Source organism: Phoenix dactylifera, chromosome 17, assembly GCF_051530095.1.
Source record: "Phoenix dactylifera cultivar Ajwa chromosome 17, Ajwa_hap1_PhDact_Kaust_v1.1, whole genome shotgun sequence".
Taxonomy (NCBI): Eukaryota; Viridiplantae; Streptophyta; class Magnoliopsida; order Arecales; family Arecaceae; genus Phoenix; species Phoenix dactylifera.
The window spans coordinates 5,977,795-6,042,536 of record NC_143206.1 but is presented as its reverse complement, the minus strand read 5'-3'; the positions used below and the strand labels follow the sequence as shown (position 1 = coordinate 6,042,536).

The 64,742-nt window shown below is 37.7% G+C and overlaps 3 protein-coding genes across 3 annotated transcripts; 2 read left to right on the top strand and 1 right to left on the bottom strand.

Moving 5' to 3' along the window:
- The first annotated feature begins 17,933 nt into the window (after positions 1 to 17,933).
- On the top strand, positions 17,934 to 24,328 carry LOC103696221 (NADH--cytochrome b5 reductase 1-like). Its single transcript, XM_008777764.6, has 9 exons — positions 17,934 to 18,175; positions 19,060 to 19,201; positions 19,315 to 19,405; positions 19,560 to 19,637; positions 23,024 to 23,104; positions 23,207 to 23,296; positions 23,493 to 23,558; positions 23,833 to 23,919; positions 24,075 to 24,328. Exons 1-9 carry the CDS (start codon positions 18,067 to 18,069, stop codon positions 24,165 to 24,167), a joined length of 837 nt encoding a protein of 278 aa, XP_008775986.1. The 5' UTR covers positions 17,934 to 18,066; the 3' UTR covers positions 24,168 to 24,328.
- An 11,831-nt stretch (positions 24,329 to 36,159) lies between these two features.
- Positions 36,160 to 38,154, bottom strand: LOC103696222 (transcription factor MYB60-like). The gene is made up of 3 exons (XM_008777765.5): positions 37,713 to 38,154; positions 37,293 to 37,422; positions 36,160 to 37,034 (listed from the first exon to the last, which is right to left on the bottom strand). Exons 1-3 carry the CDS (start codon positions 37,843 to 37,845, stop codon positions 36,383 to 36,385), a joined length of 915 nt encoding a protein of 304 aa, XP_008775987.1. The 5' UTR covers positions 37,846 to 38,154; the 3' UTR covers positions 36,160 to 36,382.
- Positions 38,155 to 48,190: 10,036 nt separating this feature from the next.
- LOC120112827 (Presenilin-1) lies at positions 48,191 to 49,913 on the top strand. Its single transcript, XM_039132717.3, has one exon. The coding sequence runs from the start codon at positions 48,427 to 48,429 to the stop codon at positions 49,717 to 49,719; it is 1,293 nt and encodes a 430-aa protein (XP_038988645.2). The 5' UTR covers positions 48,191 to 48,426; the 3' UTR covers positions 49,720 to 49,913.
- Positions 49,914 to 64,742: the final 14,829 nt, after the last annotated feature.

The following is a 64,742-nucleotide window of genomic DNA, read 5'->3' as shown; positions in this document are numbered from 1 at the left end:
TCAAGAGTCAAAAGAAAGTGGTTGAGCAGATTACAAGAGTCATTAAGAGCTCCATCCACCCTTGAAGAGTGAAGCATCCTTGACAAAGAAGAGAGAAGTCTCATCAAGCGATAACTATTCTCTAAACTCTTCTTTGTAGATTATAATTGTTATATTTGCTCATTTAGGAGCTTAAATCTTCTTACTTCTTTTATTAATCACCTTGTAAAGGTTTGTTGGTAAGCCCGCAAAACCAACGGCGTAGGTTTATTGGTGAACCCGTAAAATCAATTGTAAAGGTTCGTTGGTGAGCCCGAAAAAAACCAACATAGGTTCGTTGGTGAGCCCGTAAAACCAACATAGGTTTTTGGTGATCCCAAAAAATCAAAGTGTAAAGGTTTTTGGATTGTGAGCCCGGAAAACAATTCAACTGTAATCCGCGGGATTATAGTGAATTCCCAAGGGATCGCTTGGGGAGTGGACGTAGGTGCTTAGGAGAGCACCGAACCACTATATTTCTTGTGTGTTTGTATTGTGCTTTGTTAAATTCCACTAACTCATCAATTGACATAAGTAAGATAGTAAAAATTAAGAGAAACCAATTCACCCCCCTCCTCTTGGCTTGTCACCTTGGGCAACAAGTGGTATCGGAGCAAGGTGCTCCTATAGCATTTGTTGATCTCACAATCAAGAGTCAAAGATCATGACAACCCAAGTGGGATGTTCTATGAGTGAGGGGCAATCCACAAATCGACCTCCTCTATTTAATGGCACAAATTACACATACTGGAAAGCTAGGATGATGATATTCATTCAAGCTCTAGACTATGAATTGTGGTATATTATAACTAGAGAACCTCATACACCCACAATTAGTATAGAGGGCACTATCATATCCAAACCAGAAATGGATTGGAATGAAAGTGATAGAAGATTAGCACAATTAAATGCTAAAGCGATTAATGTACTTTACTGTTCATTAGATGTAAGTGAATTCAATAGAATATCTACATGCATCTCTGCAAAAGAAATTTGGGATAAACTTGAGGTCACACATGAAGGAACCAATCAAGTTAAGGAGTCAAAAATAAACATATTAGTACATAAGTATGAATTATTTAAAATGAAATCCACTGAGTCCATAACTGATATGTTTACTCGTTTTACTGAAATTATAAATGGGCTAAAAAGTTTAGAAAGTCTTATACTAACTCTGAATTGGTGCGAAAAATTCTCAGGTCTCTACCAAGAGTTTGGGAGGCCAAGGTAACCGCAATTCAGGAAGCAAAGGACCTCAATACACTGCAATTAGAGGAACTTCTAGGATCACTCATGACCCATGAGTTGACCATGAGGCAAAATTCAGAAGATGAGGTCAAGAGAAGAAAGACCATTGCCCTAAAGTCTACCACTCCAAAACAAAAAACTGAGTCGGAAGAATCTGATGATGATGATGAATTTGATGAAGAAGGAATGGCTATGCTTGGAAGAAAATTCAGAAAATTTATGAGAGGTAAGAAGAGATTTCATAAAAAGATATCCTTCTTCAAAGGTAGCTCAAGCAAAGAAAAGGATAAGGATAAAGAAAAAGAAAAGGAAACACCTATTTGTTATGAGTGTAACAAGCCCGGGCATTATAAGATAGATTGCCCGGAACTAAAGTGGATGGCAAGAAAACTTAAAAAGAAGAACTTCATGGCTGAATGAAGTGAAAGTGAGGAGTCAAGTTCGGAAGATGAAGATCATCAAGAGACGGCCCAAATATGCCATATGGCCAATGACAATGAGGTAGATTCTGAACTTGTATGTGATTTTACTGTTGATGAATTACATGATGCATTTTTAGAACTCATGGAAGAACATAAAAAACTAATCAATAAAAATAAAGTTCTAAAAGAAGAAAATCAATCTCTTATCAAAGATAAGTTGAAACTATCTCATAACTATGAAACATTAAGTAGGAAACTCACAAATGAAACCAAGAATCTAAGTGCTGAAAATGTTAAGTTAAAAGAAGATGCTGAAAAATATAAATCCTCAGTAGATAAGTTTACACTTAGTTCAACCAAATTAAATATGATTCTTGATAGTCAAAAAGCTGTATATGATAAGGCTGGATTAGGATATAAAACAAATAGAAAACAAAAATACTTGAAGAACATTTTTGTGAAAGCTAAAAATGAAAATATTACTTGTCATTGCTGCAATAAATTAGGACATAAAGCATATGAATGTAACTATAGAAAGTCCAGCCAAAACAAATTGAGTAATAATCATAAGCTTAAATTCAAGAAAGTTTGGGTTCCAAAAGGAACATCAAGTATTAACCCTAAAGGACCCAACATAGTTTGGGTACCTAAAGCTCATTCTTGATCTTGATTGCAGGGGTGTCTTGCAGCTAATAAAGTGGATAAACGATGGTATCTAGATAGCGGCTGTTCAAGACACATGACCGGTGACGTAGACCAATTTGTCACCTTGAAATTTAAGAAGGGTAGAGTAGTAACCTATGGAGACAATGGAAAAGGGTATATCATTGGAAAGGGTAAAATTTTCATTACTCCATCTACCTTCATAGAAAATGTCTTATTAGTTAATGGTTTGAAACATAACCTACTTAGCATAAGTCAATTTTGTGATAAAGGGTTTAAAGTCACATTTGAAGCATCAGTATGTATAATCACAAATCCTAAAGATAATAGCATTGTAATTATAGGACAAAGGCAAAGAAATATTTACATGGTAGATCTTCATGAATTAGGCAAGAAAAATGGATTATGTTTAATTACTAATGAAGAAAAGAAAAATAAAACAAGTTGGCTTTGGCATCGTAGACTAGGACATGCTAGTATGGAATTAATATCAAAACTAGTCAAGAAGGAATTAATAAAAGATGTGCCAAAATTGATCTTTGAAAAGGACAAAATTTGTGGACCATGCTCATTAGGAAAACAAACAAAATTATCCTTCAAATCAAAGAATATAGTATCAATAACTAGGCCTTTTGAACTCATACATATGGATCTATTTGGACCCACTAGAACTGCGAGTCTAGGTGGGAAGAAGTATGGACTAGTTATAGTAGATGATTTTTCAAGATATACATGGGTTTCATTTTTGGCACATAAGAATGAAGCATTTTCAGCATTCTTGAAACATTATAATTATATCATAAATGAAAAGAAGCTCACCTTAATAGCAATTCAAAGTGATCATGGAACTGAATTTGAAAATCAACACTTTGAAGAATTTTGTAATGAAAACGGTATCTCACATCAATTTTCAGCACCTAGAACGCCTCAACAAAATGGGGTTGTTGAAAGGAAAAACAGGACCTTGGCAGAAATGGCACGCACAATGTTGTGCGAGTCAAATCTTCCAAAGTACTTTTGGGCTGAAGCTATAAGCACTGCTTGCCATATTCTAAATCGGGTTTTAATACGACCTATAACCAAGAAAACTCCTTATGAACTTTGGAAGAATAAGAAACCAACCGCTAAATATCTTAGAGTATTTGGATGTAGATGTTTCATTTTAAACAATGGCAAGGAGGATCTAAGTAAATTTGATGCCAAGTCAGATGAAGGTATCTTCTTAGGATACTCCACATCTAGCAGGGCATACAGAGTGTTCAATAAAAGAACTCTTGTAGTCGAAGAGTCAGTAAATATCATATTTGATGAGTCTGATAGTGAGTCTGCTAGGAAAGAAAATATTCTTGATAATGATGCAGGAATTATTAACTTTGAAAAGTTAAATCTTGATGACGTGCCAATTCAAGATAAGGAAAATGATTGCGTGCCACCACAATCTCAAGACTTGCCAAAGGAATGGAGGTATGCATATGGACACCCTAAAGACTTAATCATTGGTGATCCATCTCAAGGGGTAAGAACTCGATCCTCTCTTAAAAATTTAAATGATTATTTTGCTTTTGTTTCACAGTTAGAACCTAAGACTTATGAAGAAGCTGAAAAAGATACCAATTGGATAAATGCTATGCAAGAAGAATTAAATCAATTCAAAAGAAGTAATGTATGGACATTAACTGAGAGACCAAAGCATAACTCTGTAATTGGAACAAAATGGATCTTTAGAAATAAATTAGATGAAAATGGGGTAGTTATAAGAAATAAAGCTAAACTTGTAGCTAAGGGATACAATCAAGAAGAAGGGATAGATTTTGATGAAACATTTGCTCCCGTAGCTAGATTAGAGGCTATTAGATTACTTCTAGCTTTTGCATGTTTCATGGATTTCAAATTGTATCAAATGGATGTAAAAAGTGCATTCTTAAACGATTTTATAGAGGAAGAAGTATATGTAGAGCAACCTCCTGGTTTTGAGAATCATGAATTGCCAAATCATGTGTTTAGACTACATAAGGCATTATATGGATTGAAGCAAGCACCTAGGGCTTGGTATGATCGATTAAGCAAATTTCTACTAAATAATGACTTCAGAAGAGAAAATGTAGATAAAACACTTTTTCTCAAAAGAAAGGACGAAAATCTGCTAGTGGTACAAATATATATAGATGACATAATCTTTGGTGCCACAAATGATAATCTTTGCAAAGAGTTTGCTGATTTAATGCACGGAGAATTCGAAATGAGTTTGATGGGAGAACTAAGTTTCTTTCTAGGATTACAAATCAAACAAACTAAAGAAGGTATCTTCATTCATCAAACTAAGTATACAAAAGAAATACTAAAGAAGTTTGGAAATGAAAATCACAAGGGAGTAGGCACTCCAATGAATCCTACTAGTAAGCTAGACAAAGATGAGAAAGGAAAAAGTATTGATATTAAGCTTTATAGAGGATTAATTGGATCCTTGCTCTACCTTACTGCTAGTAGACCAGACATCGTGTTTAGTGTAGGAATATGTGCTAGATACCAATCAGATCCTAAGGAGACACATTTAAGTGCTGTTAAAAGAATCCTTAGATATTTAAGAGGAACTACAAACATAGGATTATGGTACTCGAAAGACTCATGTCTAGATTTGCTTGCCTACTCAGATGCTGATTTTGCTGGATGCAAATTAGATAGGAAGAGCACTAGTGGAACATGTCAATTTTTAGGAAATAACTTAGTATCATGGTTTAGCAAAAAGCAGAATTCAGTGGCACTGTCGACAGCTGAAGCTGAATATATAGCTGCCGGCAGTTGTTGTGCTCAAGTACTATGGCTTAAGCAACAACTAGAGGACTATGGAGTTAAGCTAGATAATATTCCTATAAAGTGTGATAATACTAGTGCCATCAACCTTACTAAAAATCCGGTTCAGCACTCTACAGCCAAACATATTGAAATAAGATATCATTTTATTAGAGATCATGTGCAAAATGGAAACATATGTATTGAGCATGTATGTACTGAGAAACAATTAGCTGACATATTCACAAAATCTTTGAGTGAAGATAGATTTTGCACGCTTAGGAGGGAATTAGGCATATGTGATCCTTTTTATTGAGAAGATATAAAAGGGAGCAAGCAGTCTCATGATACACTCCTCCCATTTCTAAAAACCCATGAAACATGAGTCAAACTTGTCATCTATAGATTTCTTACTCATGTATCATTGTCCCAGTAAGAATTTGTAAGGATTGGAAGCAAGAAAATTTTTAAAAGAGAAAACGAAGAGAAAAAAAAATTTTCTGAACTTGGGTCGACCCAACCCAGAATAGGGTCGACCCAACGTTGAGTCGACCCAAGAAAAATCTAGGGTCGACCCAACGTCGGGACCCCACTGTTAAAAGGGGGACCCGTGAGCTATCTAGGGCACTGTTTTCACTTTGTCCTCTTCCGAAAATTCTATTCCCCACTCTCAAATCTCCTCCAATCATCTCCAAACAGTAGATTACATCAAGATCTTGGAGAAATGGGACCTAAGAGAGCCGTAGCCAAGCGATCCGGGAGAGTTTCGCGGATCACACGTGCGGATAGGGATGCTACAGAGCCATCTACAGTGTCTCCACAAGGTGAGACACGTGTAGAGCCACCTCCTCCTCCCTCCCCTTCATTACAACTTGCCAAATTTGCGGGGAGACCGGTTACCACGGGGAGAAGGATCCACTCCGAGTTTTTGGATCAAGAAGGGTTCCGTTTGGGGGAATGGATCCGAAGGCAAGGATGGGAGTATCTTTGCTCCCTAGATGTGGTGATCTACCCGGGATTAGTCCGTGAGTTCTATGCCTTCCTCAAAACTGAAATGGGAGGGCTTATATCCGAAGTTCGCGGAGTAAGGGTTAGAGTCTCCGAAGAAAGTTTGAGTGAGTTGCTTCATCTCCCCTGCGAAGGAGCAACTCCAGAAAAGCCAGAAAACAAATTGAGAGCCTTGCAGTTGATTCTTGAGAATGAAGACTTCGACTACTCAGAAAATGTAATAGCAAGCTCTCTTTCAGCGGAAATGAGGTTGTTGCACAACTTCATTGGTCGGATTTTGTTTCCGAAGAGCGGGAGATTTGATCTCATTTCAGAGCGAGATCTGGTTGTTATGGAGCATATTATTCAGGGCATTCCCCTGAATCTCCCGGCTATGATACTGAGGCAGATGAGGAAGGTAATATGCAACTCCAGAGTCTCGCTGCCTTATGGTATGATACTCACCTTGATCTTCCGATAGCACGATATTTTTGTAGAGGGAGAGATCTCCAGGCATCTACTTTTCACTGACACATACTCATCTGGGCTTTGAGAAGGTGAACGGGCAGTGGGTACGTGCTGGAGCAGGGATTCAGGGTGATGCACCAGAGGGTGATGCACCAGATATTGGAGACCCTATCCCTGAGGATGAGGAGCATACGGATCATCCTACTGCACCTTCAGAGGCTGGACCTTCGTCATCTGTTCCTGCGGGAGACACAGATGAGTTTTGGAGTAGGATGACTGAGCTTATGTCAGCTCAGGCGAGGACTATCACTGATGGGCTGACGAGCAGACTAGATATCATGACTGCTGAGATCAGTGATCTTAGAGAGCAGATAGGAGCTCTACGGAGAGAGAGAGAGAGGTTCATGGACCATCTGTGCCACAGGCAGCTGAGTCAGAGATTTCGGCACAGAGTCATCCAGCTCACCGAGCTCCATGCTCTCAGTCCCATCAGGCTCGACCTCCCCTCGCCACTTATGCTAGGAGGATGAGGACTAGATCACAGCCATTAGATACTCCCTAGGCTGATATTAGCATTTCTGATTAGAGCCTAGGATATGTATCTAGTTCTCATATGTATTTTGTGTTGATCATGTACTTTGAACTTTGATTGAGGAACATTGTATTTATTTTTGTTTTGGCATTATTGTACTACAATGTTCCATTTTGATCAATGAAGCTGAAATGTTTGTTAATTATTGTGTCTATTTCCATGCACCTATTTGATGATAACAAAAAGGGGGAGAATTAAGGAAAGAGAAATGAGTTGAGCAAGAAAAGAGAAATAAGTTGACAAACAAGTTGAAAATTATAATAGGAAAGCATATACATTTAAGGGGGAGCAATTTGTAACAATGAAAATGATCAAATCTAAAATTTATATTGAATTTCAGAATTTGGCACATAGAATTTCAGAATTTGGCACTTACCTTTCACACCTCGATACATAATCTGAAACTCATGCTTTATCTCAAATTTTTGAAGTTTCATCTTTAATGAAATATAAAAGAAAGGGGGAGTAATTCAAAAGGTCAAATTGGAAACATTTGGATGAAAAAGGGGGAGACTTCACTCTCAAATTTGAAAAGCTGAAATTCAGCAACTTGAGCCCTTTTAAAACTAATTTTAAGATAAGTATCAATAGGCTCATACTCTATATTTTGTAATCATCAAAAAGGGAGAGATTGAGGATGATAGTGGTATTTTGATGATTAATACAATAATCAAGAGTATGTTACAAGTTAATTCGATACATCATTTATAAGTCTGTTACTCTCAGTACAATTCGTATAATAAGATAAAGATGCATTTCATTGTTTATATGGATGAATCTAACCTTGAGTTGCAGCAAAGTGTGGATTGAGTCGACCCCAAGGTTGATTGGGTCGACCCCGGCACATCAAGAAAGCATCTGGCACACTTCTGCAAAAATGGCACGGATGAACAGTAGTTGGGTCGACCCAAGGAAAGGATGAGTCGACCCAAACCTCAAGCCTCTCAAGCCTCAAGAAAACAGTTCTCTGGAAACACTGAGAGGGTCGACCCAAGAGGAAGTTGAGTCGACCCAAACTTGAGTCGACCCAAACACTGAGAGGGTCGACCCAAAGGCAATGACATTCAAAATTAGGTTCTCTGAAAACCCTGAGAGGGTCGACCCAAGTGGAAGTTGAGTCGACCCAACTGAACCTTGAGTCGACCCAAAAAGATGTTGAATCGACCCAAGTGAAGGAAGGCTGAAATACAAGGTTCTGTGGTTCTGAGAGGGTCGACCCAAGGAAAGGTTGAGTCGACCCAAGTGAAAGTTGGGTCGACCCCAGTAAAAGTTGAGTCGACCCAAGCACGGGCAGAAGCATAACGGCTAGTTCTGCAGAAGTACTTTTTGACCTTCCAACAGTGAGTAACGGCTAGTTTTTGAATTCTAACCATTGGGGCTTGTCCAATGGATGAAGGAAACTATTTAAAGTAGCACTATTCATCAGAGAAAACATCCTTTTGCAAAATATCAAAGAGTACACAAGAAAGACAAGTGCCCTAATCTTCTTCATCCAAGTGCTTCATTCAAGAGTCAAAAGAAAGTGGTTGAGCAGATTCCAAGAGTCATTAAGAGCTCCATCCACCCTTGAAGAGTGAAGCATCCTTGACAAAGAAGAGAGAAGTCTCATCAAGCGATAACTATTCTCTAAACTCTTCTTTGTAGATTATAATTGTTATATTTGCTCATCTAGGAGCTTAAATCTTCTTACTTCTTTTATTAATCACCTTGTAAAGGTTTGTTGGTAAGCCCGCAAAACCAACGGTGTAGGTTTATTGGTGAACCCGTAAAACCAATTGTAAAGGTTCGTTGGTGAGCCCGGAAAACCAACATAGGTTCGTTGGTGAGCCCGTAAAACCAACATAGGTTTTTGGTGATCTCGAAAAACCAAAGTGTAAAGGTTTTTGGATTGTGAGCCCGGAAAACAATCCAACTGTAATCCGCGGGATTATAGTGAATTTCCGAGGGGTCGCTTGGGGAGTGGGCGTAGGTGCTTAGGAGAGCACCAAACCACTATACTTCTTGTGTGTTTGTATTGTGCTTTGTTAAATTCCACTAACTCATCAATTGACATAAGTAAGATAGTAAAAATTAAGAGAAACCAATTCACCCCCCCTCTTGGCTTGTCACCTTGGGCAACAATAAGACAAGCAAGCAAATGCTGAGAATGTCCACGCTAACTTGAATTTACTAGATGAAGCTAGGGTTGGTTTGGATCTAGGTTACCCAACCCTTGACCTGAATCCAAATCAATCCGATCAAGTTCTAAAAATTGAAACTAGAACTGAACCAATCCCATTTTGAAACCCAAAAACTAACCAATAAGATCGATTAGGTTCTGTTCTTGCTTTGGCTGAAACTCGTGTGCACCCTATCTTTAACTTCGATCTACTAAATAAATCATCCTTCAATAATTGCTACAATGACAATAATATACTGTTTTGATTTATAACTAGGTTAAAGATCTTGAAAATGTAAACCACTCCCTCTTAATTATATCCTTTTGCTACAAATTTTGACTCAAAGAACTCTAAGCCTCCATTAGACTACAACTTTGTTTTGAAAATCCAATGCGAATGAAATATGTTTATTGTAAGAGTAAATTATAAAAACTTTCTTGAGGTTTACATTTATTATACTTATACCCAATAGTTTATAAAACCTACACTTACAGCTAGTTAAAGTAAAAGCATTCGTAAATCCATTTACCTTATCTAAAAAGTCAAAATTATTCTGAGTGATAAGTAAATTACAATAACCCTCCTTGAGATTAGGAATAAATTATATTTACATCCAATAGTTTGAAAAATTTATGCATATCTCCCTGAAGTTTATTTTTATCCAACATCTTAACCCATAATTTAACAGAATGTTAGCCAAACTATTAACTTAAATGAGACCTAAATGCCACATAAGAAAAAAATAAAAAAATCAAATTAGCCTTAAGTGATATAACATCCATCCAAGGAGAAGAACAGCCACAAGATGCCATAAATTTGGAGCTTGATCTTGATGAATTATTAGAAAAGAGCCATGTACAAAAAAACAAAGCAATCTACATCTCTGAAATAAGTAGAGGCCTCAAGAGTTTTGTCACTTGAGCTAGCCTATCCATGATCCAAGCCAGACCATAGAACCACAACTGATGCGCCCTCCAAAAGGAAGAGTACTTACGCACATACTGATTTAGATTCTTTTGATGACATGCTGCCAGAGATATCATAGTTTCATATCGAAACATAGGAATCCTCATCTACAGCGACAATATTAAGCAATTATATCTACGATATTGAATAAGTAGAACATAGAATCGATAAATAATACATCGACATTCTTGATCTCTATGACCTGGTGGGTGGAAAAGCGAGAACAAAACTTGATTAGAAAAGACGCTTGTTGCTAGATACTGGTTGGGATGGAAGGTTGTCATTGGTCGCTCGTCGAAAAGGGACGCTCGTGGTGGGGTGGCGAAGCAAGAAATAAATCCTTGCCGCTCAATTTTGAAAAGAAGAAGACTCTTGAAGATGAAAGACTTTGAAAAGATCCTCAAGTAGGAAAAGTGAAAGACGAGCCATATTTTTGTATAGAGGTAACTTTGACTTTTTATAATAGATAAACAATTTTACTAATGCTATCAATTTAAATGGGTGTAAGTGTAGGTTTTACAAAATATTGGGTATAAGTGTAATAAACGTAAACATCAAGAAATTCTTTGTAAGATTATTTTGGTTATTTTTAACTTTTTTCTGACGTGGTATTTGGGACCCATTAAAAGTTAACAGTTTGACTAACGTTATATTAAGTTATAGATTAAAGTATTGGATAAAAATAAACCTCAGGAGAGTAAGTATAGATTTTTTATACTATTGGGTGTAAATATAATTTATCCCTAATTTTAGGGAGAGTTTTGTAATTTATTCTTATGGTAAAGAAGAGGAAAGACCAACTTGGAAAGCTCTAAGACTATAAAAAAATTGTATAATGAAAGTCTCATAATGTGTGAGGAATGTGTGGTATGTTCATATATAAAGTTTACAAAAAAAAGACAATTTCCCACCTACAAATTGAATGAATTAAGAAAAATTGAGAAAGAGAGCTCAAACTTTGATATTTGAATTCAAAAAATTCAAACTCTAAATTTGAAATTTGAATTCTCTAGCAATTATGTGAAACTATCCAACAATTTATCTTAAGTGTCCAACCTAGAACATTTGTTTTGAGCTTACTTCACTCCGCGAGTTCATACTTCCATGTAGCTCCTTTGGTTCATCTGAACCTTAAAATTTTGTAGTTGGACTTCCTTTTCAATAGATTTTAAGGTGTAACAATGATGGTCATAAGCATGTGTATGTGTGTTATTGTATAGTTTCACACTCTTATTTCATGATAATTGCAATGATTTGATCCAGGAGAAGAAATAATTCTACCAACCTATTTTAACTCCAATCTTTCAAAAAAAATAAGAAAAAAATAGAAAATTCATCAAAAGTAGGATTTAGGATCCATTTTTTTTATTGATTAACAAACTGAGATATATAGCCTCTATTTATGCTAGTGAGATCTGCCCTTGCATAATTCTGATAGAAGTCCTCTTTTAGATCAAACAAGGCTCAATTTTTCCAAAACAGACATAACTAGTGAAAATAAACATGAAAACCTAAAATCCTACAAGAGGTAGATCTCGACTCTTACATCGATTTTACCTTTAGTTGTTCTACCTAATTCTTTCGAAATTGGAAGATATGCCCTGTCAAAGTCTTTTTCAAAAAGTAAATTTTCAGTTTGAGCAATCTATTTTGAAGCCCAAAATATAGAATTTGCAGTTGATTACTTGGTATACCACACCCTTTAAAGAGTAGCACCATATTGTAAAGCTTGAAAAGTTATCCGATTAGGAAAAAAATCATCCCAACTAAACATCAACCAAGTTATGACCTCCATAAGTTCAACAAGTGATTTGACTTCCTGATGACATGGATCTTCCTCCTGAATCCAGTCTAGTATTATCTGTAGTGGTCAAAGTGATACATGTTGAATCTGGTGATCCTTTTGGATCAATAATATATCAAATATGATATCAAGTTCTTGTACAAATTAAATACCTAAACTTAGTTGGTCATAAAAAAACTTTGGCTTGTTGGAAAAAGGCCGAATGGTTACGGATATGATATCACAAAACATGTACTTGATGAGCAATTCATATAACACCTTAGGGTATTGCATATGAATCCCTCAGCTAGGTCTTAATGTTTTGAAAATAGATATTCTCAATGGGTAGGATTCAATATAGGTCAGCATGGTGCAAATGACATACGGTACCCCTAACTTATGGGGAATCAATCCTATTAAGGGCTTATTTGGATGTTTCTATAGGATTGGGCTGAAAATCCTGTAGCAGTCAGGCTTGTTAGTCCATCTAGCTTGCATTTTATAAGAGTTTGTTCAGATCTAACCCAGATCCTAGCTTTTGTGCTGCAGGAAGAAAAAAAGATCCCTATAGGTTTTGTTTTTTTCTTCCCACAGGATTGATCTGGATGGAGTTTAGTTCATACAAGGCCATGCTAAAATAGACGGCGCAATCCACGAATCCTATATATAGGATCTTGAGCCCAATCCTATAGGAATAGCCAAACATTTCCCAAAGAGGAAAGAACAAACTGGTAGTAGGAGGGATTCTAGTCTTTTGCATAGTCCTTAACTATTTAACCTGCCTTTGAATTTAAAGCCTTCTTTTTGTTAACTGATACTGATGGTATTAATGTCGATGCCATGATCAATGGGGTGTTGGGATAGGTCTACATGGGATTAGAGTTTTGATCAGCAGATGATTGATAAAATCGTTAAACTTCCCTTCTCATATGTTGATAGGAATAATGATTAGACTCGGGCTGGTTTGCAGGTGTGTAAACCTTTGTCTAAGACCACATATAATCAATGTTTATCTAAGAAGATGCAGCATCAAATGATCGAGAAATGGAGAGGATGGGCTATCATGTGGAAATTGAAGGTTGCACCTTGGACTCATACCTTTTTGTGGAGACTGCTATGGGGGAGACTGCCCATGCTTGCTTGGCTTCACCACTTCAATCTTTATCCTGACCCTTCATATGCTTGTTGTGGTCTTAAGATTACAACCCAAAGCCTAATAGTTAGAAATTGTGTATTGCACGCCATAGCATACATAAAGGATTCAACGGGAACCACCTCCTCACCCTTTTGTAAACTATAGCACGGATGGCTCTTTTGTTTCTTATGACATATATTGGCAGGTGAGGAAAATCTCTCTTCACCCCCTATCATGTATACTGAAGTGTGGGCCATTGAAGAAGCTTTCAGGATAGCCAAGGAGCTCGACCATTCTCACATGATCCCCGAGAGACAATTTTTGATCCATCTCCTTCAACACCGGCAACCACTATCATCATGCATTTCAACTCTCGAAGATGCAAGACAGCCGACCGCAACTGATCTAAGAGATCCAGAAATGTTCAACTTCAACATGTGTATGATGAAGCAAATTTTTGTGGCGATGTTATACACGTTAAAACTAACCGTAGCGGATGTGGCAAACTGTCCAATGAGAGTTAGCCACGAAGCCTCCAACTAGCCAGTCAAAGCCCACCACATGGCTGATCCTAGAGGCATACAGATAGTTCCTTCAAATTTCAAACTCTTCCTATAGTTAGCAACAACACGGCTATAATTGCAAATGGCTTGCATAACTGCATGGCGAATGAGCAAGATGCACAAGTCAAATGCGCATGTATGATCTTCGAGACGTGCGATCGATTACGAAAAATGGCCTTTTTGCATGCCCGAATTTCTTGACGATGGATGCTGACCCTCGTTTATATAAACCACTCCCGGAGGATCCTCCAAGTAATTGCTCGAGTCTTTTTTACTCCCTTGCATCGCCACTCTGCTGCTGTCACAATACCTTTATTGTTTTAGGAGAGTTTGTCTCACTTAGGTATTAGAGAGTCCTCCTGTTGGACACTCTTTGGTAACAGAACTTTTTTTGTTTTTACTATTTCAGGTCGGATCCGGCTTTAGAACAAAGGTCCGAGCACAGTCTCCATCGTCCAACATCACCTCGGGAGCGACCGACAGCATTGGGGCCATCACCATCCAACCATCGCATCCCCAACCACGAAGACACGTCGTGATCTTTGACCCACCTCCACAAACTGAGTAGCTGGTCGTCCGAGTACTCTAGTAGCTCAACGAGCTCAGCATCTTGGCCGGCCTGATTTTTAGCAGCAATAGATATAACTGCAAACTTCTGTAGAGACGGCACGGATCATTTTTTCTAATTTCAGTCCAAGAAAAATTTTTAGCAAGAGAATCAATATCATAGTTTTTATGTAGCGTCAGTACCACAACATTGACGGAAGCTCAATCATGATAATTTTCTAGGAGTATCATGGTATTTGTGGAAACTCAAACCGTAAACATAGACTGAAAATTTATCTTCAATCACTTGAGATAATGAGAATTAGGTAGTGACTTTCCAGAGCTTGTCGCCCGTGAACAGGTTTTAGATTTTGCGCACGGAGATGGGGGTTGTTGGGCTCTCAGGGGAGGGGTGGAGATTGCATTGGATGGCATATTGCTAGTGAAAAAACCTTTATGCTCAGAGGATCTCGATCTCATTCAGATTTAACATTAACTAAATCACGTTCTTGTTCAGGTTCGGTACCACTGAAACTTTATTTTTTTCTTAAAAAAAAAAAAGATAAGAGAGTGTAGATGTTGCACCAGGGAGAGATCTGGGGAAGAATAGATATCCGAGCCCCAGTTTTTTACTCACAAATTCAGCCCTTCTCGCAGGAGGAATCCCTGCATGACTGAAATATCAACAGACAACGCTATTAGATACTCAAACCGCCGATTCTTTGTTTCAAAGCGAGGGGGTGCGACAACTGGGCTAATGCTTCCGTCATGGAACCATGTTTTGAAATTCCAAAACCGGGTGCTGGTTGTGACCGACTAAAACCATTGGCGGACGCTGGATTCGGACCGCCGTTTGGATCCATGGCTGGACGGAAAAAAGCTTATTATTGTAATCATATGGAACCAACCACGTTTACTTTCTTCTACTGGTTTGGATTTATTATTTCAACCGGGATGCGAGAGGGGCAATGCTTATAATAAGAGTGAACCCCAATATCCGAGTTCGTGGGACCCGAAGGATATGGCAACGAAGATACAAGGTTCTAGAGCTTTTAGAAATATATAATTTTCTGAATTTTTTAAGATATATTCGCATTAGAATTAGGGCTGAAATCGGATCGGATTGAATACTAGCATATCTATATTCACATTTGTAAACTAAAGATATTACTAAGTACATGATAAATCAAGTCAATAGTATGTTAGTATGGTCATTTATTTTTTTTTAATATTTACGAATGTCATATAAAATTAAATAGGATTACCAATAGAATCAGATATAGATACGGATGTGAATAATTGAATATTAGTTGAATGCTCAAATTTCTATCTATATCTGAATAGATTCAGATACAAAAACAGATCTGGATAGATATTATTCGATGCATTTTCATCCTTAATTAGAGTAGTGTAAAACACTCGTCTAAGAGTATATATATGTGTGTGTGTGTATATATATAAAGTGCTCAGATAGAGTACTATGATTATTTTTATAAATAGGGTTGATAATGGGTCTAGACAAGTCTAAGTTATATAAAGACAATCTTCACAGTTATAGTTGTAACATTCAAGGAGGATTTAGTTAATTGAATACGAATTTGAAACAAGATGGCCTCTTCTTTTTTAATAGTTGTAGTTACAAAATTCAAGGAGGATTTAGTTAATTGAATGCAAAGTTGAAATGAGATGACCTTTTTTCATCTATATATTTAGTATAAAATTGAGAGATGGCTTTATATTTAGGTGCCAAACAAAAAGATGTTGCAAAAAAAAAAAATCCCAAAACACTTATTTTTATATTTATAAAATGTAAATGATATATGATACATCATTTTTAGCTAACCCATTCTATTTTTCTTTATTGCCTCGTCATTCTCTTCAAATAATAGTATACAAAGACAAATGGGTTCAGACTTGAATTCGGACTTTACTCAGGCTTAGGCTCGGGCTTGGGCCGGACCAATAATATACTCGATTTTGATAAAAAAATAAATAGGTTCTACATTTAAGTACAAACTCAGTCTGAACTCTTTCGGGCCTAGCCTATAGCCCGACTCGAAGTTGCAAGGCCCGATGGGCCTTAATTAGGCCGGCTTGAGCCCATTTCTGGCCCTACTTCTCACATTGAATTCATTTCTAGATTTGAATTTGATGCAGTGATTATTTAAAACTTTGCTTATTTTCTTTTTTTGGGGTGTTGATTTGTTTTGATATTTTATTTGATTTCTATTTCAGATTGATTTTTAAATTGGTATATTATTGATGTATTTCTTTTATTGTGCTATATTTTCTATTTGAATTAATATTTTTTTTGGACTTGGGATATGCTTTGTTTTCTTTTTTGTATTACAGGTTCGTTTCCCCTTGGTTTGGTGATTAATGCGACCATTCCTTATTTCTTCTACATTATAGTGATGTTTGGTAACCCAAATAGGACAACTACAGTGATATATATTACTGGCAATCCTTATTTCAAGATAATTTTAACTCGATGATCTAATATCACCATATCCAATATGCTATGTTCTAGTGATTAAAAATCCTCAAATTTCATGATTAACTTATTTGGTATATCATGAAAAATCAAAATCATTGACCATGTAATATTAAAACTATCCCTAATATATTCCATATATTTTTCAATTATTAAATAGAATTCTCAAAGAAATCATAGAAAAATACACATGAATGTAAATCAAACTATTAAAACCTATCGTTTTAGACCAATTCAACAAGACTAAATTTTAATCAAAACTCATCAAATATCTTCAGGGGATTATCTAACCTTCCCAACCAGAAGAATTTCTTTTAGGGATTATCAAAGCCTTCCCAGCTAAAACTTTGTTTTCGAGAGATCGATAATTTTGGAAATAAATTTTCATGCTAGAATGACGGCAATTTTGACCTAAAATTTCCATCCAACATTATTGTCTTGGGGCGATCCTGGAGACCTGTCCTCAAGTATGTGTTTAACATTAGTGGATCGGGCGGTAATTTTAGGAGTAAAGAAAATTTGAAATCACTACGGCAACCAAATGCAATGATCTCATCATCTCCATTTATATCGCTATTAATCTTTGGTTTATTACTGGGTACCAAACATCACCTATAGATAATTCGTGACTATGGAGATGAAAAATTTGTTCTTATATTTTTTCTTCCTATATTGTACAACGTAGTCTGTACCAAAAAATTGGCTATAAAATTTTTTTCTTTACTATAATTTATTATACTACTATATTATATTTAAAAAATATTAATAAAAGAAAAAAAATATTTGTGCATTACGTGGATTATACATGCCAGTGTCCCATGAAAAGTGAAAACATACCCCTTGTGCCGCACCCATATTTGACCAACATCCAGTGAGCGGAAGGAATCCACACCGAAGATCTCCTCCCTCCAAGCACCACAAAAGCTACCTACTAGCCACATCAGCAACTAAGACTCCACAGAGAATGGGCCCACCGAAAGCCACCACTTACCAGTTACCACCACACAAGTTACACCCGACATGTACAATTCTCTGGTCCCCACCCGAAATCTTAGAAGCCGAGCGATGGATAGGGAGGTGCCTTCAAATTCGAAACACCGTTACACCAACCCCCGAGGCCAGAATCTTGTCTACTCCTAACCATCCCTTCTCTACCAAACCCCAACTCTCTCCCGGCGACTATAAAATAAGGAGAAATATTGAGGAGAGGAGAAGTGGGTGGAGAGTATACCATGATGGAGTCATTGCAGTCCCACAGCGTGGAGATTGTCGGGATAGCCGTCGCCGTTGTGGCCGTCGCCGCTGGCGCTGCCTACCTCTACCTCACAAAGAAACCCAAGGGTACGGGCCGTCATGAGTTTGAATTTGTTCGTTCTTCTCCTCACCTGTGGGTTTTCCAAAAAAAAAAAAGCGATTTTTTCCGATTTATGCCTTCTTGGGTGGCTTCTATTCATTCAAAGATTGTATTTTGAACGTTGATTGTATATGAAGTTTGCAACTCTCTCTCTCTCTCTCTCTCTCTTGGATGGCTTTGACTGGCTTGTCTTAAACGTTTGTTCAAGGTTTTGGTGGATGCTGAATGGTGGTTTTATCTATATGTCGGATGGTGGATCACTTTGTGAGATTTTAGATTCTTACAAGTCAGATGCTGTTAAAATAACTAGATCATGCCTCTTCTTAGCCAACGATTCAGTTCTAAAGTTTTTTTTTTTGTTAATAAAACTATGTAAATCTTAGATTTGTAAATGAACCTTATTGAAATACATCACTTCTCTGTAGTTTCGTAAGTTTTTTTGATGATTAGTTGTCTGCTCGAAAATTCCATCATTCACATATCTAAGCTCTTATACAGTACGTGGGAATTAGGTTTCATATTATTATTGTTGTGAATTCTAATGGTCATTGATTATTGGGAAGAAAAAGGTATAGAAATCTTTGCTCATAGGGATGATTATCTTACTACAACAGGTTAATAAAATTATGTAAATCTTAGATTTGTAAAATGAACCTTATTGAAATACATCACTTCTCTGTAGTTTCATAGGTTTTTTTGATGATTAGTTGTCTGCTTGAAAATTCCATCATTCACATATCTAAGCTCTTATACAGTATGTGGAAATTAGGTTTCATATTGTTATTGTTGTGAATTCTAATGGTCATTGATTATTGGGAAGAAAAAGGTATAGAAATCTTTGCTCATAGGGATGATTATCTTACTACAACAGGTTGCTTGGACCCTGAAAACTTCAAGGATTTCAAACTCGTGGAAAAAAGGCACCTGAGTCATAATGTGGCCAAGTTCCAGTTTGCTCTTCCTACACCTACATCTGTTCTGGGTCTTCCTATTGGACAACATATCAGTTGCAGGTTGGTTCATCTTGGTTACATGCTTGCCATTCACACCCCCATCACAATTACATTTTGAATTTTATTGAGTGATTTTCTCATTGTAATTGAAATTGTATCATTGATTCTCATAGGGGAAAGGATAGTCTTGGTGAAGAAGTTATTAAACCATATACCCCAACTACTCTGGATTCAGATGTTGGTTACTTTGAACTTGTTATAAAGGTATGCGGATCTCAATTGAACTTTGGCACACTTATTCTTTGAATATAAACCATAAAGTTCATGCTTCAAATTCTCAACCATTCTTGTCTTAAAAATAACAGTACTAGGGTCATCTAGCATCATTCACTAGAGTTGACTTTTTCTTATTGTGTAGATGTATCCTCAAGGGCGAATGTCCCATCATTTCCGCGAAATGCGAGTTGGAGATTACTTATCTGTAAAAGGCCCTAAGGTATTCATTCTTATTTTCTTGTGGGAATGCATGTATCAACCAGATGTTTCACTACATTGAAAACATTCGATTTTTGTGGAGTGCCTTTTTCATTAAAATTAATTCATTCCCCTGGAAAATAGAGATGCTGAAACTATTTCATTTAAAAAATTTGAGCAAATGATGTAGAATACATGATTGCTTTAAATACCTTTAGCCAGAAACAATAGAAATAAGAAAAGTAGACTGATATTGAGTATTTTCTTGGTCTGATGCTCTGTAGTATCAAATGTAGATTAACTGAGGAGAAAAAAGGAGACTCCTGTTATTTTTGAAACTGTGGAACCTTATCATGCTCTGTGCCAGCACGAATTTTATCAGATGCTTTTTTGTGATACTTGCATTGCCTTTTCAGTTCATGGCTTGTGCAACCATGGCTTTCTAGGTCAATCCAACATTTGTTGTTTCTAGCACTTAGCTTCTCCATTATGCTAGAAATTCATGTTAATGCTTGTCATCTCCAGGAGAAATTCACTTGCTCACATGCACCTTTCTTTTTACCCAAGACTTTAAATCCATTAGAGAAGCCTATATTAACATTTTCTTGTTACACCAATAGTTGACAATTGTAACGACTCTTTTGCAGTGGATTGCCACAAAATTTGCATAATTTGTCTTCTGGTATAGGCCTCTGCTTTTACACATTATAAATATTTCTTATAGGAAAACTGCACTCTTTGATTACATTGGTAGCCCTAACTTCAAAACAGAACCCTTGAAGACCACCAAGATGTTAGATAATTGTTGGCTATACTATGTAATCCTTATAAACCTGTGATGCATTAAGTGTACGTAAGCAGCTTGCCGCATCCATGATCAGAAATTATACAGCTTGCATCCTTGTTTGTTCTCCCTTTGTATGCCTAACAGAATCGACACAATGACAATCATTGCTCTTGCTTTTATATGTCCATTGACTATTAATATATACTGCGAATGCATACATGTGCACACCTGCACGCTCGCCCCATTTAAATATACTTGTTTGCTCTGACTAGCCTATAACTTTATTGCCTATTTTTTTTAATTTTATTGGCATTTAACCATGCTTTAATCAGCATAACATCATTAACTACTATTATACAATAAGACTTCTCCTGATTATGAAATCTAAGCTCGTAATGATAGATTTATATTGTAAGGGTATAGAGTCCCACAAGCACCAGAAACTTCCTTGCCTCATATAAGTTATTTTCAAACTTGATACTGCTCCTTATACCTTTAGTTAATGCATTCATTTGGAACATGTTTTTTTCTTGATTCCTACTAGATCATCTTTATTTGCCCTTCATCTTTTCAAATTCATAGATTCTCTAATCTCAGATCCTTCTGATTAGTTAAATGCAGGAAAGCAACCATGTTGGGTATCTTTTGGCTTCATGAGCATATTGATTTTCGATGCATATCAGCAGTTTTATTTAAAGTTAATTTCTCATGAGTATATGATAACATTTTTACTTAAAAAGTAAAACACAGATTAATTTCGATGTTTTGATTAACTTTCATATTTAGCAGCTAATTTGAATAATTACTAGTTAATTATTATTTTAAAATTCTAAGAAGCAAACTACAAAATCTCAACTGATATTTTGATATCATATTGGCTGGCATATTTGGATTATATGGGTTTATAGCAGCAAATATAGTAATGGCCTAGATATAAATTATATCATATGAATGACTGCTTAATACCGATACGAACCGATATCTCAGCCAAAATATTGGCCACAATATAAACTTTGATCAAATCATTAGGCTCAAGACTTTTGGATATCTATATCTTCAGACACAACATTATTTTGCCAAAAAAAAAATTTTAAAACAAAAGCTTGGCACTTAAATCATGTGGCATTCGTATGTACGTATATAGATATTTATAACTGTATGTATTTGTATATATGTTTTTGTTATTGTAATATGCATAAACAGATGTGTATATAGGTGTGTATGCATGAATATACACTAACTTTTTGCAAAGATATACTATCCCAGTTTTTAGCTCCTAGAATTGGGAGTGGGTGTGCGAGTGGGCGTAGGTACGGGAAGCAGATATTTTGGAAACACTTTTAGTACGGAAGCGATTAGAAAGTGGGTGTAGATTTGAGATCAAAAAGATTCTAGTGCTGGTTTTCTTACGATAGGATAATGGCTACTAAGTCCCGATTTGTGAAATTAGTTGGCCCTATTTTCGGAGGTGTCCATGAGAAAGGAAACTGGTTCATTTATTTGAATTGATTATTAAATATGCATATCATTTCTATCTAAGTTCACATCCATTGCATTCTCATTATTTCTAAACTTTACCAAATCATTTCTAATTTTCATTTTTTTTTTTGCTTGTTATTATCAATTTACAAGTGTCCGCAGACTGCTAAGGCATCATATGGTGCCACAACTGGATACACACAATGGTTGCCTTTTGAAAACATAGGGAAATATCTGTGAACAGTTGGCCAATAAATCTGTTGTTACTTCTCTTTTTATTTCAATTTCTGGTTTTGTTTTCTACTGCTCACTGTTTACTCACTTTTATCTTTTACAACTTTTTAAATAAAACCACTGTTTTGAAAAGAGTATCATGGAGATCTGTTACCATCCATGTAGATTATTGGGATGTTTAAATTTGGAAAGCAGTACTTTTGCATATGAGAGAGAGGAGGGGTTCATGGTTGTAATGCTAATGCTGGAGGGGAAGGAAAGGAAAAGAGATGAGGGAGAGATGCAAATTTGAAAACAACATTCTACTCCCCCTCCCTCTGCTTCTTTTTATTTTATGTTATTTTATTTTACTTTTTATGGGGATATTTTTTTGTTTGCTACTTTCATTTCAGCACAACTGTTTATACTTATCCTAAAAGCACCAAGAGCTTTATGTCATTTATCTGAGGTTTGCTTAATGGATAGGAGTATGAATGATCAAGGCAATCTCTCAACCTAACACCAGCCATTTGGATGCTGGTACTGATTTTGTAGCAAAGGCAACTTAGGGTCACGAGGGGTCTGCCAGAGTGTTTGAAAGACTTAACTGATGGAAAGGAAAATGTTATTGTTGACCCAATTTAAGCTCATAAAGCAGGGAGCAAATTTTTGGCACTTAAACTTACCGTTTATATTGTTCTGTTTATACCTATTTTTCTGTCTGGAATGTATTCTCTTTTAGTCATACATAGATCAGATGTTACTCTAGCATCATTCAGTGTTTAACATAGTTGGGTGATCATGCATTCGAATGAAGTGGTCTTGATACAGTATTCTAAAAGAAGTTGCTTAATTAGTGCCTTTATACCTGCTTTTTTTTCATGGTTAAAATTGTATCAGATAACATATAGTGCCTTCAATGCTTCTAGGGGCGTTTTAGGTACCAACCTGGGCAAGTCAGAGCATTTGGAATGATAGCTGGAGGATCTGGTATAACTCCAATGTTTCAGGTAAATTGGATTGACTTGCATGTCTTTGTGGTATCAGTGGACCTAAACAACTCAACCCATTTTAGTTGTATTCCTCAATTCCTCATTCTGCATAAATCCCAGGTTACGAGGGCAATACTAGAAAACCCAAAGGACAAAACGGAGGTTTATCTTATCTATGCTAATGTCACGTATGAAGATATCCTTCTTAAGGTAGCATTACCTAAACTGCAATCTTATTTTAAAATTTCATTGTGGTTAAATTTTCCTAACTGCAGATAGGTTTTTGTAATTATTGAATAGTATCATACTTTTGTAATTAGTATGAGTTGGTTAGTTACTGGCAGATGTCTGTATTTTACTTTTATCAGAAGCATGCTGATTTTTTTTTAACTGCTAATAAATGCAGGAAGAACTTGACGGCCTTGCCAGCAACTACCCAACTCGCTTCAAAGTCTATTACGTGTTAAATCAGGTCTACTTCCCGCAGATTGATCTCCCCTGGAAGTTTTTATTATGTTCATTGTGCCTACCATTCACCTAATTATGTATATGCCTCGGTTTTCTTCTAGTATGAAGTAACGCAGTAGATGGTTTAATGAGTAGCTTAAATTGTTTTGTTTGCTTGTTAGCTGTTGTTTCTGTTATACTCTCAGTTTCTTTTTCCTGTTCCTGTGTCTTGGGTCTCTCTGTATTCTTTTATTTACATTTTTATCGGAGTGTTGATGTCATGCTTGTTAATTTATCAGCCCCCTGATCAATGGAATGGTGGCGTTGGTTTTGTCTCGAAGGAAATGATTCGAGTTCATTGTCCTGCACCAGCACCTGACATCCAGGTATTATGTTTTAATATTTTTTTATGGACAAGTAAGAGCACACATGCAGTTGTAAGCAGAGTTACAAGAGCTATCAAATCCTCTGATGTTCATGCTTGATTAGTTCCTAATTTCCCTGTTTTTAAAAGCTTGAGCTTCTGTTGGATGATTGGCAGATTCTGAGATGTGGCCCACCTCCCATGAACAAGGCTATGGCTTCCCACCTGGATGATTTGGGATATCCAAAGGAGATGCAGTTCCAGTTTTAAGCATTTTTGTTTGTCAGGGCATGGTTCTAACCTCCTCAAGTGTTGAAGAGGACCATAATAATGTTTCACCTCATTGTGATGCTGTGCTTTTGTAGAACCAACCTATATTTTGGTGCTTCAAATTCATATCAATGAAACCTGTCACTCAATTGAACTACTAAGAGTAGATGTATGGGCCAATTCAATTCGTTTGCTACTTTTCCATAACCAAATCCTTTTAGCTGCATCAAACCTGGCTGGACACCAACAAAATCCTTATAGCAGAACATTTCGTAATTTTTCCTATACTTATACCAGTGTTATGATGCACTTTTTTCCCCTCCCATGTTTTATGGATGGTGGCCAAGGTCAAAAAAGCATGGTTGGACCTTTCCATACTGAATTTGGGGGCTTATTTCATGCAAGGTAAACAACACCAGATACTTGGCCTCTTTCAACTCTGAAAGAAGTGGCATGGTCATTACTTGACCACCATCACTTCAGTCACCACATTCAAAACAAAGTTCTAAATGCTGTAAGTTTTGATTTTTTATTTTTTTTCAGTGGCATTGTGAATAACTGAGAAGCAGAAACACCATGAACCTAAAACCACCAAGTAGGGCTACCACGAAACCTGCATAAAATAGTAGTGAAATTCATATAGGAATTCCACTACTATTGATCACTTGTCCTTGGTCATCAAGCCTAACTCTATTCTCTTTTTGCTATTATTATTATAATATGAATTTCTTGATCCTAAACCTCTTGATTTCTTTATAGTTTGTTACATAAATCTGATTATAGGGATATCCCAATTGGTTGAACTTTTGCTTGCATGAGAGCAAATTAAGATGTGCGCCCAACTGATATTGGGAGTCTGTTACTAAAGTGCACCATATACATCAATGTTCCTCTCTCATTTGATCACACTTATTGATGCTTTTGCTCTCCTTTCTCACATGTGCCCAGTATGGTTATCTGTGACTCATCCACTTGATTTTTTTTCAAAAGCAGCTTGATAAATACAGTCTCTTTGGAATTGGAGGTGCCATTTCTCATGTATAGTTAGTTAATGACTGATGACAGATATCCATGTCTTGAAAAATCTCATAGGTGTCACCAGGTAATGGAAAATACTGGTTTTTAGTTGTTGTGATCAATAGGACATAGTAGTTCTAAAATAAACAGGGGAAGGTCTTAGGTTTCTTTGCTGCCAAACATTTTGCTCTTTGTAGTCTTTCACATAATCTGAGCTGACTTGGATTGCATGGCCATTTCGACATTTGACCTACATACTTATGCATCTTGTTTATAACGTCTGCTTGTTGTCTCTGTTCTCCTTCGACGGAAAAATAAAAGAGAAAAACAATAACCAATATCGGCTTCTTAAATGAAAAAGGCACCATATCATGAGATTGGGGAGTAAATGAAGTTTAGTATTATAAACTTTACAATTCGGATAAAAGATCAGAGGGAGGGGCCTTGATGGTCAGAACTTCGATTTCTTTCAGGAGAAATTAATCAATTATTGTCGAGTTTTGTGCTTGCGTTGACTCCTTGCTGAGGAAGTTGCATGTAAGACATTTGAGCCATTCTATGCTCGTTTACCAAGATTTTAACATTCATTCACCATCCTTGACTTTGTGGACTAGGCCTAGGGTTGAAAATGCGTCGGTAAACTTAGATTTCACTGATATCTGAGTCTACCAAATTAGTTTGAAAATAGTAATTTTTAAGAGAAACATTCAAAGTCGCCATATTTGCAAATTCCATCCTTTTTAGCCAAATTTCGTTGCACGGTGGGTCTTTGTTTTTGAGTAAAATTCAATATATTACCTTTACCTCCTCTCATCCAATACTTCCATATTTACGAAGGGATGGGAGTACATAGTTGCATGACTAATGAAAGTATCCAAATAGGTCTTTTTTAGTATTTGTTAGAAAAAAAGAGAGGTAAATTCTGTTTTGCTAGTTAACTTTTGGGAGACAACAAATGACCTGTTTCGGCTTTCTATGTAGATGATAAGTGGCTAGAATTATTTCCCTTTTTTGTGGGAAAAGTGGCCAATCCTAGTTACAAACACTCAAATATATCTCATCTAGCATTAGGTGTTGCTCATTCCCAAATATCAAATGTTGAAATCCAAGGTCCAGACAAAATTCTCATTTAGATTAAAAGCAGTAGAGGCTAAAACATTGGCAACAATGACCAATGATTTCCCCATGTGTCATGCACTGATAGAAATAATTAAACTATACATTGATCGTTGTAATATTATTGGCCATCTATCGATTTCTCTGATCTCCAGTTTTATTTTTGGGTAAATAGAAATAGTTAGAGAGAGAGGGGGAGAGAGAGAGTAAGAGAGATTTTTTATGGTCTTCCAAGAAGGCAAGTGATTAATGGGTTGGTGGTGCTCCCTATTTAGACATAGATTAATACTCGAGTAGGAGGAGTTAAGAAAGAGAAATCAAGAATCTATACTATATAAAAATAACCTTCTATTGTTTGATTGTTGTTTTAATTGATTTTATTCATTTTATTTGTATTTTCTATTTTATTTGTACTTGGTCTTTGAAGATTTTATTTTTGTTTCTATTTTATTCTCTATTTTCATTATTTTTAACTAATGCTAACCATATTTCTTTTTCATAATCTTTATTTTATTTTTATTATTCTAACTTTCTATTTCCTAATTTTTAATTTGTTTATATTTCTTTTTATTATATCTATTTTTTTCTAATTTGCATTGCACATGTCTAGAAGAAAATGATGGTAGATGGGATTTCTGGCCTTTTTCATTCTATATGGATCAAGGTTCAATGGCTTTATTTATCTACAAAAGGCTCTCATACTTCATATGTAGATCCGATGGATAACAATGTTGGAAATAATTACCCTCTCCTCCAAGGAGTTGTCTAGTCTCCCTTTCATCTTGAGCCTCTAAAATCTGCATTGGTGCAAAATAAGGTTCTATATCTATTTTAAGTTTATTAGAATATGTAGAGTTTGTATTAGGTCAAAATAGTTTTGATATGAGAGTTTTGTGTGGTAGGGTCAAACTTTGATTTTCTTACACATCCATTGTCAAAGCATATTTCCCTCAAATATGGAAATCATAATGATGATGCATGATGATGATTTGTGATAGTTGAGACCTGAGAAGGGGATTAGTTAGGGAAGACTAGGTGACTTCTAACATAATACATCTTGGCCCCAGATATAAAATTTTTAAAATGTGGAGGTCACTTTTAAAGCTGGTCTTGCATGCTTTCATGAAGAAGTTAATTTGAAAATTGGTTGATGAAATAATAAATGCCACAAGAAGATATAGACTTCCTTGGGGTGAAATTTTATTAAAGAGGGTTTCAATTATTGTTAGTTTTGTAATGTTGCTTTGTCATAATTTGGCCTATTACAAGTCATTCTCTTCATTAATTTGAATACATAATTGATAGGAATTAGGCTATTTATTTCTTTGTTGACTCAATCCACATGCTTCACCTAAAATGTCAAGCATAATGGGGAGTAAAAGGATTCAATTAATTGGGTGAGGAGTCCTTAAAAAGGGGCTTTGCTATGATGCAATTTCTCAGTGAATGTTAAAAGAAAGATGATATTTACAAGCACGATTTCATTTATTTTGGACCATTTATATGATTTGCCCGTTAGGTTAGATGAAAATGTAGAGCATATGGAAAAAAATAATATTGGAGATGGCAGTAAATTTAGATACATTTTTTCTATTATTAATTTAAACTAAATTTAAGAAATATGCTGGTTTGTGAGGCGTGGCATTTCAGGTTAAGCATGTTTATAGAGAGGCTAACATGGCTGTAGACTGGGCAGCCTCGTATTTGGCTAATCACTCCGGAGGTGCCCTATGGGTTAGAAAAAGGAAGTTGCCTAGAGCGCTCATTGATTTGCTGTTTTTTGACTTTCTTAAATGTGTCCGTACTAGAATTGTATGAATCATCAATCTTTGTAAAAAAAGAAAAATTGCTAGTTTGCACAACTAAGCTTGCACCGTTACAACTGATCAGATAGAATTAACTTTTCTCTTTTTTATTTTGAGTGAAAGTAATTCTCGGGATGAAATTTGAAACTGTTTTAGTATAAGAATTATACTCCCTTAGAATTCAAATTCTACTCACAAACCTTTATTTAATTTTAGATGCAATTTTCCTATCTTAATTTAAACTAAATCCAACAAAAATGCTGGTTTGCAGAAGGGAGCTTGTATCATTATAATTGATCAGTAGGATTAATTTTTCTCTTTTTTTAGATTTGAGGGAAAGAAATTTTACGGATGGGATACGAAACTGTTTTAGTATAAAAATTATACTCGACACATCTTTTTTTGGAAACAATTGTCCTTGGCACTTAGAATGCTAATTCTGCTCGCTAAGCTTTATTTAATTTTTGATGCATTTTTTTTAATTTTTAAACTAAACTAGATCTAACAAAGATGTTGGTTTCCACAAAGGAAGATGTATCATTATAATCAATCAGATAGGATTAACTTTTCTCTTCTTTTTTTTTTTTTTTGTTTTGAGTGAAAGTAATTCTATGGATGGAACTCAAACTTGTATCATTATAATTTTCAGAGAGGATTAACTTTTCTTATTCATTTATCTTCTTTATATAAAAGAGAGGCAGAGCCACCCAATTCATGAAAGCATTTTCAAAGAGCAACATGACTATGTACCCAAAAAAAAAAAAGGAGAGAGAACAGCATGACCCGTGTACCTCGTGAAGCATCACAATCTTTTGTCACTTTCCATTGGTGCTGTGGTCCAAGCATCTACTTTTGAGATTCGAAGTTCCATTTTTACGAGAGCCATTTGGATTGGACCCATAGACCTTTACTCTCCTTGTCTGCTCGTTTGCTATACTTTAGGTGATGCCTGTAAATTTGATTATAGATATATAAGCAAGTTTTAGGAATTATTCATAAGAAAATTTAAAAAATTTGGAATAAGCAAGATAAATTAATGTATATTAGAAAGTATAGCAATATTTTACTTATTTTTAAATTTTAAGAATTAATAAATAGAGTTTTTCCCCCTTAAAATACAGTCTAATTAAGTTGAGATATGTAGGACAAACTAGTGGTAGAGATGCATAAACAAATAGAGATGCAAGTGATTGATATATTTCACCTTTTAATTATATTTTTCATATATTAGCAAAGAGAGGACGTAAAAATATTTTTGTAACAAAAATTGATAGCCAGATTCTTATAAGTATAGATTATTGTTAATTTTGTAAGACTAAGACTTTAAAAAACTTGGTCTCTTGTACTTAAAGAAAAATTGAAAATAAAAAAAAAAACTTAATATTCCATGAACAAAAAATAAGAGAAAAGCTAGAGAGAGACATGATGTGTCACTAAAAAGAGGGGTGTGACACTCGCGAGGCAATCTCGTTGAGTCATGGTTTTTGGTCCTTCTATTATATTACGGGTTGGGCGGGAAACCCCATGCCCAGTCGGAAAAATGCAAGACTGCTATTTATTGGTAGACAAAGCGGATTGGGCCATGCACTTCCCAACATTTAAAATTTGAGGTTTCCTACTCTTTAGCAATCAATTATTCCACATATAAAGAACAAATAAGATTGCAGCATCTGTTTCCCCCAGAAAAAATCATATGGGACGGACATCAGAGAAGAAAATATAGGGCAAACTCTATTATGCCATGCAACTCTTACCGACCATCTTAAATAAAAAAACTTAAAAGTTATGAACTTTTCTACTAGTGGAGTCATCAGGACCATGATTAAAAAAGAAAAAAAAAATCACATGTCATATCCGCTTTCTTCCTCATCAAGCTTTTCCATCCATCCTCTTTCTCATCAAGTTATCTCTCTCATCCATGAGCTCTTTCTTCTCCTTTTCGAGTTTGTCTCCCCCTCCACTCTTTTTTAGGATTTTTATAAAATCTAATGAATGGTATGTATGTAATTTTGAAAATTATGTATTGATTTTTCTAGAGGTATGTATTGGCTTATTAAATAACTAATTTGCTTAGTATGTATTATCTGGCCATATGGTGTCTCCTAGTAAAAAGCATAATCTGAAAACTATGTATCGATTTATTTGGAAGTGTATTAAATCATTGCTAAGTGTGTGTCAAAGAAGCTTACAGTACACATTAAGAAATCAACAATTATGTATCATCTGACCATGTAGTATATATTGATGAATATGATATTCTGAAAATTGTGTATTAGTTTGCTTGACTATATATATTAGGTTGCTATATCTAGGGGCGGCAATCGGGTCGGGTCAGATACAAATCGGGTCAAAAAATTATAAATTTGAACCCGACTTGTTTATTAAATAGGTCAGGAATTACAACCTGAATCTGACCTGTTTAATAAACAGGTCATCTGACCCGACCCGTTTAAGACCCGTTTAAGAATAAAAAAAAGAAAAAAGATGAGGGTCGGCGGGATGGGAGGGGAAAAGACTTGAGAGAGAGAGAGAGGAAGAGGAGAGAGTAGAGACCGAGAGAGAGAGAGAGAGAGAGGAGAGACCGAGAGAGAGAGAGGCAGAAAGGTAAAGGAGAAAAAAAAACTGCTCATCTTCTTCCCCGATCGGCCTCCCTCGCCATGGCTGCGCCCGAGCCGCCACCCCGTACCACCCACGGACTCCGCCTTGCCGCGTCGCCGCGGACTCTGTCTTGCCGCGTCTCCGACGACCTCAACGCCGTTGGATCTGGAATAAGGCTTCTTCGGAGCCGTCGATTTGGAGGAGGAGGAAGAAGGGTGGAGGAGAGGGAGGAGGAGGAGGAGGAGAAGGGCGAGAACCGTCGATTTGGAGGAGGAGGAGGAAGGGTGGAGGAGAAGGGCGAGAATTGTCGATTTGGAAGAGGAGGAGAAAGGGTGGAGGAGAAGGAAGAGGAGAAGGGCGAGAAGAGGAGGAGAGAATAGCCATGGGGAGGTGGACTTGAGGTTCGGAGGAGAGGAGACTCGGGGAGGGGCTGAGGGAATAGAGCTCGGCGGCGCCATTTCAATGTTTCACAAACCCTAAATCCTAATTCTAAAATCGGGCTGAATCGGGCTGAGTGAATCGGGCCTAGACAGTGAAATCGGGCTATGGAGTGAAATCGGGCTTAGGCGGGGAGTTGGGTCGGCTCTGGACTTTATCTTGTGGGTTATGACTCTCATCTATCAGCCCAATAGTTAAACAGATTAAACGGGTTAAACGGGTCAGACATCTAAAACTCGTATCCGATCCAATTAATAAACAGGTTAAACGGGTCAACCTGTTTACGACCCGAACCTGTTAGGCCAAATACAAACCTGTTTATGGCGGGTCGAACACGGGTCGAGTTGGCGGGTCGGGTCATATTTTGCCACCCCTAGCTATATCACTAATTTATTGTATATTATCTGGCCTGACTATATACTAGTGAATATTATATTTTAAAAACTGTGTACCGATGTACCTAGAGATATATATTAGCTTGCTAAATGACTAGTTTGCTTGGTGTGTATCACCAGGCTATGTAGTGTGTGTCAGTAAAAAGTATGTTCTCAAAATAAAAAAGAAAAAAGATGCCGCACACGATTTCTTTCTTTTTATAGCTTTTTTAATCACAAAATTGACATCTCGGTTATAAAAAGAAGTCTTGACTTTTGGGTTTCTTTTTGAAAATGATCATTATAAAAATGTGGCAAAATAGGAAGTTCATACTATATTTTCTTCTATAGTGCCCACCCATATGATTTTTGTTCCTCCTTTCCAACCCTATTTTCTTTCTTTCTTTTTCCTTTAGTTCCTTCTTTAAATTTTTAAATTATTATTTTTTTAAAACTATGCTCTCCTGCCCCATTTTTACTTTCTTGAAGTTCTTTTTCTTTCTTTGTTTTTTTTTTTTTTGGCTCCCAAATTTCTATGTCTTCATCTTGTACATCAAATTTGTCTTACATGTACCTTCTTCCTTATGGATCCCATTATGCATGAAAGTTGTTGCTATCATCTCCCCTTCCTCACCTTCTAAATAATCAGCCATGGAGGAAGCGAGCCTAGCATATTAGATGCCATTTAGCATGGCCTTTATTTTCTATTTTCAAATATAAAAACTTAAATCTAATTTATATTTAAATTTTAAAAATATAAATATATTTAGTAGAGTCAATTATTGTTAGAATCATAAATATGATTATGTCAGTCAAGATGATGATAGTGGTGATGAAAATAATGATGGTAATAATGGTGCTGGTAGTGATAGCACAATGGAGTATAAGCTATATAGCAGCAGCATAGGTAATGTGGCGGCGGCGGTGGTATAATAAATACGGTGATATAGAATGGTAGAGGTGATGGTGTGATAGAGATGGTGAGGCTAACAATGGTAATGGTAGTGGTTGTGGTAGTAGCATTTGTAATCGAGATGATGGTGGCAACAGTAGCGACAATGATGGTGCTAAGGACAAGGACGATGTTAGAAGCATGGTGGCGGTGGAGATGGTAAAAAATATGCATTGCTTTCACAAATAATGAAAATAAAAATTACTTACTTTCATTTCTAGAATAAAAAATAATTTTAAAGAAAATAAAAATGATTAAACTTATGTTTTTGTCTTGATTTTTACAATTCTTTGTTTAGAAAATAAAAATAAAATGACAATGATGGAAACATGCTTTTAATTTTTCTTTACAAGAAATCAAGGATATATGGCGCATCCTATCATTATATGGCAAATGGAATGGATGATAAGACCCTATTTCTCTCCTCTCCCATCCAAAGCCATCCTTCCAATTATACTTTTAGTGGTGAGCACATGTGCAGATTTTTTTCAAAAGATTTTTCTTCTTTCAACACATTAAATTGCATAACTACCAGACGGACCTTGATACTATGGCGGGTCTCCTTCCATGCCACCCATCTATATTGGAAGAGTTGGAAATTGATCATCTTTTGCTGGGTTTTGTTTGCTGTAAGGCTGCCAACTTTAAATGATGCCTCTACTTCCTTTTCTTGTCCCTCGCCTGATTCGATTCTATCTCCACTGATGCTCCATGGAAGAGTTGGAAATTGATCATCTTGTGCTGGGTTTTGTTTGCTGCAAGGCTGCCAACTTTAAATGGTGCCTTTCCTTCCTTTTCTTGTCCCTCCCCCCCCATGCATAAACAAACACAAAATGCCCGCACATAAAAATGGGCACACACACACACACGTACAGAGACAGAGAGAGAATGTCATAGTCCTTAGATTTACATGAATTTAACTGTTTGTCCTTGAGAAATTTAACCTTCAGCTCTTTACATGACAAAAGAGGGGCTGAAAGTTTTAGATTTGCCCTTAACCCTGACTCATTTTTGGGTTGTGGGAAGTGGAGAGGGAAAAATGTGGTCAACAGAAAAAATAAAGAAATGCCTTATGCTTGATTGAGTTTTCAAAGGAGAGAGATAAGAAATAGCTTTTTCATAGGAATATGATTTCTATATTTTATGAGAAAAAAAATTATATAGGATATGAAAAAGTCCAATTTCCATGGTCTGAAAAGTGGAGATTTTTTTTTTCTAAATATGCCCTTAAGCTTTTAGATAGAATGTGATAAAATTTTTTTTTCTTTATTAAGGGTATAACGGTATTTTTTAGATTTTTTTTAAGAAAATAAATGCTCAACCAAATATAAGTCCCTCTGAAATGTGCCATGCACTTTTCTATGGTCAACCAAATATGCAAAAATCACTTTCATAGACATCATATACCTGGACATCAGCTTTTTAAGAAAAACATTTCAATGAACAAAAATTCTTCCTATGAACTAAATGAGTTCAATAGATAACTGATTACTTAGAATATCAAATAGAAGCGATCTCAATTCTTGTTTTGCCTAAGTAATATCACAAAACTCCGACCTCTAAAGTAGAAAAAAGAAAGATATTACTGAAAGCAAATGCCTTTGCACATGTATGGATGTCAGTCGGCCAGGTTTGGATCGGTGATCCAAACCATATCCAAAGTCAAAATATATTTGTAAGATTCAAACCCAAATCTAAAGCTCTATACGTGTATCCAATATTAAACCCAAAAAGGTTGGATATCATGTCGGGTTTCAGACTGAAATCAAGTATCTAGAAAGTTGCTTTCTATACTTTCAGATTATTTTTTCAAATTATTCAATACATCAAGAATGTTATCTTACATACATATATACATATATACAAATGTACACACACAACATACATATATATGAGTTGCACTACATACTTTGTGTTCATTTCCTGTAAAAGGATGAAAAGCTACTCAAATTGAAGATCCAAATTGTTGAATGTGATATACACTACAAAAAAGATATCTAGAAATTAAATTTACATATTTTGGTGATCTCTAACCTATATATCAAGATGATAAAAAATAAACAATACCAACTATATTAGTGTGGTAAAAATATAAGATAGAACATATAAATTGAAAATCTAATTTATGAATCATGATCTCTACATTTTGAAATAGGGTTGGATTTAAATTCACTAGATTTGATTATTAAATTACAGTAAAATATAGTATCATGATATTCAAATTGTCCATTAGCGGCATTTTATTTCATGTTTGATTAGAGACCACTAAAACATATGAATTTTGGTTTCTAAGCTTTTTTAATAGCTTAGATCATATTCAATGGTTTGGATTTTGAATTTTGATAGTCCAACATTGAGTTTAAATGGTTAACTCTTTTTCAAGGAGTTAACACAAAGTATATAGTCCACCGTCCTATATATATGTCTGTATGAGTGCAAGTAAGCATATATTCATATTTTATGTACGTATCTAATTAGCCCAAGTTTCAGATTTGAAGGTTCGAACCCAATCTAATAATTTATTTTTCATATCTAAACCTTATGTTTTGGGTCGGTGTCGAATCTAATTGGCAGGTTATTGGCCTTCATTGATACCCCCACATATATGTAGTTAAGTTGCATGGAGTAAATAGTTATGTGGAAGGGTACATTTCCTGTCTTCAGATAATCTCTTACTATATGTGAACTCTTCAAGTTGATTTTAGGCATTCATCATACTTTCCTGGGACTATTTTTTACTTGAGAACATGATGGTTATTCACTGCCACTCAAATTTGAATATGAAACTTGGCACTTGAAAGGGTAGAAAGAAATTCCTGAATAATATAATTATAGTTCTCAGGAAAAGTCTTTAGCCTTCAAATATAGTTCTTCTAGACTGCATCAAAAATTTTCAATCCCATAATGTGCTTCATAACTGCCATACTCTATTATAGTAGAAGTGCATAGTGAGGAAATCAAATAAATTTAACCTTTTCATGGTAAATAATTTATCTCCATTATATTAACGAAGTACAGAAATAGGTGGATACTCGAGAACAAATGGAAATCTCATTCCCTATGTAAAATGCCCTAAAGGGCAAAAATTAGAATTTTAAATGATAGTATGCTCATTTCATCAGGGCAGGTGCTAAAAATGTGCGTGCGCGAGTGTGCTGTACGTATATATACATATGTATGTATGTATTTCAGGTGAAGCCGCCACTTGGGAGCCTCCTATAATAGTGTTAGATTGAGAGAGGAAAGAAATAAATCAACAAAAACCTCAACGTGGGATATATGTTAATGCCCCCTTGGTATGCTTTTCTAGCTTTTTATTTCTTGCTTGCTTGCTTGCTAGCTGTCACGGACTTAGCAGAGTCAACACCGTCCGTGCGGCAAAAGTGCCAGCCTGCTCGTCCAACTTTAAGCAACATTATTCAACCATCTCGCTATTACATTGGAAAAAAACTGTTTTAACAATCTAATCAAATTGTCCAAAACAGGGCTAAGGGTACTCTGTCCCAAATATTCATTTCTCTTTCCTAATTCTTCTCCTGCTCCAGGCCAAGCACAGGGATCTGATTGAATGAGGCCTCCCTTTAACGTCAGAGGCAGCAGCCAAAAGTTAGATTCATCTGCTTTGAACGTTCAGGTCTACTAAACAAACTCTAAGGGAATAAAAAAAAGTAGAGGAAATAAAAAAGATCCGATGAAGCTGAAGCCTGATTTATTTCATACAATTCCATAGAAACATCGCTCTTTATTTTTACATTTGGTGGCAATAGCCATTTTCACTTGCCTTCTAGTACTTATTCCCCATAATTTTCTTAGGAAGCAGTAATTCTAATTGGTCATCAGGCAGCTCATGCACTTGGTTTCTGTTTCCACTCATGCAAAGTTCTGCAGAGGAATCCAGAGTTCATGTTATGTGGATTACAGCATTGGGTTTGAGCAGCAGTCAGCAGGGAGTTCCATGAAGCCATCCACCTGGCCCGAGGCCTCGTCGAGGAGCCACTTCTCCAGGAAGGACAAGGGTGGCTGCTGCTGGCCCTCCGCCACCCCCTGTTTGGCCTCACTACCGGCTGGTTCCAGCTGCGGCCTTTGGAGAACCGAGTCAACCAATGATGATGACTTCTCCCAAGAAATGCTGCTAAGGTTCTCGAATGAGATTAGCGAGTCAAGGTCTTCTTTAGTTACTGCAGCGCAGCACCCTCGATCTCCTAGTGATTCACTGTCTTCGCTGTTGTTGCTTCGTTGGTTCTTGCCTTGAGTGGACTTCGGTGATGGCCGCATCCATCCTTCGAGGAGCCTTGAGATGTTGTCGGTGCTGGAAGCATAGGTGGAGGGGCTCTGATGATACCTGGAGGGCTGCAAGTGTGAGCCAGAGAAATCTGGATTCTGAATTGCATCCTTGTCGTAGCCTTTCGACATCATGTCATGGCAGCTGGAGCCTGAATCCGTTGAGATCATATAATTATCAAGTGCTGTCTGGTACTTCTTGATCTTCTTCTTGAGGTGGGTGTTCCAGTAGTTCTTTATATCATTGTCTGTTCTTTGAGGAAGGTAAGAAGCTATTGCCGCCCACCTACAGGTAAAGAAGACCAAAGTATAAAGAGAGAAGCAAAAGGTGTGAAAAGCTTGCAAGTCTGAGTTCTCTGTCTCATGTTCTAATTAAGACTCGCAATTCTTTTCTTCCTTTTTCTATTCCTAATCACCGCGATTCATACAATTGATTAAGATCATCATTTTATTATTTAGTTCTGAACAAGTCTGGTGCAATTAGTATTTCTCTGAAAAAAAAATTTATGCGATGGAATCGATCGGAGAAAAGAATTATGATTACCTATTACCAAGCAAGGCCTGAAGATGGATGATCATTCCTTCTTCATGTGGGGTGAAGTTGCCACGCTTGATTCCAGGTCTGAGGTAATTAGTCCATCTTAGTCTGCAACTCTTGCTACATCTTAGCAAGCCTATGATTTAAGGAACAGAAAAGTGAGATAATGTTGTTCTATAGTAGTATGTATAGAAAAGATATTCTAGGAAACCAACAAAAATCCTTTCAAAATTACAACAGCAAACATGAATTTAATTAGCAAACTTAGATTAGAAATTGGTGCAAGCCCCTGCAATTCAGTTGAAGCAAATCATGAAAACAACAAAAGACATAAATAAGGTTGAAATTCTACAAAACTTGGCAAATTATGAGTGGAAGACAATATACAACAAGAGATATTAAAATATATGAGTTTGGACACTTCACCTGTGTTTGCAGGGACTGCTCTCCAGTTTCCAGGCCCATGCTCTTGGATGTATGAGACCAAGATGATGTCTTCTTCAGGAGTCCAAGGCCCTTTCTTGATGCCAATCTTATCGCAGCAAGGGGACCTTCCCATGGTAATTGCTTGGCTCTACCGCCTCAAAGACCACCCCTTCTCTCCTTTTCCTTCCTCTTAACTCTTCCTTCTCCCTGGCTTCCTTTACCTCTGTCCCCTACAGGTGTCTCATGAACATGTGAGTGCTTATATACAGGAAGACATCAAGGGAGTGAGCCTTTTTCACCTGTCATCTACCTGGCTGACTCATCCCCTCCCTCTTTCGCTCCCTCAGCTTTTACAAAGTCAGCCAAGTTTTCTCCTCCTTTCTCTTTCTTTGGTCACATGAATCACTAAGCTTTTCCAGTAAAGTGGATACAATCAATGACCACTTAATCATAGTCTCTGTGCTGCTTTATAAGCTCACACTTAATGTGAGAAATTCATGGGGATCGCTGTCTATGACCAGCTATCTACCTTTGGTTTGGTGCTTAAATGATCTTGTTTCAACCAGTTTGGTTGATCTCCCATCAATACATTTTGGTTGCAGAGACCTCCCCACATCTGCAGATACAGTGAGAGGTATTGTACAATGAGATCTTCGAATGTGGTGCATCTGAGCATACATACACATGTATGGATGAAATGACACAGAATTGCATGTATACATGAGAATTTATGTACATTTTTCTGCATTAGTGTACATGAACATGCATGCATTTATCTTTTGTATGCATTTCTATATAGTGTGCTTAATATGTTACTAAGGATAAAAATGTTACAGTGATTAAAATATTATATAGTATGATAATAGCCTTGAGTAATGTATTACAGTACCCAAATCAAATATATCATGATAATTAGAGCTCCTGCAAATTTCACCAAATTGTTTTGTTGTTTGTATGAGATTTGCAGTCAAAATTGGAGTGGACGTTTTGAACACAAGATGAATGAGAGAATTCCCTGAACTATATTTTGGAATGGGAACACAGGAATGGTTTGCCGGCATCTTCTTTTGGTATGTTGAGTGTCTAACTTGGAGATCTATAATCTCCTCCCAAGAAGACATGGAGATCCATGATAAGCTTAGCTCATGCCTTGGTATGCGGTCAAGAAGTTCTACCATGGGAACATATTCAATCAACATTGCTTGATTTTAGTACCATCCTCGGCAATTACTTCGAAATCGACAGGCTACTCATCCATGATCATGAAGGATACCGGGTCTCCTTAAATCTCTTAAAACCATTCTTGTCATATGATTGCTACTAGTCGAATCACAAACATAGCAAATTGTGTTCTTTTGTGCACCACACACTACTGTCTCAAAATTTTTCTACGTAGTTAATTTTGAGTTCCCATGTTTAAACACACATATGGATGAACGATTCATGAACATAGATCTTGGGGAATTGAGATAATTAAGCTTCCATCATGTTTAGAATTTGTGTTACAATTAGAGTGTCTGCAGCTTGGCTTAGAAGTTCAAATCACAAGTCAATGAAAGGAGAGCTGGAAATTTATTTTTCAAATTCATGAAAAGAATGAACCGGAAAAATGCCAGCAATAAGAAATTAGCCAATCTTCAAGAGCAGGTACTTGCATGACATAATGACGTCTATGCTTATTTTTGATTGGTTGATCAATTCAGACTTGATTGAGAGGATGGAACATAAAATTTTAGCTTTTTGAAGTCTAAAGTCGAGATGTGACTTCAAATCGAAAGGAGCATTGAAGTGATGAAAGATGGCAAGCAATTTCACCTTGATGTAGACATTCTAATTTTATCCCCCATGTTGCTATTTAGACTCCATCGTTACAAAGAAACATACATTTAAAAGAATGAATCTCTTATCCTAGCAGGGTTGAAATCTTGGCAGGCCAACTTGTAGCCTAACCACAAATTATTGCAAAAGTTATGGGCTATTTTTGTAGTGCTTACCTCCCAACCTTACAAGATGACCCAGCTCTTGAAGTTGGATTCCTCTTCATTGACCATGCTAAATATAAAAGCAAACAAAATAAAACAGATTAATAGATTGAATGATAATTGACACATGCTGAGTAGGTCTTTGTATATTAAGCTTTTATCCAATCAATAATCGGCTGTTTGTGATCGGCGATCACCTGATCAATAGTTGAACGGTCAGCAATTAAAAAGTTCATTGGTTTCTTTTGACTTGCCTCAATAAAAGGGACTTAGAAATTTGGTGTCATCACAAAGTGTAGCAATAACACTAATCTTAAGTTGATTCTGAAAGCCCTCCATGATTTGATTATAATCAAGGCATGGTCTCAAGTAATTATCTCATGATTTGCAAGTTAAAGAATTCACTAAAAAAATTAAAATTACAATTGAAAAACATACAAAGAATAAAAAAGTACAATACCTGAAAGATCGCGGAACATAAAGAAGTGCTTACAGAAATTTAAAAGATATATAATAAAAATGCAAGAATCCTGATCCCATGCAGAAACTTATATCATAATTAGAGTTGAATTTGTATATAGAGCCCTCATCTAATAGCCTTCTTCAATATCTATAGATAGAGTCCTAGTGCTTTGTTCCATCAAAAACCACCTTTATTCAGATAGTTATTTCTAGCAAAATTGTACCTTCGCAGTTGGTTATTTTCAATAATAACTACTCCTTAGTGGTGGTTTTCTTTAGGTAAAACTAACCTGAAATGTCAATTTGCATCAAATCATGTTTTGTCGTTAGGTCATCCGTACAAGTGATCAAATACAAACGATATATCTATCATAACATTGTTTATTCAGATCGCTTGAGAAAATTAAGACATAAGCAGTAGGAAAACATGTGCTAATAGGGAAGATCTTAAAATTTGACAATGTATAAGCATCATGTAATGGTTAGGTACTTAGCTAAGTATTGTACATAGGAAAAAATTAATATAATATATATTGTAAAACATGTATAGAGATCACTATTATAACATGATATTGCACAAGACAAGTCCTTCCCCTTGCACTAGAAAGACAAACTATATTGTTACCATTTATTAACATAGCAACTCTTTAATTCACTTAAAAAATGGTTTGTCTTGAGAACACCTTACTGCATTTTCAACTATCATAATATATTCCCTCCTCGAAAGCAGTGGCTTATTTTTATATTCTTTTCCTTGACCTAGTTTTCCAATATATAGCTATAGATCTATTTAAGTATTAGTGATACAAATTTAAATTTTTTTATTCAACCTATGGATTTGTTTACACCATATCTAAAATGACTGTGATTTAAAGGCTAATATACCAAAAAAGTGCAAGCCAAAATAGTTAAGATGCGAGCCGAGACACCAAGGATGTAAGATTGAGTGAATATGGTATAGACCGAGAAGGGCGAGAGTTATCGGCCTAGAATGAGACTTTTTATAGAGCGAAAGCTAAGGAGTGGCTAAGCAACAGTTACTACTACTTAGTACATGGATGAAAGTGTTATCCTGAATATGGTAGTAGTGGAAAAAGAGGTGATTCTCATGCTTAGCGGGCTATGTGTCACAAACCAACAAGTAGTTATACCTATCTTACTACTCAAAATATGAGAGGAACATGATGGTTACATTTATTTTACCAGTTACCACTACCCAGAACATTAGAAGAGTGGTAAAAAGAGCAGTGGAGAAAAGTTAACTACTATGCATGACAATAGTAGCCTACATGGTGCAAACAAGTAAGAACAAGGTTTATTACCACTCTTCATCAGCTAACAAGTTTTCCGGCATGCCCTTCTCTCAATGATTGAAATGAGAAAAGAAAAACTTGGTCACATTAGAAATTAGAATCTTTATAACAATTTTTAACCTAAAAAAATAATTATTATCTTAGAAAGAAAAATAACAATAGTGGGTAAATGTAATTATCATTATATAATTTCACTCTCAATTGATTATAAGATATTCCATGTCTTTCTAACTTAGATTTATGTTGTTGCTCTTATTCTATCAGGAGGCGGGCAAGGGGTAACAAGCATAAGAGCTAATTAAGCAATTGCATGAGTGTACCACTGGCGTTTGGATTAGACGAAAAGAGGATACAAGGAGAATAATGATAGTAGCATGGGTCTATAAGAAATGTATCAAATCAATTTTTTTTAATAAATAGACGCAACTTCAAATATGGAATCCAAAGAGATTAAATAGAAATGATACTCAAAATCATATAACTATAACAAAATATATGATTAACCAACATTTATCCAAGTTGTAAAAGAGTTAGAAGAAATGGCTTGATCCTCTTATTTCTCAAATGGAGAGATCCATGAATTGGGATCCTAATGCATATAGATGCAAATTTTCCAATGGGAGAAAGAATTTTTAGAAACATTTGGGACATTTCATTTCTAAACAGAAAAACTATTTTCAAATAGTATTCAATCGATTACGTATTAATTAATATTCAATTGATTGGTCGGAGGCAATTGACAAATAAGATTTGTCTAAGTCACTTCATTTTTTTTTATCCAAGTCTCTTCTCTTTTTGTCCTTTAGCATGGGCTCATGAACACACACCTTTGGCTGATTTAATTTGATGGAGAGAGAAACCAATGGCTCTTTGCATTGTGCAAGCAGCATTGGTTGGATTAGCCCACTTTTTCATAGATTATATATTCACTAATGTGGAAAAAAATGGTTAATTTATTTTTTTTCATGTACTGTATCAGCAACAATCTTATTTATTTCAATAGAGAGGGAGAATTTGCCTTCTTGTATTTTTACATCTTGGATCCAAACTATATTATTTATAATAATTGGTGATAATAGGAACCAAACATTATGGCAAGAAAAAGCATGATTCATAGGGAGAAGAAGCAACAAAAAATGGAACAGAAATATCATTTGATTTATGGATCTTCAAAAAAAGAAGAAACAAAGTTCCATCATTGAGTGAAAAATGAGAAAATCATGAAAACTTGCAATCCCCACCATATGATAGTGCACCTATATGTCTTCATCGATGTTGTTTTTAATGGAAGACTTTAATTAAATTAGCCAATAGTGAGAAAGGTTCATATTTATAGAATTAATCTATTTTTATGTTAATTTGTGCAGTACAAATCCTTGGTTTGTAGGATCATTTTTCTTGAAGGGTAATGAAAATAATTCTAATTATAGATTATAGAAATTATTGCAAATTATGCCTAGATCTCAGATAAAAATAAATTTTATCGATAAGACCTCTTCAATTGTAGCCAATATTCTATTATGAATAATTTCTACAACTTCAGGAGAAAAAAAGGCATTTACCTATTATAGAGATCGTACTATTTGATTTTTTTTTCTTTTTTAGACTTCAGCATTATGAGAAAGAATAATTATTGAAATAAAGCTACGGTGGTGAAGGTGAGTTTGAAGATTAAATAACTCTTTCTATCGTGTATCCTTGACTGATGTAGCCTCAGATGCTTCAATTGTTAATTTGAGTATTGAGCAAAAGGTTACACCTATTGGTTCTATATTGTAGATCAATCCTATTCTACTAATATTAATAGAAAGCGTAAAGAAAAAAGTACTACACCAAAGAATCAATAATATGAAAACTTTGTTATAATTTTTTCTTTTCCTTATTGCCATCGGGTCTAACAGGAGTGTTGGATACTCGTATAACCATCAAAGATTGTTGAAGTAACTAATTCCTGAAAATAGGAGGTCTTGAGGACAAAGAAATTATTGGAATTGCCATTTCTATCTAGCACTATATGATTGGTGTAAAAAAAACAATCTTGCAGGAAGGTTAATATGGTGATATCTATGAGCAGCCATGGGATCCAATACAAGTTGATCGATTAATATGGTGACATCTGGTTAAAAGTAGACTAATTGAATTACCAAAAGGTGCCATAAAGATTTAGCAGAGTGGCAACTAAATAAATTAGGTCAAGTCGCCATTTAAGGCCTAGGTTGAGCAGTAACTAAATTAGCTAGACGACTGTCTATTTAAGATATAGGCTGAGTGATAGAGGTTGCAAGTGTAGGCCTAGTGTGAAAGGGTCCTATTTGGAGAATAGAGGCTGATCAAGTTTGACAACCTTAGATATCGGCCATGTATGAGGCAAAGATGTGCATGCCAAACATGGACCAAGAACTAACATGATTGATCATGGAAAGTGGAGTGAATAGGCGTAACCAACTATCAAAAGAAGGTGGATAGGATAGCAGTTGTTAACTAAGAAACAAATGTCAGTATTGGAAGAAAATAGCTGCCCAATGGTTATAGAGGGAATGTATAGTAATGAAAATATAATTCTAAAACGAAGTCCTTCACCTATCAAAGAATTATCTACTTTATTTTATCTTATATTTAATTGCTTTCATTTATCTTAGTTTTACCCTTAGTCTGTAGTTTCTAGAGTAGCTCCGTAGTCCTTGCTCCTCCTCTTCGAGAAGGCAGCATATTAGTAGCAAAAGTCCTTGAAGTTTAAGGTGGTAGGGCCTACGATTACTCGTACCTCTTTTCAGTTCAGATATCAGTGGCACAACCACACACAATTAATCAACTTGGCTATAGATTTATTATGTTCTTTCATCCCATTTCAATAAGAAAGGGGAAGATAAAGTTTATTAAAATTACTTGTGAAATCCTAATTCACAACATGGTTCATTGTTCATTAGAAATATTTACAGAAGTATTATGTTGATTTTGGAAAGTAATTTGTAAATTCCCCTTGGAATTGTATGTGGAGTAGTGATTTTAGAAAATAATTTGTATATCATTATTTAGAAATAATTATATATGAGTTGCTGATAAGCCTTTTTTCTATTGCACTTGCTCAATTCCTCTTGCTCGGGTTTTTGGTTGCTTGCTGGATTTTTAGCTTACTCTTATTATTATTATTATTATTATTATTATTATTATTATTATTACTACTATTAGAGCTTGAGATGTAAGAGGGGATGGGTAGAGGTTGGACATACTGTAAGCTTAGAGTGAGGTCATAGACTTAGTTGGGCCGATCTGGCCTTTACAATCTTGTTTAGAACTCTTTTCAATACTATGGTTTTGTAGAACTATTTGGATTTAAAAAATTTTGTGAAGTGGTTATGTTAACTAAGTTGTTATTTTATTTGAATGTTTAACTTGTGGTTGTTTTGGAAATTGGTGTATGGTTAACTCAAGTCATGGAAAAATTTAATTAAGTTTTAGAAACTGATATCGTGCCTATGTTATTGGATTATTGTTAATTTAGTTATATTTATTTTGTTTGACAAACGGTCGCCTTGCATGCTTATGGGATCCAACCGCTGCAATTGGTGGCCACAAGCCTCTATACATGCTTTTAGATGGTGGGCATGACACAAGTCACACAATAACTAGCTTGGTTAATAAAGATCTCACTAATGACTAGCTCAATAATATTCTAATAACCTCTTCAATTATCTTAGACTAAAATTTGAATTTAATAACATAAATTTGATAAAAAGTAAATGGTTCAAAAGAGAGCAAGCTTTGTTTGCATCACATAGTCTTACCAATTTCATTGATGATAAGATGGGCCAAGGCTAGTCCATTAGTTGGAAAGTAATGAATGCAGCCTTACTTGCTTTTATTCTTCCAATACATGATTAAAAATAAAAAAATTAAGTCATAATAAATTTAATAATTAATTTTTTATGAAAATAAAAGATAGCTTAATTATTGAAAAATTCTTATACTTATGCACTTTCCCAAATTTAGCATGTCATTCCAATTTTTGCAATTGGACATGGGTACTTATAAAGTATTGCAATGCTGGCCTACTGTCAACTGATGCCCAATTTTGCTGTTGATGCGCTCCTATGAAAATGATGTAGAAATTAGTTGGAAAAGACATGGAAAATAAAAGCTTCTGTACATAATCAAAGAGAGAGAAATTAAAGGGAGAGCCAGGATGACTATGAGGCCCTCACCAGCAGGAGCTCGGGGTAAAGCAAGAGCCCAGGGTAAAGCGAGTGGCCAGAGTTGAATGGAATTAGTAGCCAGGTTCGGAGCTCTATGAGTTGTTCGGGAGCAGGGGAAGTGGAGAACGCTCATTCTAGTTTAGGTGCAAGTCCTCAGCCAGGCCTCCACTGGCAGTTCTCCAATGCATTGAGGGTGGAACTTGATGCTCGAGGGCACTGTGAAAGTAGTATCATCATTGGTTGCAGGTGAAACTCCCTAGGGCTGCAACGCATTCTGGTGAAAGACCGAGCATACTCCAACCATTCCCTGATTTCATACTATCCCCCATCTAATAGAGTCTTGGAGAAGGGATTTTTTTTTTTTTTTTGAAACGAGTATTTTATACGTTATGAGGACGGATACACTCAATAAAATCAAAAATAATAGATCACGAAGTGCCCCAGTCAACTCTCTTTTCTTGACCCACAGGGTGCCTCCGGAGTGGCAGACCATATAAGCAGCCATCCAGTCCGCGGTCTCGTTGGCCTCTCTGAATACATGCTTAGTTTGAAAAGCCACTCCATCCTTTAACATCGCCTAAATATCCCAAGCAGAGGATGACCCTCCCACCATTGCTCGGACTCCTTTGGATTTAGTTGATCACAGTGGCCGGATCTATCTTTCAATATAATCAAGCTAGCTTGAAGCACTCGCTCCTTCTCTGACACTTTGAAGAGAATTATTCAAGCCCCCACCTTTTTCCAAACGACAGCCAGAGAGCAATAAAAATTGCAGGCCCTCCTTCCTCCAGCAATCAATAATACAGCATTTAACTCTGCTATTAACTCTTCCCACCATTCATCTCTTTCTAAACCCTCTCGGTCCTGCTTCTTTTGTAAGGGCGAGGGGCACTTTCAGACACTATCGAGTGGGGCAAAAGAAAAGAGAATGTGGAAAAGCTCTTTATAGAAGCAAGGATAGAAAACTCGGAGGTTTTCCTACCAACTAAAGATATACATTTGCAGTGCTATTGGGAGCTCTCTAGTGTTGGGGTGGTCCACGTCTGTCCTGTGAGATAGGGGGTTCACCCTCCGAATGCACTGCAGGTAGCCCAAGCTCTCATGCCTCTTCATCCGAGGTTTGACTGAAATCCGATTAAGCTAGGTTATAGTACCTACTTAGTCACCTTGCTCTCCCAAATCTCTCTAATGCAGGCTCGTTGGCATGACACACTGTGTCACAACTTTTTTTACTTTCTCTGTTTGTGCTTGATCCTATGGAGATGGGACCGCTCCTCATCGTCTATAACTTTGTTTGATGCTTCATCTTTATGGTATGCCACCCTATGCTTGGAACAGTAAAATTGTCAGAAAGATTGTTTCTAGCTTCACCACCTTAATCGAGTCAACCTTAGAATGTTGATTGCTAGAGATCTATTTGTCTTCCAAGTTACAGTCTTTTGTGAAAACCTGAATGAGATCCATTAGTACGACCCTCAGAGATGCCACCTACATAATTCCAATGGTCATCTCACCCATTTTGATATCTACCCAAGGTCAAATTTTGAGGCGAATTGGACTCTTCATGGCCCTCTATTTCAACAGGGCAATGCTATGTGGGGCTCGAGATAACAAGGATATTTCCCCTCAAACTCTTCTTCATCAGATGATACCATTGATGGAGGCTAGGCGGGCATGCACTAAGATCTAGAAGTAACAGTAAATGAGCTCTATAAAAATGGGAAAGTTGAAGGCCAGAGGGGCATGCCATTCCCTCCTTGTATTCTTGTCGACTCTCCCGTAGTAAACTATTTTTGTATCTCAATTTGATGTTTTATGGTCTCTTACTTATGAAAAGGCATCTGTAGATGCGTTTTTAGGAATTTTTTTTTAATGAAGTTATTTACAAAAGCTTATGGTCACAATTTGACGAGGGTCTCTGATTATTTACAAAAGCTTTTATTTTTCATGTCTCTTCCAAAACATTTCAATGTCATTTCTACGAGAGCACATTAATAGAAAAATTGGCTGCACATCAGAGCAACATTGCAACACTTTATAAAGTACCTCTATCCACTTGCAAAAATTATAATGATATGCTAAAATTTAAAAAAAACAACAACATAATTACTGGATTTTTTTCAGCATTTGAGATAATAAAAATTATAAAAAGTTCAAAAGTTAGATATTTTTTAAGGCAAGCTTTTCTAATGCGGTCATACATGGGATTTGATCAAAGATGTAGTTTGACTCCTCGGACTGTATCCTTCTCGAGAGTGACTCGGCCATGGTAGTGGAGTGAATCCGGGGCCGGAAACGTGATGCCAGCTTCAGACTGCTGCTACGCGACATCTGCAGGCTCCTAACTGAGTGTGGTCTCTATAGAGTCATACACGTTTACAAGAAGGCGAAATAGGGAGGCTGACCGGGTGGCTTCATTTGTAGCTCACCATGCTGGTGGCTTCATTTGAGCTGATCAACTGGCTGCTCTCATGCCTGAATTGTCGTTATACCAAATAATAATAATATATATATATAGTTTGGCCCTTCGGCCAACCCATTGCCGTCTGATTTTTCTAAAAACACATCTTCTCAGTTCCCCCCACCAAATACCCGATTAGCCTTTTCTTTTCGTTTTCCCCCTTCCTCTCTTCGACTGCAGCGTAGGAGAAGAAAGAGAGAGAGAGAGGTGGTCTTCTCCGATTTGGGACGCCAAATATGTCTCCCCCTTCCGTCTGATCTCCATCTCAATTCCCTCCCAAAACCACCGATCGGACGGCCGGCGATGGAGGGCAGCATCATGGACTCGCTGGGCGTGGAGATCATCGGCGTGATGTCCCCCGTCTCCATCTGCATGCTCCTCGTTGTCTTCATCGTCTCCTTCCTCTCTCCCCCGCCATCTGCCTCCGTTCCACCGCCCGTCACCGCCGCCACCCTCGTCTACCTCGAGTCCCCCTCCGACTCCCCCGGCCAGAAGCTCGAGGGCGCCCTCCTCAACGCCGCCGTCTTCGTCGCCCTCGTCGCTGCCGTCACCTTCCTCCTCGTCGTCCTCTACTACTACAACTTCACCGGCTTCCTCAAGAACTACATGCGCTTCTCCGCCTTCTTCGTCCTCGCCTCCATGGGTGGCCCTATCCTCCTCTCCCTCCTCCGCCGCTTCGCCCTCCCTCTCGACGCCCCCACCTGCCTCCTCCTCCTCTTCAACCTCGCCGCCGTCGGCGTCCTCTCCGTCTTCTCCCCCGCCGTCCCCATCCTCCTCCGCCAGGCCTACACCGTCTCCCTCGGCGTCATCGTCGCCGCCTGGCTCACCAAGCTCCCCGAGTGGACCACCTGGTCCCTCCTCATCGCTCTCGCCCTCTACGACGCCGTCGCCGTTCTCTCCCCTCGCGGCCCCCTCCGCATCCTCGTCGACCTTGCCTCCTCCCGCGACGACGACCTCCCCGCGCTCGTTTACGAGGCCCGCCCTGCCGTCGTCCCGTCCTCCTCCTCCTCCTCTCACCCTGCCGCCGCCGCCGCCGCCGCCGCCGCTGCCTCCTTCGGCTCTGTCGAGCTCCAGCCCGTCGATCCCCCTCCTGCAGATCACCGCCCGGTTCTCAGCGCCCGGGAGTCCAATTCAGATCATGCCGTCATTGAAATTGAGAATCTTGATGAGGAGAGGTCCCCTTTGGTGCCATCCACCGGATCATCTACAGGTGGCGATGAGCCGCAGCAGCGGCCGGCGAGTGCTGCCAGGACTGGGAGGAGGACTCGTTCTTCTTCCCCTTCATCTCCGTCTTCTTCTTCCTCGGGTATTGAGATGTTTGAGACGACGCGGGGCATCAGGCTCGGCCTCGGGGACTTTGTCTTCTACAGTGTTCTTGTGGGCAGGGCGGCGATGTATGATCTGATGACTGTGTATGCTTGCTATCTGGCGATCATTTCGGGGCTTGGATGCACCCTCATCTTGCTGTCGGTTTGCCGGCACGCTCTGCCGGCGCTGCCGATCTCGATCATGCTTGGTGTGGGATTCTATTTCTTGACTCGGCTGCTGATGGAGCCGTTTGTGGTCGGGTCGTCGACTAGCTTGGTGATGTTCTGACCGACTTTCTTTTAACTGTTGTTTTTCTTCTGATGGTATACAAAAAGTGAAAGATGAATGCCATCGTTTTGTGCAACTGATGTTTCATATAATCACAGCTTCTTCTTTTCTCATGCTCTGTAGCTGCTAATTTCTTTTGTGTGATACCATTTATATATCATAAATGAGCTGCATATGTGCCAAAATTTTCTTCACAGCAGAGAAGTTTGGATGACAAAAGACTATGGTAGTGCCGGGGCTTGTATTGCTCAAGAAGAAGGGATTTTATGGTGCCTGGTTTTCTAAAACAACATTCTTTATATATTGCTCTGGCTTATGAGGGTATTGGTTGGTCCCAAAGCTTGAATTGCTATACCTTCAACTTATTAACCAGAATATGACTAGCTTGCTATCCTTGTAGCAGGGATTCTCTGAAATAAAACATGACATGATGATCAAAACAATAAATTGGTGACATGTAAGCAAATACCAAATGAAATTACATATAAACTGTACAAATAGCCTGATTATGCATGTTGCATGACATCACTTCTTAGGATATAAATTTGTCATATGGGGTTAACGCATTTCCTCATATGGTGATTATAACATTGTTGGTGAGTCATGCCCTTCTTGGCCGCATGGGGGTTCCTTTGATTTGACATTGTGGTGATTTGCAATACTCACAAGCTGAAGAAAAGTGTTATCAAGAATCCACTTTTCACCAAAGAAAGTCACTTTGCTAAAGTTTGTCCTTTGTTGTCTAATATTACCATTATCTGTCTCTTTTATTATTCTAAAAGAGTGCAAGTGTGTTCAAGGTATGGTTTGCAGAAACCTCGTCTGGATATCTCGCTTTGAAGCTGGCAGTTCAGTCATAACTTCAGCATGACTTGAATTACATAAAACATGATATCAAATAATAGGTTCCACACTTTGTTGTTGCATCAAATTACCTTATAGCATTAACATGACGAGACATAATACAAAAGGCACGTAAATCTGGTTTTAGAACTTGTTTTGGCTTTCTAATGCTATTTTCACAATTGTATTGTTGTCCAAAAAATCTTGATGATTGTTTACGTCTTTTGGGGTCATACATCTTGGCTTTTTGTGTGCTGCTGCCCGTGCTCCTTATCTTGATAATATTGTGTATAGGGTTCTATATATCTTGGCTCATTTGCTGATAAAGCATTGACCAACTTGGTGATGACCTGAATTTTTTACTGTTGTGAATATGTGATGGTATGGAAGTGAAAGGTAAATGCAGTTGCAGTTGTTTTGTGATACTGTTATTGCATAGCATGACATGGTTCTCTTCTCTCATGCTTTTGTTTTTTGATTCGTTTTCTTTTTGTTGGTTATATGTATCCTTATTTAATAAGAGGTGCTAAAAAAACTCTAAATGAGAATAGTCCAATATATAATAAACCAGTAAGGCTAGCTTATCATTGATTGCGGAGAAGGTAATGAGTGGTGTTTTATTTTATTTTTATTTTTATTATTTTTATTTCCATACACATTAGTTTCAGATTTGGTTAACTGCTTTGTCTTGTGATGGCATTTTTTAGGTGTCAAGAGTTCAATTAGTAGGCCTTTTAACTTTTAAAACAATATACAACTAAATCAATATTTTTATAGTAGGAAATTTCTGAATTAATCACATGCTAGAGGAACTAATGCACAGGAAGTCCATGGCATTTGAAGTCTAGCACTTGCCTGAAGGTTTTTAGCATTCAAAACACATGAACATCAAGATTATAAACAGTAAACTGACCCCACTAATGTGGAATGGAGGTAACCATATAATTAATTCTAGGTTCTGGAAGTTGCAATTTCACGAGGAATTATGTTTTATGTGCATCACTTTTTCTTTTCTGATGTCTTTGGATGTGCGATATATGCATTTAATTGGTAATGATATTCTCATGCTTAAGAGGTAACATTTTTGGGAAGCAATGCATTCAGAGAAAATACAATATTATTTGATCATAATCATGACTGTGCATGCCAAGGAAGATCTGTTCTCGTTTATGCGTATACAGAACAAAAATATAATGTTTGAAGAACAAACTTTCATAATTTTCCTTTATGTCACATGTATTAATGAAGACAAAATAGCTGTGTTGAAAATCTGGAGAGAAGGTCCATAACAGCATGTTTACATCCAACTAAGATGGGAGAAGGTCCTGTATTGGAGAGTGGCTCAGTTTTGTGTGGAAAAAGTGTGCAAACACCAATAATTCTTTGTCATGCTTATTCCATTCTTTGAGTTCTGTCATAGTATACCTTTTGCTTTTAATCTGAAAACAACAAAATATGTGAACATATTAGACTGTTCCCCTTTTTAGGAGATTGGTGCAGTTTATATGTCCATTGGTGCCCATCACTGTTAACATGAAGCTGGAACGAATGTTTGCTAAGTCTTGGTGCATGCATATCCTATCCCCCATCTTTGAACTTCAGTTCTGAAGTGTTCTAAAGTTTGTTTATTTCTGCACTTCATTGCTAGAAAATCATCAGAACTTAGTGACCCAAGATGACCTGAGACCAGTAAACATGTGGAGGTTCACCAGATTCCGGCGAAACTTTGGGATTAGAGTTGTGGAATCAGGATGATTGTAAGAGTTTGTTGGATCTTCTTAATAGCCCATAGAAAGTAATATGCTCATTGGCTTCATCCATGATAGGGACCAAATTTCAATTTCTGGGCAACTACATCTTCACCAACAGACCTCATCATGGGGTAAATCTAACTTGCTTTGGTTCTCTCCCCACACCCTCCCATAAAGCCCTTTGCCTTATGACTTTGAATTGATCAAGAGCTTAGCCTTCTTCTAGATGTAATTTGTAGTTGCAATGTTCTTTGCTCTGTCCTGCCATAATTGTCAGATTTGGGATTTGCCCCTTAGTTTGTGTTTTAAATTTCAGAAAAATCGCTTTTGTTTTTGTTTGCATTCTGTTAATCATATATTTTGTTACAGTTTCTCATCATCTTCTTGCTCTGGAGCAGTTAGTGCTTTGTGCTATGTGCTTAAATGGCTTGAGCTTGAGCCAGCTCCAATTGTTTTGGCCTTGTCACATTGCCTGCACTATCTTTTTCGGTACCATATGCTTTTCTTTTCCTTTCTCTCTTTCATTCAACCTTAGGTGTCTCTGGGTTGGGGGGGGGGGGGGGTTATTTTGAATTGAAATATATAAATAATTTCTAAGAACTTTTCTAACATAATTTTCACTACTTGCTCAGTTTTAAATGCTTTCCTCCACTATTCATCATATGATACTGTTTTAAACCATCTTTTTTATGAGAGTCTACAGGATTTGTTCTGTTGTGTGCTGAAGAGCAGACGAGATGGTTAATGATTTTAGCTACGAGCATAATAGGATCATGAGATCTTGGCTTTGGTCCCAATGATGATTTTGTTCATAGAGATCTTGTTGGCCAAGGTGACTGCTCGTCCCATGATTAACTTTGTATGGTGATTGTCTTCTACCAAACATTCAATATATGAGGATATTGATGGTTGGCTGGTACGGTATGTAGCCTGTACTGTTGGGTACAATGGGATTTTGGGCTGATATGCTCGAGTCTTGAATCCTTGTCTTCTATAGATTTTTCTAATATGTCTAAATACAACATCCTTGGCGCCTTAAGAAAAGTTTTAAATCCTGTGGGATAGGGATGTCTCGGTTTTCCCACCGAATGGGATGCCCTATGTCTCACCCCGTCCCTATGGCTATCTTGATTGAGCATCCCACTATTTGCTTGGGATGCCCTTTTTTATATATATATATTTTTATCTTTTAAAATTTATCTTGAACTTTTACTGTTCTATTTATTTTTTAAACATATTTGAACTTCAAAGGTAATGCATTTATGATAAACTAGCTCTATGTAAAACTAACACTACAATATATTATAGCCTTCCAAGTTATTGAGATCCTTCCTTGATTGCCAAGCAACAATATCTTATAATTGATATTGCACTAGTCCTTAGTAAAGCAAAAATGATGTAATTTGATAAAAAAAGTTACAATGTTTATTACATTAATCTTGGTCACCTGTAAATGAATATTACACAAAATGGATTCATCGGTTTAAGATAAACATATCAAACTTACTACTATTCCCATGTGAAATGTCTATGGCATTTGTAAACAAGGTCCGCCGTACCGATACCGGTCGGCGTACTGGTGGCGGCCCGTACCGGTCCCGTACCGGCCCCGTACCGGCTCCGTACCGGTCCCGTACCGGCTCCGTACCGGTCCGAACCGGCCCCGTACCGGCTCCATACCGGTCCAAACCGGCCCCGTACCGGCCCCATACCACTATTAGGACTCTATCTCTTAGTCATCGTTTATTAGGATAGGACGAATCCACTATTGGACCATCAACTGATCACATTGAGATTTGTGCCAATGGATGAATGATGAAGTTTGAGGTTTTTGAGATTTGTGCGGTTGGTGATCTAACGGCGGCGCTTTCATGCAAAGAAACTCGGCTCCACATCTACTCCTTATTGACCACATGCGTACTCATCAGGAAGGGAAAAAAGGGGCACGTGACCACTGAACCCTATGACACATGCTCATCAGGGAAAAATGAAAAAAGAAGAAGAAGAAAAGCAGGAGCCTCATGAACGGAGTTGTTCTTCCTCCCTCCTGGCGACGACAGGTAGTGAAGTCGATGCATCATCAAGAAAAAAGGAAATAGAGGTGAGGCTGAATCGAGCTTTTCTCCCTCCTCTTTCTTGGTGACAAACCGAAGTATCATCGAGAAAAAAGGTGGGGTTGAGGGTTGAACGGACCAAGACAACCGTATTGGTGTGTGACCCAGCTGGGATGAAGGCGGGACGGCCGGGATGAGGGTTAGATTGATTTCAGGGTCTCACACTTGTCCTACATGCTATAATCTCACAGGAACAGAATAGGACGGCTGGGATGGCCCCTGCCCTGCTGGGACTTGAATCCTTGGCCTTACGACTTTTTGTATCATTGTTATTTGGTCATATGTGGTCTCAAGCATGTCTCTTGTGCATGACAAGAAGTTTATTTGGCTAGTACAGGTTGTTGGCTATGCTTGGTGTATATACATGGAACCTGCATGTATGTTCGTGGTTTGTATTCTTGTTATCAAGAAATGGTGTCTTGCGACATTTTGACCCAATCCAGGTTCTCTTAATGATAATTTGACCTAAAGGCATATAAATTTTCAGTGCACCGATAATGTAAAACTTTGGTTGATAGGGGAAGCTTCTTCTTACATTTACCGATTAGCATATATATAGAAATTTTCATCGTTCTTTTGTTGTGCATATGTCTAGTTTGTTTATTATCACCTCATCCACAGCTTTTCCTTGTGCGTATGGTACCATGATGCTACCATCTTTGTGCCCACCTTGCTACTAATTTAATATGATATTGATTGGGAGGGTGATTTGACCGATCATTGCTCCTGAATTACTTGCATCCCTCTTACATGAAGGCCAAGGAGCAAGAAAGTCATCTCATGCTGAATTGATGAAACAAAGTACATGCCATGAACTAGGCATCTTTTGAGAATTTTGGTTTCATTGCCTGTTTTTACTGACATGACATAAACTATTGCTGCACCTGCCCCTTGCATTATAGTAACCAACTTGTTATTCAAACCACAAGCAATATGTTTTTCCATGAGCAGGCAATGCACATCAAGATTGAATACCACTTGATTGTCATTGTCTCATAAATCTTTACTTATATTGTACTCTTTGGCTTGCTAGTTTTTTCATAAAGCCTTATAGTATCTAGTACTTTTCTGTCTTGTCCGACTGTTTCTGTGATCTATTATGTTGTGTTTTATACAGGCAATTATTTGCATTCCAGTGTTGCGGTAACTTTACTACTGCTATGTTTTGCAACTCTGTCATCTCATGCAAATACATTGGGTGTGGATTGATGTACTACATATTTCTTCTCCAACTCTATTCACAAAGTAACAAATGATAAGATTGAAGACCTCAGAAAATTTTGAGCATCTAGCTGTTAATGTGAACAGAAAAAGAAGAGTTCATTAATGTGACCCAACATATATGATATGGTTATCTAGTTATGGCCATCATGAAGGGTAAATTGAAGCTCCCCAAACCAAGTTCTTTTTACAGGTCACTAGATTCTATTTACTTGACTAACTGCATAAGGGGGTGAGTCTTATTGGATCAAAAGACTCTTGTTGTTTGCTTGATGATGAGTTCCCAGCATGCACTCGCATGTGTTGGACTTTTTCTTCATCCCACACCCTTGAACCTTCTTTGTAAAACAATTATGAAGTCTGGCTTCAAGTGTGTTTATGGGCATATAATTGATGGTGTTTACCTCAATTACATGGTCATAGTTTCATAACAGTTATCAGCAACCATTAATTGTGTCAAGATACCAACGATCAGTGGAAAAATGTAACAATTTGGGCATCTTGAGAAGTAATAATGAGCAATCAGCAATGTGACTGCCATGCAACTTCTAGTACCAATATATGTGGCAGCATGACTGGTTGATGAATCTGCATAAGATGCAAGATTCTATGAAGGGAGACAAGTCTGTTTAATTAATCTATTTATCAAACATCTTTTGTTTTTATAAAAGGCAGGAAATAAAGGAAGAGATAGTTCGTTCTGCGCTCTCCTTTTTCTTAGTTTCCTGGTAGAAAAGCTCTCTTATTTCAGACGGTTTGGACAAAGAGGGACAGGAGGGGTTGTGTAGATCAAGAATGATCAAGAATTTTAAGTTTTGTTGCTTTTATATAATTTCATATTGCTCTGTGCTAGAGGGACATCTTGCAATTTTTCACCTTTTTATCTTTTCCATCCATGTCTGTATAAATTGCTTTGAGTTTCAGATATCACAAGTGCCTCTGAACAGAATAACATTCTCAAGCATGAAACTCATTGTTAAGCAGCAGTTTCCTTCCTCTTACCATCTAATCAAGAGCCACATGCCAGGAGGCTCATGGAGCTTTGGGGCTTGGGTGTGGTATGTAGGGATGTCCATGACCCTGTGCCCAGGTTAGGTCAGCTTGCCTTTGTATTCCACCTTCAAAGCTTAATTATCAATAAAAAAATTAAGGCTACAAATATCCAACGGCATTTTGTATGGAATTACAAATTCCTTCTTGCATGTCGAATTATTGTAATGTCAACCTTGCTTTTTTTTAGATTGTTGCAATATGATTCGCCCTTCCAATTTGGATCAAGGCTTGCCAGAGGCACCTTCATGGCAGCTAGTGTGGAGTTTTTTTTAAGGAAAAAAGAATCCAATGTGGAGTCTGGCAAAAAAAAATAAAAAAATGTTAGGCTCACTGGTCGAGGTGGGTGCTGTGGGCGATGTGGAGCTGACAGCTGCTAACGACATGAGCTGAGCTCACTTGAGGGAATGTTAAACAAAAAATTTTTGATTTCAGTTGATGCTGCAAATTATGAAAAGAACTGACCTAGCTGCCAGATCCCTACAAAGGAAAAAATAGTTGCCTCGAAAACACTTGGATTGTTAATTGTGGGCCCTTTTGGTATTTCTTTGGTTGTCTATTTTTGTTTTCAAATCCATAAAACAACATCAATCTCATACAGATGTTATCTTCAACATTGATCTCTATATGGTATTTTACTACTTTGTGAAGAAACAAAAACATAAAAACAACAACAATACCAAATAGGCAGTAAAAAAATCAAATCCATTGCAAAAGGATAAGAGTTTGGATAGAATATGTTGCTGAAATCAATTAAACTGTCATAAATTGTATATAACTGGCTTGACAAGAATTCTTAACAAATGTTGTACGAAATGGAAGAAAAAATGAATTGATATTCTTAGTTGAGATCAGGCATGCTTCACAAACTTTTTGGCCCCTTATGCAATCCATCCACACAAATGAGGGACCTCAGATGGCTAGATCACTCACTTCCAAGTCATCTTCATCACCGAAGGAGAAGACAGAAGCACCAGCAGCAATTGCCTCGATTACACTTGCACTAGTTGAATCCAAACTGTGGGCTTCCAACATCGAGCAACTCTTACTACTGTTTTCATCATTTGTCACTCTAGCATCAGGGGTTTGAGTAACCCCTTCATTTTTCAATGAAACTTGTTCGATGCCCTGTGCTATTTCTGTTGTTTCTTTAAGTGAAGCCTTGCTTTCAGATCCTCCAAAAATAGAAGGTCCTCTGCCATTACTGACTGCTTGGGCATACCTGCTGGATGAAGACCCAGTGTCTTCTGCATCACTGTCTGAGAAGATACCATCCTTGTCATGACTCCCTAAGTCCTTATTTGCTTCAGGAGATGGTTTGCTGCTTTCACTTGTGGCACTCTCGGTTACCGAGCTCCCACCAGCCCTACTGACGTCCGTGCTCCCAGGCTTTTGAAGTGGAGAACCATCATAATCTACCATCACAATATCGACTTGGAATCCTGGTGAAGGTAGGTTCCTCTGGAAGGTAAATTTGATTTTATATAATTATTACAGGAAGAAATGTAAAAGCTGAAAAGGAAGAGTTTGAAATGCCAATGATATATGGAAAATAATTAGAAGCTTTAGATGTAACTTGATTGATGGACATATATTAGAAGCTTCAGTCGGGTAGGGATGCCTGAAGACTGGAAGGCCACTTTCGTCACGCTGATACCGAAGCATCAGGATGCGGCGGAGCTGAGCCATTTTAGGCCCATTAGCTTGTGTACAACAACTTTATATAAAGTTGTGGCAAAAGTACTGGTGGGGCGGATGAAGCTCTTGCTTTTCGGTATTATCTGCCAGGAGCTAGGAGCCTTTGTGGGAGGTAGGAGTATCTCCGACAATGTCATGTTGGCTCAAGAAATGATGTCGGCTCTTCAGCGGGCACTGAAGTGGCGAAATCTGATGACTATTAAGCTGGATATGGAACGAGTTTATGACAGAATCAGGTAGAGCTTTCCTAGGCGAGCCTTGGAGAGTTTTGGTTTTTACCGGATTTGGATTGATTGGGTATTGGGGTGTGTTTGGGGACCGAGCTTTTCTATTCTGGTCAATGGCACACTATCTCCCTTTTTGAAGTCCACCATGGGGCTTCGATAGGGATGTCCTTTATCTCTGTATTTGTTTATCATTTGCTCTGACGTCTTGTCTCGGGCACTACGGGCTGCGTGCGCGGACCAGGAGCTGGAGGTTTACATCCCAGCTCCAGGGGCCAGCCGATATCTCACTACTCTTTGTTGATGACTGTCTTTTTTTGACAAGGGCGTGGGTAGCAGATGCACAGGCCCTCAGAAGGGTGTTGGTCGACTAATGCGCTGCGTTTGGGTAGAGAGTGAATGTCTAGAAGTCCACCATTTCCTTCAACCCTAGCACGACGCTTGGGGTTAGACGGAGGATCCGGAGGATTTTGGGGATACCAGAGCAGGATGGGACCTGGAGCTACTTGGGCATATCGATCATAGGTAGGAGGCTGCGGGCATCTGAGTGCACTGGGTTGGTGCAACGGATCCAAAGTAGGTTGGAGGGATGACAGGCAGTGTCTCTATCTATGATTGGTAGACTGACGCTGATCAGTTCTGTACTAGGCTCCATTCCCATCTATCACATGGCAAAAGCGGTGGTGCCGAGACAGTGCTGATGAGGATTGAGCGGCTAATGTGGGGCTTCCTATGGGGCTTGTATGGAGCAGGTCATGGGGTGCACCTAGTGGCATGGGAGAGCGTTTGCCTTCCATACCGCAAGGGTGGCCTTGGGATACTATCTCTCTTGGTGAGGCAGGAGGCGCTCATTGCCCGGCATGCAGTCTGGTTCATTTTGGAGCCGCAGGGGTTCTGGAGCCGGACCATGGTAGCTCGCTATGGGTGGGTGGGCCTTGAGGTGCCGGCCTGGAAAGAGCGAAGATGTTACTTCTTGTGGCCTGAGATAGCAAGGTACCTGCCTACTGTATTGGCACACAGTAGATGGTTGATAAGCGATGGGCGGAGCATCGATATGGCTGGCGACCCGTGTGTAGATGCCCTCTCCTTGCGGTATTGGCCAACTACGGTGAGCGTCGAGGTAGCGGAGGGCCTGCGTGTATGTGATCTCCTTGTCTCCGAGTCGGCTGCGTGGGACGAGGCTAGGCTACTTTAGCATTTCGGGGAGCATCTTGAGGAGAGGGTCCAATCTCTCCTGGTACTAGGGTGTGCAGGTCCAGATATTCGGTTTGGAGTACCTCGAATACTACTATCGTCAGGGTGGGTGTTAAGTGTACATCTGTGCACATTTTAGCACTCTTTTGGACCTAATTCTCTAAAGTTCTCCTGCATATAACTCTTAAAAAGATGTATTTCTTTATTTTGGTTTTCTTATTGTAATTGAAGGTCCTTCCGGGCCAAGCCCACCTAAAACCTGGGTCACTTCCTATCTTTCCACTGCATCATCACGATTCATCCCTATTGTTATGGACAGAAGTTCATCTCAACCAACTGCGATCAGGCACATTTTCAACTATAGATCCATTCTCTTTGCACCACTCTTACTTCATCACAAAAGAGAAGATCTTTTTAGCACCCAATCCATGAACAATGTGTTAGATGTATGCCCTAGAAGCCAATCTGGCTGACACATTGTTAATTCTAGGGACATAATTTTGTACTTGACTATTTATTATTGAATAAATAAAAGGCATCTTTTCATTCATATTATTTATGTGTCTATGAATCGTCCAAGAAATTAATAAGATGATGATACATATTCTCAAGAGTTGAGAATTTGAGCCATGTATCATTGGTGATTAATTTCTAAATGCTCCTGATCAATGAATCATCACGAGGACGGTGGTCGATCCGATCAGTGCACAGATCACTTTCCTTCTGGATGGACGAGACTTGAGTCCACAGTGTAGGACACTGAAGTGATAGTGCAGGTGCTTGTTAGAGAACAAGGGTACTGAGTGTGACCAAGACAAGAAGTCACTTGGATGTCTATCCACTCGTCAGTGACTTGCTTGATGTTGCAGTAGTGTGACTGGTCCTTTGACCTGCGGTGCTTCGGCTACTCACAGTGAGGTTATTGTAGTTTGACTGCACACATACATGGTCTCTAGCCATATGGGTCTATGCAGTGTAGATTGGCTGCAGCAGGTTCACTGTAGGAGTAGGGTATGCACCTATAAGGAATCTATCGACCTTGATAGAGGAGGAGTGATCCTATGTGATTTGTTAGACTGAGTTCTAAGACCTTGGCCAGGGCAGTAATATAAAGTGGAGAAAGAGTTTTCCACTATTGAACTCGAGTCGAATAAATTTTGACATATGACAGACGATGGGGTTTGACGAGTTGTCCATGACCTCCGTCCTGTAGGGATCCACGATAGTAGGACTGTATCACATGGTAACTGCACCTAGAGGTTCATCTTTCTATTCTACTGGGTAGCCACTACATGCTGCTAGGTGTCACTGGTGGATGGTGGGACTCACAAGGATTATCTCGATGATCGATAAACCCTAATGAGTTGAGTTGGAATCGTTCCAACCCATTGAAAGGAGTTTTCAATGATATAGTGATAGAGATCACAATATATCTCACTACTAGTCAGAGTAGAACCTATGGGGTCACACACTAGAAGTATTGACCGATCCGATGGTTGAAAAGTGATTATGAATCACAAGTAATCAATTCGATTGATATTCAGTTGAAGAAGGAACAAAGGAAATTAATTAATTGGACTTGAAACAAGAGTCCTACTTCGAGTATGATTCCTAGAGTCCTAATTGGATTAGGACTGGAAATCCTAGTTGGAGTAGGACTAGGATTCCTACTTAGAATAGGATTCCTGCAATCCTAATGAGATTAGGAGTTTTGAATCAAAATTGGATTCCTACTTGGAGTAGGATTCCTAGAGTCCTAATCGGATTAGGACTTCGGATTCAAATAGAGTCCTAATTGGATTAGGACTAAAATTATATATGTCCTAATTTGGATTAGGGTTTCTTAAGTCACAATTAATTATTAGTCTAATGAATCAATAAGACTCCTAATTGGATTAGGATTGAAGAGTTCAATTGAGTCAAAATTGATTTAAGTTCTAATTGGATTAGGACTTACCTAGATTGGATCCAAATTGGTTCACCCTTGGGCTAAGTCTAATTGGATTAGGGCTTGACCACATTAGGGCATTCCAATCCCTACCTAATATGGATTAGGGTTTACCATGAGGAAGGGGATAAGCCCCTCCCCTTTCCACGTGGAGAAGGGAGAAGAGACGGCGCCCCCTCTTAGGAAAGACATCAAGAACTCCTAAATGTTTGGAGCTCCACATGTCTATAAAAAGGGACTTGTGGGCGGCACCTAGGGCATAGAAGAAGTCCTCTTCCTCCTTGCCGTACGCCTCCCTCTCCTCTCCTCTTGGTTCAGCCGCAAGCAAGGAAGATAAAAGCCAAAGGTGTTGGCGGCATCCTCTTCCTCCCTTCTTCCTTCCAACGCAGGGAAAAGAAAGAAGGCTGCGTAGGGATTCTTCTTCTTCCTCTTCTTCATCCTTCTTCTTCCTCCTCTCAAGCACAATCAAGGGTTGATTGAAAGAGAGGAAATCAGCCATCAAAAGAAGTCTTGCAAGGGAGCTAGCACCCCGGGAAGACAAGAGAGCTTTGATTGGATCACTACTTCGTGTGGATACCCGTAGAGGCCGGACACTTGAACGGCTTCAAGCAAACCTTCATCCTAGACCATAAATTTCAGTTTGCGGTGATCATCTACCCGCACAAGGTGAAGATCTGATCTTCCTAAAGGTTTAAAAAATTTTAATTCTTATCTAACTACGAACGATTCATGAAACAACGTTCATGCGATGAACGTCGATCCCGCTTATGCCGATTCCGCTGCCATCTGAATTTTTTTGAAATATCAGCGGCATGGGCGGGTTCCCAACAGTGGTATCAGAGCCTAGGCTTCGTAGATTAAGGTAAGAATTAATTATCTAAAGGCTTATTAGATCTGAAAATTGAATGATCATGCATGCTGAAAATTTCTGCATGCAGATTTTTCAGGGGTGCTGATTTTTGCATGCTGATTTTTATGTGATAAAATGATGATTCTAATTGCGTTGTTAATGAGATTCAAAGTTTAGAATCATGATTAGCATGATCAGCAACCTATGTCATGATATAATCAGTTAGTTTTCAGATCTGAAAATTATAATTGTTGCATATGGTGATGATCATAGGATTCAAACCCTTTTGGTATCAAATGTAATGACCTGCGATGTGATCTGCAATGTCATGTAATTTTTCAGATGCTTGCATGCATCTTATTTGATGTTTTGAGAGGCCTGCGTGCCTCCTAAAAGGAGATGTAATTTATTTTTATTTTTATTTTACAATCTGGTTGTATTTGTGTGATGTGATGTACGTCAACGATCAAGTTGAAGACTAGGCATGAGATGAATAGGTGATCTAAGCGGTTGATGGCGATTGGATCAAAAGTTGATCAAGGATCGGATCAAGGAGGCTTGGAACCAATTCAAGAGTTGAAGACCAGTTGATCGATTGACGTGCATGTGCTTGTAATATGACCTAACTAGAATCCATGATCATCACCTATTTAAAGTTTAGCTTTAATTATTGCTGCGATTATAACTGCCTGCAATGTGCCGTTTGCATGTGATGTGAATGTGAGTCGGGTAGATAGGTTTACATGTGATGTAGCAAACCCAATTGAGACCTAAATCAAAACCTCCTCAATCAAGTCGAGAGTGAACCGACATGAGCAAGTCATATTAGATTAATTGATCTAATTGGTATCTAGGAAAGCATGAAAGGTGGTTACTTAATTAGGACCTTACTCTCCGAGTAAGGGGAGCCTCCCACCTGCTTACCTGGCCAATTGTTCGATTACCTCTTATGAAGAGCTCAAGTTGCAAACACTAAGACCTGATTAACCAATATTAAGTCAATAGGTCTTCCACTGTAGTAGAGCTGCTAAGGCTTTTCTGATGTTGATTTGTCTCGGCTGGACACAGTGGTCAAGTTGCATCGGGGGGCTGGACCTCTCTATAGACATGAGATGTTGTAGGGTAAAGGTGGGGTTGGGCACCAATAACTGTTAGGTGAGGACCCAATGACGACTTTATTCCTACGGTTATACGGTGGGTCTGACTTAACTAAGAAATGGGACCAATAACTGTTAGGTGAGGTTTTCATGGCTTAGAGACCAAGTTACACTGCAACATGCTTGAGAAGCATTGTACAAGAGTTGTACATTCATCAATCTATGTGTCACCAATAACTGTTAGGTGAGGTGGCATGTAAATTGGTGGGACCGCAGTACCTACTAGAAACCCTAGTCGTGTGGGATTTTCGTTTCCCTACCAGGGGAGTGTGAGGGATTCGAGAAAATAGTGAGAGTTACATTTGTTCTAAAAGACCTTAGAACAGATTAGGATCAAGTACAAAAGTCTAACTAGAATCTTTACTCTCTGCAGATACAATGTCAGCTTCAAACCCTTTGACCCGTATTCTTGAGACCAACCAACTGACCGGAATCAATTACAAAGATTGGCTTAGAAACCTCAAAATTGTTTTGGACTGTGAGAAAATAGGCTACATACTCGATTCAGATATCCCCATACTACCAACACGTCCTACTGATGTTCAGCGTGAGATGCATAAAAAGTGGTTGGATGATGATATTAGAGTAAAATGCTATATGATGGCATCCATGTCAAATGAACTCCAATGCCAGCATGAAAATATGAAGACTGCTAGGGACATACTGGCACACCTGCAAGAGTTGTATGGTGAGCAGAGTCGCACAGCTCGTTTTGAAGTGTCCAAGAGGCTTTTCAAAACAAAGATGCGCGAGGGGCAGTCTGTCCATGATCACGGTCTGACTATGATCAAGGATCTGGAGGAGCTTGAGAAGCTCGGTATGGACATGCACAAGGAATTACAAGTGGAATTGATCCTACAGTCACTTCCTGATTCATTTGGTCAGTTTATAGTAAACTACCACATGAATAAGATTGAATGCACTAAGACTGAACTAATAAACATGTTGGTAACTGCTGAGGGAGCCTTGAAAG

Bases quoted from the DNA above. Each gene is read 5' to 3' on its own strand.
- LOC103696221 (XM_008777764.6), top strand. From the start codon at position 18,067: ATGATGGAGTCATTGCAGTCCCACAGCGTGGAGATTGTCGGGATAGCC. The intron at 23,297-23,492 runs GTAGCATTACCT...TAATAAATGCAG, and splicing joins ATGAAGATATCCTTCTTAAG to GAAGAACTTGACGGCCTTGC. The intron at 23,920-24,074 runs GTATTATGTTTT...GATGATTGGCAG, and splicing joins CACCAGCACCTGACATCCAG to ATTCTGAGATGTGGCCCACC.
- LOC103696222 (XM_008777765.5), bottom strand. From the start codon at position 37,845: ATGGGAAGGTCCCCTTGCTGCGATAAGATTGGCATCAAGAAAGGGCCT. The intron at 37,423-37,712 runs GTGAAGTGTCCA...CTTAAATCATAG, and splicing joins AGCAGTCCCTGCAAACACAG to GCTTGCTAAGATGTAGCAAG. The intron at 37,035-37,292 runs GTAATCATAATT...CTTTACCTGTAG, and splicing joins CAGGCCTTGCTTGGTAATAG to GTGGGCGGCAATAGCTTCTT.
- LOC120112827 (XM_039132717.3), top strand. From the start codon at position 48,427: ATGGAGGGCAGCATCATGGACTCGCTGGGCGTGGAGATCATCGGCGTG.